This window comes from Natrix helvetica (genome assembly GCF_964273705.1).
Source record: "Natrix helvetica genome assembly, chromosome: 1".
Lineage (NCBI taxonomy): Eukaryota > Metazoa > Chordata > Lepidosauria > Squamata > Natricidae > Natrix > Natrix helvetica.
Window position 1 is genome coordinate 1289739 of NC_138548.1, and position 71436 is coordinate 1361174.

Consider the following 71436-nt stretch of genomic DNA (forward strand, 5'->3'; position numbering starts at 1 on the left):
GTACAAGGTTAAATGTATAAGCCATCATATTCTTGGCTAAAATGTGTAATACGTTACTGTGCTTTTGCTAACCACAAGATGCGTTCAGTAGACAGGACAAGATAACCTTTGTTATTCCAAGCCATTTACAGGCGTCTCACGTACAGGTTAGATAGGAAACCATCTGATCAGACAAAAAGGCACCGGGAAAAAACCGAATAAGAGATAGGGGCCTCTCAAGAAATTGTCAAGTTGACCCTTTAGAGGATGGAATGATGAAAGAAATGACTTACCTTATTTTTCGAAGTATAAGATGCACCTTTTTTCGTCAAAAAAAGAGGCTGAAAATCTGGGTGCGTCTTATACACTGAACTTTTTCTCTCCCAAAACCCTGCCCCCTTCACCAAAATGGCAGTGCATAGCCTGTAGGAGGCTTTCAGAGAGCTCCTGGGGGCTGGGAGGGCAGAAATGAGCGAAAAACAGGCCGATTTTTGATCAATTCCCCCCCCCACGCCCCCAGGAGCCCCTCTGTCAACGTCTAAAGCGTTTCCATGACTACTATCAACTTGAGAAGGGAGGAGAATTCCATGCATACTTTTGGCCAGAGTAAAGTCTCATATTCTTGTAACTGGGATGTGAATGCGCATGTCCAGAACCCTGCCGTAACATCTTGTTAGCGAATGTGATTTATGGCTTCAGGCAGAGGGGAGGGGACACAGGGGTAAAGTTCAGACGCCATTAAGTGGGATTCAGTTTAGGCTCCACAGAAGATCAAGCCAAGATGTTGATCCTAATGAATGAATGTTGTTTGTTTGAACTTTGTCTCGAGGCTCGTGAATTAATTAGGTCATCTCTTGGGAACTTCACAGAGAGCCTAAACTGACTTTTAAAAATCTATCAAGATTTCCGGGTTTCCTGAATCCTGGGCTCTCCGAGCACTCCCCCAATACTTGGGGTGCTTGGAGGGAAAATCAGGCAACCATGGCAGAAGGTGGATTATCGGGAGAAAGCCTAATTTCAACTGGAGGAAGTCAGCCAGCACTCCCCCCCCCCCATCAGAGCTCCACACTTCCACACTGTGATGTCTTCCCCAGCAGCAGAAGCAAGAAAGGATGAGCACTTTTGGAAATTAACCCCTAAGGCAGCTGGAGTAGAGCTCCCTTATCCCAAGGGAGTGCAAAAGAGCAACTGAGGGAGGATTTTTGACCGAGCCACCCTTCATGATGAGGGGCCATCATGCCGCCCAAAGGAGAGGGGAGGGGCATCTGAACCTGTTGAAGGGAGGAGATGCAGACTGGAGCGCAGCCCCCCTCCCCCTCCCGACGGAAGGAGAAGGAGCCCAAAACGGCAACCGGTGCCTCTCCCACGCAGCAGGCAGGCTGCCAAGAGCAGGCAGCCCCCTCCCTCTCTCCAAACTAGGGGTGAAGAAGATGACCAGGTGCAAGCATACAGAGGCCGACAGGAGGTTGGAGGAGCAGAGCTGAACGACCCACCCCAATTCAGGGGAAAGTTTGACGGAGACTCAGACCAGCTAGCCCTATTCCTTGATTCAGCTGATATCCACCTAGAAGGCTATGGGCACCTCTACCCATCCCCCAGAGCCATGGTGAATAACATCGCACAGGGTCTAATGGGAGAAGCAAGGGAACTTCACACCCTCTATAAGCCTCCTAAAGGCTATGCGTACAATTTTGTTGACGAAAAAAGGGCCGTTTTTTGCTTATTTGGGGGGGGGGCATCCCCCAGGAGCACTCTAGAAGCCTCCTAAAGGCTAGTCATGCCTCTTTTTTAAAAAAAAACGGACCCATTTTCACGAAAAACGGGCTGTTTTGGGGAGGTTTGCAGAGTACAGAAACTTTTTTTTTTTCATTTGCTTCTTCAAAACCTTGGTGCGTCTTATACTCTGGTGCAACTTATACTCTGAAAAATACAGTAAATGAATGAGCAGGAGGGGAGAGTTTCTTATGAGCAGAGTGTATAAAATGTATGATATGAATGCTATTCTTTGCTCTCCTTGTACTCGATCCACTTGGGAAGAGACTTGGAGGCCGTCTTTACAAACACTTTTTTATTTTTCTCTAAATAAACTTTTTTGAATTGTGAACCAGACTTGTCTCGGTGTTGTGAGGATTTAATAACTGGGTTTTCATCTTCCAAAAGCATTGTCCCACTCCAATTTTATCAATGTACACCCAAAAGTATAATCCCTGCTCTGCTGACATGGAGACCACGTCTGAACTTCGTGCTTGAAGTGGAAAAGAATGAAACTTTGATTTTGGGTTTGACCGATTAGATTGATAGATCTTTATAGAAGTGGGTTGTTCATATTATTATGAAAAAAAAAACCCCAAAAGTTATGATTTGATGTGAATGTTTTATTCTACTGCAACAGAGAGAGTCGGAAGTCAATGTTTCTTTTTTTCCGATCCTCCTTCACTTCTCTTCCTCCTCTTCCTACCCACCATTTTCCTATTTACTTTCCTATTTTGCATCTTATTTTATTTTATAACCCAGTAAAAACGTTAAGCTTGGAACCAGCTTCAGAGAAAGGAGAGAAGCACACAAAACCATTTCCTACTAGCCCAGCTGGTCCAAAGGTGGGTCATGGCTCATGGCGTCCTTCCCATGGCAGCTGACAATTGTGAAGACGTCCTTCACAACACAAACACAGCGAACAAACTTTTCTGGCTCCAGCTAGTTCTTAGTTTGAAGTTTAAAGCAGCCTAACATCTTGAGGGATCTGCCTGGCTATTTCTAAGGTCTCTGGGAGAAGTTAGCTTCTAATGTATCCCCTGCCATGAGGGCATAAATAAACCAGTTATTCAACCCAAGCATTGGGATGATGGCTCACACATACTAGAGCACAACTACGGTAACTGTCAGTGCCACCACACCCCACTGGCACTCACACTTTCTGAACTTGGCACAGGCCAAACTCTCATCTTGTGTGCAAGTGTTCAGTTTCATTGTGGGTCAAAGACACAAGTTCACTTGGACTCTCAAGTCCGTCTGCAAGAGCCACAGGCATGTTTTTCCCCAATTTGCTGTGCAAACAACCTCTATTGTTATGTGGGTAGAACGATTGCCTCTGTTTGCAATTATCAGAAGAACAGTAATTCAATCCTCTGTGGATTTCCACCCACATAAACCTTGCAAAATAAAACCCGATTTTAAAATATATGCTCAGAGGTCTCCTGTGGGGTGAGAGAGAGGACAATTCCTGGGTTTGGTGAGACTCAGCTGGCCTTAGTTTGGTCACAGCCCAAATACGTAAAAGAGGAAGCATGGTGGATATACATTTGCCCTGGGACCATCCATGTGGCACAGTCTTTCTCTGCTGTGCTGAAGCCCTTTTGAGAATTCAAAAGCTCCTTGCAATTCAGATTATCTACAAATCTTGGGGTTTTTTTTTTCTTCTTTATCTAGGGGTGAAGGTGACAAGAATGGCTGGCTACCTATCCTGATGTTGTGGCTCCTGCATCCAACTACTGCTAAGAGGATGCAAACTGAATGTGGGTTGAGAGGACATATAGAAACTGACACTCACTATTACAGGCCTGGGAAACTCGTGATTGCTGGGAATTTGCACCTGATAGCCAGTTCAATTCCCAACGTCCCAAGCTTTGCAAAACCTGCATTGCAGTCTCGTCTTAATAGTTGTATGCTTCATTTGTACGGCAATTAATTATTTGCTTTGCTATTACATACTGGTTCCAGTGATCTTTGCAATGTCCTAAAGTACTGGTAGTTAAGTGACTTATGGCCAAAGTTGGGCTCAAAATTTCTGTTGTTCAGTGAAATAATTGTTTTCCTCATTTTAGGATCTTTCTTGCCACCGTTATTAAGTGAGCCCCTGCAGTTATTAAGTTAGTAACGTGGTTGTTAAGTGAATCTGGCCTCCCCATTGACTCTGCTTGTCAGAAAGTCACAAAAGAGGATCACATCACCGCGGGACTCTGCAACCGCCATTAATATGTTGCCCAGCAGCTGTTATTGTGGGGCTGCTGCACGGGTCCTAAGTGTGAACAATGGTCGTAAGTCACTTTCCTCAGTGCTGTTGAAATTTTAAATGGTTGAAGACTGTCTGTTAGTTCAAATATTTGTGCTTTTCTTAATATAGAGCCAAGCTCCTAAAATAGGCCAGGATTCTCTGTTTTTCCCGAATTTTTCATTGGGAAAATGATAAAATACATAAAGAGTCATGACGGACAAGAAACTGGAATCTCTTCAGCCTAGAGTAGAAGCTGACTTGTATTATTCATTTTGACAGAAAGTCATAGTGGAAAACTCATAGAGAAACTCAATCCTTTCCCAGTGTGCATTATTATTTGTTTTAAAAAAAATACTTCTGTATTTGGGATCAGCAGTGGTTATGAATAATGGCCTTTAGGAAATCTGGAATGGCTGTCAGAGGTGAGGAAGCTGTTCCAAGAGAGACTCAAGTTGTTTAGGCTGGAAGAGAAGGAATTGGGGTAGTGTCAGGGTCCCAAATAGCACCCAAAATTAAATCAGAGTCCGAGGCAAAGGATTGCTCAAAGTCGCAATTGATGAAGAGAGCCATGTTGGCACATCTGGGAAAACCCGAATCTGAAGGCTTCCCAGTTTCCCCCACCCCCAGTTGAAAGTTCAAGATCCTGCCCCCACCCCCACAAGTCCACCCCATGGTCCCATCTCCCACTGCCATGCTGGCAGCTTCCACCCATCCAGTTCCGGTCAGGTGCAGAGGTGCAAAGTTGACCTTGGCTTTCCAGAAAGAATTTTGTTATGGCTACATAGCATCTAACTCCATACAATCCTCCCTCCCATTTTCCCACAATAGAAAATGCATAGCAGAAGAATAGAAAGTGTGGCAGGCCAAAGACTCAAAAGAAAAGATGGCTTTCTGGCCTGACCTGAGGAGGATTCCAGCCATTGGAGCAGAGGGAGGAATGGAGAGGGAGGACAGAGGGGTATTTAAATGGCCCATGATACGTACTGGTTGCATTTAAATCTTTTCTCATAAAGCCATCCTAATTCAATCAAGGGACATGCTTTAATTAAACCAAACCCAATGAAAATTGTGTGTGTGTGTGCTCCAAATTTACCAAAGGGGGGGGGGGTGCTTTGCATTTTAGGGACCACACTGGGGATGTCTCAGAATTCAGGCGCTTCTTACTGTCTTTAACCCCTCGGAAGCCTCGAGGGGATGTCTCTCTCTCCCATTTTGGTGGGAATGGGCCTTCGACTGCCAGATCTTCAAACAAGACAAGGACCATCCAGAGAGGAAAAGGAGATGTACGGGAAAGGAGAATTTACAGAATTTGCCATCTTACCTTTTTGAAATACCCGTGACAGGGGAAAGTTACAATATCTACAACGCCGTTTATTCCGTGGCACACGCTTCACATGCAATGTATAGATCCAGAATGAGACCAGCCGTGACGAGGAAGACCTCAAATGTCCAGTCGTGGCAGGTAGCCTCTGTCCCTTTTTAATCCAGTCCACGGATCTTTAGAGAGGACGTAATTCCCATACGTATTTCTTGAATTACTGAATTGCATGCTCTCACATCAAAGCATTTCAGAACGGAATAAAACTATTAAAATTTGTACGAATTGAGTGTAATGGGATTTTGAAAAGCCGTCGAAGGAACAAACAGGAAGTCAACCAAACTAGCTCTCCATACGATCCTTTACAGGAAAAAACTTCCCATAAATGTCCTGAAAGTTCACCAACTGTTGGTTGAGTGTCAGAGGGTAACCATTCCAAGGAGCAGGTGCCATCCCAGAGCAAGTTGACAAACGGGATATTGTGCAAGAAATTTCAATGGGCTACTTCAGGGGTGTCCAAACCTGGCAACTTTAAGACTTGTGGACTTCAACTCCCAGAATTCCCCAGCCAGCTGGCTGGGGAATTCTGGGAGTTGAAGTCCACAAGTCTTAAAGTTGCCAAGTTTGGACACCCCTGGGCTACTTGAATGCATAAGCACCTCAGTCTGCCTCAGTCTGTAATTTGAATCCAACCCCTAAAAAGACACTAGGTTCATTTTAACCTTCATTTATGTTTCTATAGCTTAGCTTCCTAGGAGACTTTGCCCCATTTCTTCAGTTTGTCGTTTGTTGTATTGCTCAGCTTATTGTGTGAAAGCAGCTTCTACCAAACAAAGCAGGAGGGAGACCAGGAGGATGTAGGTGAGACCTCGGTTGTTGGCCTCGACAAGGTATTTTTGCTGTCCCCCAGCCCCCAGCAGCAATCTGCTATGCCCATTTTCCAGACATTGTTTGCAAAAACAGAGGCATTTTTGCTTTCCCCCCCAGCTGAAGCCTGCAGAGTCCTCCTGGGGGCCGGGAAGGACAAAACCTTTTTTTTTCTTACTTACCTCTTTGAAATCTTGGTGCGTCTTTTACACCGGTGCATCTTATAGTTCGAAAAAGTACCTTACCATTTTCTTGCCTAATATCAGCTAGCCGGCTCCTTGCTGCCATGGAATAGGGGGAGGGGGTCAGTGGAATTTTTTTCCTTACAGTTTTGCAACTAAGCTCTGTGCTTTGCTTATTCTCTCCAAGGTCTCTCCTAGCTTTGGTTAAAAAATAAATGCTGGTAGACCACGGGGAACCATTTTTTAAACACATTCTGAAAATGAGTGTGGAAATAAATAAATCAGGGGTATCAAACTCACGCCCCATGGCCTGGATGGGTCATGTGCTGGCCATGCCCACCCCAGGTTTAATGAAGGGGATGAACAGAATGTTGTGATACATCACGATACATCACGAGGTTTGACACCCCTGGAATAAATGAAGCACATTCATTGCTTAGTCCATCTTCAGTACTTCTCTCTTCTCTTTCAGAAGGTGCCCTTTGCCAGGTGTGGCAGGAGGAGGTGCCAGGCAGGAGAGAGGAGGAGAGTTCCAGAGGGCGAGCAGGTCTGCTGCTACCAATGTGACCCTTGTCCAGAAGGGACCATTTCTAATCAGACAGGTAAATCACACTTCAAATGTAAATCTTCCACGCTCTAGGAAGTCATGCCATGGATCAAAATATTAATATTTGGTCGTTTTGGTAGGACTGACATAGATCTCACCAGAACCTTTAATTCATGGACATAAACTGCCCACCCATGGACCAATTTTCCTGCTACTCCGCTATTCAATGCAGGGTAGTTTCAGGGCACAATTGACAGGTTCCATTCTGGACTTTCCATTCCTACTGTCAGATCCCATTGAGAAATTCAACCACCAATCTTGTCCTGAAGGAGTGGGGTAGGTGGTCGAAGCTTTCATTTCTTTTTATTTTGGGCGTTTTTGCCCGTTCAGCAGTATCAATCTGCCAGGAAGTGGATACATCCTCCTCATGTGGCTCATATATAGATAACCAGCTGATAACCCAGCATTGCCCGGGTATTTATAGATGTCGAAGCATTTGTTTGACAGGGAACCATTGAGAGGGGTCTTTCTTCCCCCTACTCCCATGCCCATCATCCCTGCCCTCTCCTTTCCCCCTCCCATGCACTCCTCTTTCCCGCCATGTCTACCATCCTGGCACTTTGCCCCCAATCCATCCCACACTTCCCCATTGGTCCACTGGAGGACGAACGTCACGGCTGGCTTTCCAGAGGAAGCTACGAAGGAACTGGCATCACAAACAATTGCCGTTCCCCCTCCCATGACATCATAAACAATTGCCGCTCTAGGCCACCACACTCACTCTCCTTAATGGCCCAGGCATTCCAGAGTTATGCTGGAACACACACACACACACACACACACACACACACCAGGGATGTCATTCCTCCCCCCCCCCCCCAAGTATTTGTTTCCAGAGGGTAAGTCATATGTGTACCAAATTTGGTTGAAATTGCTCAAGGCACTCCAGAGTTATGCTGGAGCATACATATATACATACATACACACATGAATACATACAGCCTTTTTAGATAGATAGATGATAGATAGATAGATAGATAGATAGATAGATAGATAGATAGATAGACAGACAGACAGACAGACAGACAGACGATGTATGTACATATAAAATTGTAAGATTCCTGATTGACAGAACCAGCCGTTTTTGGTGGATTCCAGTATAAATTGAGAATGAAACAGTTGGCAATGGGTCTCACAGTAAAAGCCCCCAGAGTGGTCAGTGACTGGAGAGACTCCTTTTTCCTTGTAGGAAACTGACCAGCCTTGTGGGGGGATGAACAAATCCTTGTGTCAGCCTCTGCTTTGCTACTTGCTTTCAGCTGCCATTGAAACGGGGGAGGGGGGGGTGACGTGGTATTTGGGAGGGGAAGCTTTTAGTGCAGGAGTGAGTGGAAAAGGGAGTCATTTTCTCACCATCTACTGCGCATGCTGCCGATAGTGGATTTGCCACCAAGGCCAACTGTCCGGCATGCCAACCTGATGATGGGTTTTGAAGATGAAACCCACATGACACAAGTGGGGTGTGGAGATTGGACTGGGGGTTGGGATTACTAGGGGGAGGGAGTTGGGTCACATATTAATATCTATGATTGCGCACACTTTTGCCTCAGATCTTGCTTTGCTTAGCTGCTACCTACTCATAACCAGTAAAAGTACTCTTAATTTTTTAAAAATGGAATTGAGTGGTTTCTTTCTTGGTTACTGAGGGAGGCTGCCTTGACACCTTGTCTCTGCCTAACTTCTCTCTAGGATTATCCTGACTGAAGGATGGATTTTCCCATTTTGATGCACCATAAACATCACTACATTTCTGTCTGGCCACAGTAGGAAGGGGCCAATCTTCTCTCCCCTGAATGAGGATAATGATCATGTTAGATGCTCCTGAATTGCTTGATTCTTGATTTCAGATGCAGACCACTGTGGCCATTGTCCAGGAGACAAATATCCAAATATAGACAAGGACCACTGCATTGCCAAGAAGATCCACTTCCTTTCCTATGAAGATACCCTGGGATACACTTTGGCTTCTCTTACTCTTTCTCTCTCTTTTATCACATTGTCAGTCCTAGCAATTTTCCATAAGCATCGTGACACACCGATTGTCAAGGCCAACAACCGAGATCTCACCTACATCCTTTTGGCCTCCCTCCTGCTCTGCTTCCTCTGTGCCTTCCTCTTCATTGGTCGACCTGGGAAACTCACCTGTCTCTTCCGACAATCAGCCTTTGCCATTCTCTTTTCCCTTGCAGTCTCCTCTGTCTTGGCAAAAACTGTCATGGTGGTCCTGGCCTTCATGGCCAAAAAGCCAGGGAACACAAGGAAACTCTTAGGAAAACCACTGACCAACTCCATTGTCTTAGCCTGTCCCCTGGTCCAAGCAGTTCTTTGTGCCACCTGGCTAATATCTTCTCCCCCATTTCCCAACATGGACTTGATGGCTTTGAATCTGCCTCCCCCCAACTTACCTGCGGGCTGTGGAGGTCTTCTCCAGCACCTCCTTTCTGCTCCAGTCAGCATAGCGCCGGTCCAAGAAGACACAACAGAGAAACTTTACGTCTCTCGCTCTTTCCCAGGTGCAGCTGCAAGAATTTTCAAGCAGGTTCATCATGGAAAAACCCACCAATTAAACCATTCGAAATATGGTCCTCTTGATGTCCTGTAACCGTCAGTCGACAAGAAGTGTGATCATTATTCAGGATTTCCACCCTGGTTTTATCAGGCATCCCCAATGTTCGATCGATTGCAGGTTAAGACAAGCCGGTTGGTGCCTTGGCTGCGCAAGTGTTGGATTTGAAAAAGCTAAGTTTGTTCGTTTGTCTGATGTTTATTTGCCGAACAGAAATTACAAATTTAAACAAGCAAAATGAAATTAAAATGTGCCAGGGACGACAGGCAAGTTAGTGCATTTAATGGTGCCCCTTTAAGGACCTCTTAAATAGGGGGCGCGGCCCACAGGATTTGGATTTGAAATTATGAAAGTTAGTAGCTGAGACAATTGAATCGGGTAGAATATTCCAAAAACTTTGACAACTTTTATTACCAAAATAGAATTTCTTTTACAATCAGGGATGGTTTTTTTTTTACAGTCCAGGTCTGTCTCCAGCTAAGCAAGCAATACTTGACTTTAATCGAGGCCTGTTGAAGGAAGAACATGGCTTAGCAGGCACAGGAGTGGCTGCGTGTTTCTGCCAAGACACTGCCATTAAGCCAACATCTGGTTGGGAAACGGGTTACTGCTGCTTTACAAGGTAGCTTGCTCAAGCGTGCTCGGAGATCAGCCCAATTTGACCTTCCATTCCTCTACCTCCCCGTCTTTTTGGAAACTTCAAGAGAAACTTCAAAAGAAAAAAGTCATGGTGCTTTATTTATTCAACTTATATGCCACTCATCCCACCTGGAGGCAACTGGGGGGGGGGGGGGCTAGTCTTCCCCGAAAAATCAAGAGAATTGTGTGTAGTTGGAAGGAGTCCTAGGAGCCTCTGAGCTCAACCCTCTGCAACTCCACTCCCACCTCCAGTGTTGAATTGATCTGAAGCCAGTAGTTATTTTTCTTAAAATGTTTTCCCACATTTAAATTAGGGCCACAGTGGCACATTCAAGGTAGGTGCCTGTGTTATCACTGCGAGTGTGAATATGCCCATGCCCGCACAAGGAGAGGGGGGGGGGAAATCATACAAACATTTCACGAGCCATGAGAAACAACTACAAGCAGCTGGCAACCAAGGGGACTCTTATTTTTACACTTCGGTCAGCTGCCACCTTATGCTGTGCCTCGCTGCCCTGCGGCGACAAGACTGCTTGGGGAATGGAAAGTAGAGACTGTACCATCTCGAGAGGCTGCCTCAAGGTCATCCAGCTGGGAGGAATGGCCAGATGCTTACCAAGCAGCGCTTGGGCTGACCATCATGGAAACTCCAATTGCTTAGTCAGGTGGGAAGCGAGAGATAGTTAGGGGACAGAGTAGAACTGAAGGATTGGGGGCACAATTCTCTGTTTTGGCTGGCCACAATTTAAAGATGTAAACAGAAACCATCCTTGACTCCATTTGTTGAGAAAGGTATAGTTTTATTAAGAGATCCGTAGTATCGCATAGCCAGAACGGAGAATGTATTTCAATCAAGTTTTTATAGGAAACATTACTTTTATTACCTGTTGCTGTATTTAATTGCTGGCAGGACATGAAGCCCAATTTACGTTGAGAAAACCCCACTGTTCTGGAACCTACACTTCTTCCCCTGCTTCCTACGTGTGGGTGTCATGTATCTGGTTTCCCAGGATTAGAGCCCCCAAGCCCCATTGCTTTGAAAGAGAAGGAAACAAGTCTCACAAAACTGTTGACCTCCAAAAACCGTTCCTTATCATCACACCAATGTCCGGACTGGCGTGCAAGGATTAAACCAGGCTGAAGAGAGAAGACCTCATCCAAGCAGCGGCCAGTATCAGACCATTCCACCGTGGGAGAATCCAATATGGTGATTGATTGACAGCCCTTTGGACGGTTTAAGATTCACATTGAGAGGACTTATGTGGTGGGGATCGTCACTGGAGCTGGTTGTAGCACGAAGGGCTGTGTTCTACTACAACTTTGGGCCGTAGCAGTAGCCAGATTAATACTGCTCCTTTTTCCTTATTATAGGGGCTGTGGGGAAAGAATCAGATGAAGGGGGCTGCTCCATAGACCAAACTGTGATGTAACAGCGGGACAAGAAGCAGCAAAGAGAAACTTACGGAGGAGAGATACAACCGTAAACTATAAGGAGAAATTCCCTGACGGTTATTAACAATCCATGCAATGGCTTTGGCTCATGAAGTTGTGGGTGCCCCATCACTGGAGGGTTTTAAGGAGACTGGACGGCCATTTGTCTGAAATGGTTGTGGGCTTCCTGCTTGAGTAGGGGGTTGGACTAGAAGACCTCCAAGGTCCCTTCCAACTCTGCTATTTCAGGCAAGAAAAAGTTATCTGGAGATGCCAAAGGTGGAAATGGTCGTTCTCCGGTCCCTTTTCGGTCCTTAGAAGAAATCGATGAATCAAAGGGTTGGAAGGGACCCCAGAAGTCTCCTAGTCTATCCCCACTTTGGCACACGATATTCCAAATAGGGATTCTGAGACCGCCCAGTCCCAGGGCTCTTCCAAGACTCCCAGAAGCAGCCGCTCCTCTATACGGGGGCTCAATTTCCTCAAGCGTGGCGGTCACTCCGGGGCCAGTGGCTCTACTGATGGGCAGCTCTACCCTATGGAGCCCTTCGGAAGTGGGGGCAACAGCAATGGATGGAAACTAGCCAAGGAGAGAATTCCCCACCCCCATGACCACAACTAACCGGTGGGAAGGCTTGTCTCCAGGATTCCCATCTATGGAGGCTTTTAAGAAGAGACTGGACAGCCATCTGCCTTGAATGGGGTAGGATCTCCTGCTTGAGCAGGGGAGGGGGGTTGGACTGGAAGACCTCCGAGGTGCTTCCAAACCTCTTATTCTGTCCTTGTAGCTCGGAGTGATCTGTGGGTTGGTACATTCCCATAGCAATCCCTGAATCTCAAGATGCCAGTTTCTTTGAAGATAATTCTTCTCTGTGGTTAATTAGACAGGCAGGAAGTAACCCGAAATCTATTACATTATCCCTTATGAATAATATGTATGCAGGCGTACCTTTCCCTTCCTTTCTCAAACGCGGAAATATGAGTGGATCTCCCACTATGCTTTTGAAGGAGACCTCTCCGTTAGGTAGCTCAGCAGTTGAGACACTGGGTTTGTCATCTGGAAAGCCAGCAAGCCAGGTTCAAGACCCCAGGCGCCACGCAACAGGGCGAGTTCCCGTCCTCTCCTCAGCTCCTGCCCACCTAGCAGTTCGGAAGCATGCAACTGCGAGTAGATAAATAGGTACCACTTTGGTGGGAAAGTAACAGTGCTCAGTGATGTCATGCTGGCCATGTGACCGTGGAAATGTCTTCGGACAGGGCTCGCTCAATGGCCTAGAAACGGAGATGAGCGCTGCCCCTTAAGAGTCAGCAATGACTAGCAGAGTAATATCCACAAGGACTCCTTCCTCCATTACAAAGTGTCTAATAAATCACTGCAATAGGCAGGAGAAATAGAACGGGTAACCAGAAAGTAAAGAAACTCAAAGAGGAGTCTCCAGTACACAGGATTAGAGGGGGCTGATTCCAAAGAAAGCTTGCTACAAAAAGAAAGAGACGATGTTGTATTAAATGTTATATTCAAGATTAAACGACCCAACAGTTGCACTCAGTGTGACCTCCGTTGGCTACACAAGTCTAATTCTATTCTTGGGGGAGGAGGGGGGGAACCATGTTGCTCGCCATGTTGAAAACCCAGAGAATATCCCAGGATCCAGTTTGGCCGCCCAGTCACCTTGTTAAGGGAGATGGGCACAGCGCAAAAAATTAATAAAGGTAGGCCTCCACTTGCACTCATTCATTTAGTGACCGTTCAAAGATACAACCACACTGAAAAAAAGTGAGGGGAGAGCTTGCTTGTTTTCCTGCAGAGGTTTTGTTACCCTAACGAGGCAACATCCGCAGTCTAGGTCAGGGGTCTCCAACCTTGGCAACTTTTTAGACTTGTGGACCTCAACTCCCAGAGTTCCTTGCTGGCTGAGGAGGTCCACAAGTCTTAAAGTCGCCAAGGTTGGAGACCCCTCCTCTGGGTAGCATCCTTTTCAGCCTGGGCTACAAATATTCTCCTTCATCGGTACTGAAAAAGTAACTCTAGGACCATTTTTCACACGTTAAGACCCCGTTGCGGCATTCATGTGATCAAAATTCAGACGGCTCACACTAGTGACGGTCGCCGTGTCCGGGGGGCCGTGTGATCCCTTTTTTGTGACCTCCTGACAAGCGAAGGGAAGCCAGGTTCACACTTCACATGCTTTACAACTGCGATGATTCACTGAAGCCAGAAAGATCATAAAATGGGGCAAAGCTCACTTAATGACTGTTTTGCTTGGCAGCAGGAATTTGGGGCTCAAGTTGAGGAGTTTATCGGTTAATAAATCTGCCAAGACACACAAACTTAGCAAAAACGACATTTAAAAAAAGTGGGTGCGCCAGCTACGTTTGTTAAATTTTCCGCCAAGAACAGTTTATGTATTTATCGAATTGCTACACCATCCATCTGACCTGGGTGACTAGTTGATATATATACAGAACTGGAGGCCCAATAATGGACATTTTTGTAGATGATGGAAAAGGCCAGAGTTTGTTTTCTTTTAACGACACCCTTGCATCAGAGTGGAGTCAGGGGGTGATGAATGGAGCTGAGCATTTACCGGCCAGATACCCTTCCTGACGCCTACATGGAGTTCACAGCAGATATTTTCTCTTTGCGCCAAGCGAAATAAATATCTGCCGCTCCGCAGGATTGAACTCACAGCCTCTTCATTGTGAGGCGTGAGCTTTCACCACGAGGCCACCACGCCGCTCGATGGAAAAGGCTATCAGTCCTTTTCAAAATTCCATGTTACACTTTTGATTTTTTTAAAAAAACTTATTAGGCAAGAAGCATACAAATGTTCGGATACTTAATTTCTTCTGTTGCTACCTAACACTGCAATGGTCTTCTGAACAGATTTATTAAAAAGAACATTGGGGGGGGGGGGGAAGCAGCACAGCGTATCTTGAAATAAAACACCATAAATTCAGTTTAGGAAAAAGGGGATAGTTCCAAACAGCCAGAGACATTCGCAAGCATCTAAGGCTAGAGTCTTATCCTTTCCTGAGACTCAAAGAGTGCACCAGCCTGACTCAAAAAAAAAGGACAAAAAGTCTCAACAAACTGACTTGCTATTAAATGATGGTCACTGGCATGCTTGCCCCCCTGGGGGAGAGTGTAACGGCAGTCTATCAAGCAGCTCAGCTTTGTGGCTTTAAACAGGAGGCTGGAACAGTAGAAATTGAATCCCAAAGCAGCGGTCAAATAAAATGTCCATCCAGTAACACTGGCAGTGCTCCTCAAGAAAATATCCCGTTTCCACCAGAAATTTCTAGTGACGAAGAAGAGAACAGGAAGCCCCCAACCCCTCCCACACAGGTCCCCACCACATCGTTCAACAGCGCTCTCTCAAGAGAGATGCTGACGCCCATGGCTTCTAATGCGCTTCCCATGCGCTGCCCCTTCCGAGGCCCGATCCGGTCACTTTGAGCTGTTCTGAGTTTACCGTACGTGAACTGAGGCGTTTGCGGGTGGGACTGGACCTCTGAAAACAGCAGGCACTCAAAAGACACGAGGGGATTCAATGGCCGTGGACACATCAGGATAGCAGCGTCATACTTTATTTAAAGTAAACCCATGTTAAAAACAAAGTTAAAATGAAAAAAGTGGTACCTGAAAAATAAATTATTTTTGATATAAAACAAAATCAATAACTTAAAAACACGCTAAATATACAAAAAAAGTTGTCTTAAGCATATATACTGTACAGTACGGGGGAAACCGATAAAAGCCTTCCGTTGCACAGACGGGGGGCTTTACAAAAAGAAAAAAGTTAAACATCAGTTGAAAAAGAAAGCCAAGCAAGACTAAAGGGGGGAGAGGGCGGGGGGTGGGGGGTTTGTCATTTGTATCCTACTGAAGCTACGGCCAAACTCCCACTTGCTAAGACGGCACTGGTCCTGCCAAAGAGAAAGCGTGGAGCAAAGAAAATGTGCCTCAACGTTTCCCTTCAACTTCTTCTGAAACGGCCTCGTGAAAAGTGATTGAAATTGAACACAAAAACAAAAAATATCAAGAGAGCAAAACTCTGCGGAAGTGTTAACTTGTTTGGAGAACCCAATACACAATTAAGCAGAGAGAGGGGGGGGGTTATATTGTCATGCGGGTTTTGCTACCGCCTGACAAAAGTAAAGAGAATTTTCAGTTCATACGACATAAAAAATAATAACTTAAAAAATCCCATCTTGCCCTCCCAAGGAAAGCCCACCCACCTCCCATAAAAATGCCAGCAAATCTGCCTTGGGAAGAAGCAGGCTGTGGGGAGGGGAGGGGGCCGAGCAGATTCAACACAAGCTACTCACTGTGTGATGCTGGGTGTCCCCACTGAGCTGGGTTTCCTGTTTATTTTTAAACCATGCACTGGTGGAAATAACACAACTAACTTATTCTCAACCTGGATAACTCCGTTAGACAAGAATGCTACAAGTAAGCAGCCAAACAGTAGAACGTATCTGATTTTAGATTTTAAAAAATTGGACTTGAACTAAAATAGCCACCGATTGTTCTAACCTGTACATTACAACGAACACCCTCTTAAATATATGTGTATTTTTTTCAAATGAAAGAAAGGGAGAAGAAAGCTCCACACTTTTATTTTACCAAGTGTAATTTTTTTAAAAAGAATTGATTTTTGATGCCCTAAATTTGCCACAAGGGCATTATCTTGAAAAAAGTTTGTTCCTTCAAGGGGATTCTTAAGTTAAGTAGAGTTTGTTTGAGACAGCTGTCATCACAGAAACAAAGCCAAGAACTAAATGTTTGGTAGAAAATTTAATGGGAGGATGTAGCACTGTACTCTCTTGAAAACAAAAATAAGGTGCATTTGCTCATTAAAAAAACCATATGCAAAGGAGCTTCCTCTTTTGAGAATTGATGGGTTAGCTTATGAGAGAGAGGAGAGGGGGGGGAGGGGGCTATTTAAGAAAAGACACATCCTGAACTATAGCAAGCATGAAATTTGCTGCCAATCCCAGATTTAATGCATAATTCTCAGCAAATTTACTTCTAGCCCAAAGGGAGACATTTAGCCTCCCAAAGCAGTGGGATATGGTCAGTATGAGAACTGCAAAATTTACTCACTGTGAGTAAAACTTTGCAGACCAAAAAGCCATCATCCTTTTTCGCTCAGGAAGGGAAAACGTGAACTGCTTAGGAGAGCACACATTTTATAATCCATTAAACATTTGGGTGAAGGAACATCTGACAAATTGCAAAATTATTTCTGCAATGTGTAGGCAATCATTTCTCCCTCCCCACAAAAGTGTAATAAAAATCCAATCAGTTTTTTTTAAAAAAAAAAGATTCAAGCCTACTCCTATCCTATCAAGAAGATAATATACATTTATGGATAAAGCTTTAAAGAACGAAGGGGGGGGGAAGAGACTAATCCATATAAAAGGGTTTGCACCGCTAAATGGAAAAAAAAATGTCACGGAAATAGCCTTTTCCTGCCAACTTTGTCAGATTTTTTGGCACACAACCATAAAGAAGGTAGATATGGATGAAGCAGAGAGCTGCTCACTTCCCTAAGCAGGCTTTGGCAATTCTCTGGAATATGCTAAGTTTTCCATGGCTCCCCTTCGGCCTAGAATGAATTGTCCAATCCCACCAGCAAGGATTACTTCTTCCCTTACTGTCACCTCGAACTAACCAAAAAAATAATAATCCATTTTCATTTTGTACATCCTGTGTGCCCATTCCTGTTTCACCCCTTTCCCCCAGCTTGGCATAAGAGCCAAACTCCGTACTGAGAGTAGGCAGCGAGGCAATCTTATTAGAAACATCAAGAGAAAGAAAACTATCCAACCCATTTACCCAAAAGCCCCTTAAGAAACTGACTTAATTCCTTTCGAGTTTTTTTCTTTTCTCTTCTGGTCATGATCCACTAAAATTGGAATTTGAAAAGGAATGTAGCAAGAGAGAGTGGTCCCAGAGTGGTACAAGATCTCATTGCTTTCGCCACTTTCCGTGGTGAAAAGAGGGTCCTTTTAAGTCCCCCGTCAAAGTGTTTCAATGACTTCTTGTCCTACACCGTTATCTTAGCAGGAATCCACCTCCACCTCTCCTGGAGCTAAAGCGGAGCTCCGAAAAGCAGATTAGGGAGGATTTGGGGGCGATCAGAGAGGAAGACGGAGGGGAGATGCAAGACTGGTGAATGCAAGTAAGTAACAAAGAGCTGGAGAAATACTAAACACCTGCAGAACGGTTGTTATTGGCCTGAAGAAATCTTAATTTTGTTCTTATGAAAACTGGAGAAACCAATGTAACTGATTAGCTGAGCAGCTAACCCAGGAGCAGAGAAATCAGCCATGACAGCAAAAAGAAGTTCCAGTAGACAGGACAGATTATTCCCACAACCGGCATTCACAGAGGTAACAGATGTCTATGAACATCTGTAACGCACCGTCAATGAATTCCTCAAGTCGGGAACTACAATGGTGTTGCCACATCTGGAAGGTGTTTACAGGCCATGTGGTGGAAGCTGCCTTTAAAATGAGAATGAAGAACTATAAAAGGGAGTGAAGGGGCGCCGTAAAAGAAATGCTTTCTGTCCGAGGGTTAGAAATGCTTGATACTCTTCATCGACGTTTTTGTAATCAAGACTCCTTTGGACATTTAGAAAATAATAATCAAGGGAGCATTCTATACGACTGGGGAAAAAAATAACAGAAGAGATCTCGCGCTACGTCCAAGAATCACCCAATAGGAAAAGATCGCAAAGATGAATAGAAGCTGTAAAAAAGGGGGGAAATTTTATTTCAGGAGCCCGCAATCCCCGAGACAGTGGTTATTTCTCCTGAAATAAATAAATATGCACTGCAGCTCGAAGCAACTTGCCGAAATGGCAGCTGGCCTGTAACTCCCAATGACCGGGAAGAGATTTTAAAACACGGTCGTCCCAGGTTGGTTCCAATTGGAATGCCGAGGTTTTATACAATTCGACCGAAAGAGGGTTTAAAAGGAGGCCACTGAAAAGACCCCTTCTTGCTGAAGAAGCAAGGTGGGGATTTTGTGAATCCAACATTGCAAAAGACAAGTTAAGTAAACCTGACACGCTCTGGTGCAAACTTGATGGTTCCAAACTTTTTTAAAAAAGAAAAAACAACACCTCGGGGCTGTCCAGGAATTAAGATTTGAGAAGAAGCACAAAACAAAAAAGCAGCATCTCTAAAGAAGGTTTTCTGAACTTATTGCCACAAATCACTTGACAACACGAAACGTGAGGGCAGCTCAGGACAGCAGCGACCTCAAAAAAGAGAGACCATCTATTTAGTTTCATAAATATAAACAAACAAACAAACAAATAGGCCCGCGTGTAATCTTGGGACCAAATAACCCTGCTTGTGAAACGGATCCCTCCGCCTTCGACAGGTTAATTCTTAAAAAATAAAAAAAGGTGCAATTGAAAGCGGGAAAGCAAAGTGGATATTCCCGGGATGGCGTTTCTACGCCCAAGAGACTCGAGATCTGGGGTGGGAGTGGGGGGGGGCAGGGAGGGGCTGTTGTTTCAACACAGCCACAGTGTGCCTTTGCTTGGTGAGAAGTCTTCGGATGGGCCACATCTCCTCCAGTCACACAACACACACACACACACACACACACAAAAGAGGAACGGTTGTGTGTCCCTCAACACGCACGGCCGTGCTGTGTGAAGGCAAGCCACCCACCATCACCGTTTTCACCTGCAAGGACGGTGTGTCACGTGTTATTCCAGCCGCCGGGGAGATTTCAACACACTTAAGTCTTAGTAAGTGCCCCAAGTTCTAGATTTTGGGCACTGATGGAAAGGTAATGTGGCCAGAAGGGGACTTTTGCAAACATCGCAGATCCAGAACGGGATCGGCCCTGCCTCTCAGCCGACGTAAGCAGGAGAGATCCCCAAAGCTTCCAACAGTTTTAAAGCGGGCTTTTTAGAATCAGATAAAAGGTTTCTCTTTGCCCAAAGGTTTGGTTCACAACAACTCTGACAGATCTAGCCAGCTGTGTATGTGACGGAATATCCAGTTTAAGCTGTAAACTTGGGTCTGGGCCAGTTAACTCTCACCGTGTGGGTTGAAAACGATTGCAAATGTGTTAATTCCTGATCTCATACCAGTCAGTTGATTTTAAAATCCCCAAATGATTCTTACTCGGAAAAGTCATCGTTCAGGTTGGGGGGGGGGGGGTTCCTGTGAAACATAGTCAGGAGGGGGGTGAAAAATTAAAACAACAAACCAAAACAAAATTTCAGCAAAACCAAATCAAATTTAATTGGTCTTAAATGCAAAAGTAAAAACAAACAAAAACACAAAAAACAAAAGAAAATTAACAGAAAACAGAACTCAAAAGTTTCAAGGCAGCCTGAAGAAAACGTTGGGGATTAATTAAAACATTTAAGTCTACCCAAAAAAAAAATGTAATCTCAAACTTGCAAGTTTTAATGTACCTTTCTGCTGAGCGTTTTCAAATATATAAAGCTATTTGTCAAAACAAATTCAACTATTAAAATTTCCTAGTAATTATTAGAAGGGATGCAAAAATAAAATAAAATATGATACTCAAATGTTTGTAAGATCTTCACAAGAGAATTCTAAGAACTCGGTTATTCCAACTAAAAATATGTGAGAGGAGATTAATGTTAAATCTTGCCACATTTGTTTTACCAGAAAGCAAATGCACAAAAACATGTTTATTGGAACTAAGAATTTGGAGGAAGTGGCAATGTTGGGACTGGAGTTTCTTTTTTTTTTTCTTTTACTCTGAAATTACCCCAGAGTTTTCTCAAAACTCTTTGGTCCTTTTTATGGAAACTGGGCTTTTAAAGGGGGTGGAAAACACACTATTAAAAAGGTGGTTTTTTCAGTTTTGGTTTCGCCTACAGGGGTCGAAATTGTTACCCAGGGGTGATATTTCATATTCTCCAAACTTAAGTCATTTTTCACCAATAAGTTAATTTTTCACCAACAAATTTCTTGACAAAAGGAGAAGTTGCTATTAACTAAGAGAACTGGCCTTATCAGGATTTTTGGCTGATGCCCTGCCTTAGCAAACGCTATTCGGTGAAATTAACAGCAGTCTCTTAAGGGAGCAGATGTTTCACTGGCACCAGGTGCAAATGGGTTAGTCCAGTGAGACTTTGGGGGGGGGGTTCAAAGGGGAGTTTGCAAACAGGACTTACTTCGAAAGGAACTTTAAAAAAAAAAACAATAGAACCATTATGGGACTTTTAAAAACCCAAAACATTTGAACATGTCGGTGGCATCCCAGAGTATAACCCCCCCTTTTTTTTTCCTTTCCAACTTTTCGTTGAGACTAACGACAAACAACTTCGTGAAAATTGGCGCGCGCGCAAAAAAAAAAAAGGAAATCAGTGGTACACTAAACAAAAAACAAAAAAAAAGGCTCAAACTTTTTTCGTCACTCAATTATCTCTATTCCATAAAAAAAAAAAGAAAAAAAAAAGAAAAGGGAAGGGGGGAAAAAAAGCCACGAGAGCGAAGTTATTTGTGGGACTTGTTGGTTTTGAAGGAAACCTGTAAGATTTTGTCCCCCAGCCGGTAGCCGTTAAGACTCGCTATGGCCATGGCGGCGTCTTCATAGTTTGTCATTGTCACAAAGCCAAAGCCTTTACACTTGTTGGTGTTGAAGTCACGGATGACTTTCACATTAGTCACCGCGCCAAAGGGGCCAAACATCTGCCAGAGGATTCCCTCATCGGCATCTTGGCCGAGGTTGTAGATGAAGATACACCAGCCCGAAGAGGAGTTTCCTGGGACATTTACACCAGAAAGCCCACTCATGTGATCTACACCCATGGGAGAGAACCTAGCAAATAAAAAGCACACAATAGTTCATGTAAACAAAACAAAACAAAACAAAAAAAAGAAGTCAGTTCAATCAAGCAAAAAACTCAAAGATTCTTTTTTTTTTATAAAAAAAACACCGGGGGGGGCAGGGTGGAGGGGGGAACCCGGTGGTCATCTAAACGGGGGTCCATCCAAGGGCGTCTCTCTCGTCTCCCTGCTGTGAGAAGGACCGGTAAGTTAAAAGAGAAGCAAGCAGGGCACCATTTTGGAGGGGGGGGGGAGATGGATAAGGGGAACCAATGCTGGGTCAACCTTCCTAGGCTAGTTCCCACTCCGCCAGGTGCGTGAAGGAGCGCTGCCCCCATCTCCCATTTGCTGAAGAACACGAAAATGAGGGGGTGGGTGGGAAAGGGGGGCAGGGGAGGAAAGTAAAGAGGCAGGCTGTGGTCAGAAAGCTGAGTGAGAGAGAGAGAGAGAGAGAGAATCAGCAGCAGTTGTGGTTTGAGTCACAACTTACACCCCTAAGGAAGAGGGAGCTCTGCTGATTTTTTTTTCAAGGGGGGGGGGGGGGAGGCTTTCTAGCTAAGTTAGGCTGGTTTAATATAAGTAATATGAAAGGAAGCCACACACAAAAAATCCCACAGCTCTTTCCGGGGGTGGGTAACCAGAGATGCTGTGCGTGCCGAGAGAAAAGAAATATCTGCCTCTACCTAGGATCAAACTGTCAGCCTCCTGATTGTTGGGCGAGGGCTCCGTCTCTAGGCCACCGCATCACCTGTGGGTTCCTTTCATAATACAGGTATTAAATTTGCCTCCTGCCACTTCTTGCAACGAAAGACCACAGCCACAGAGATGGCTTCCCTCTGTTTCTAGACCAGGAGTGGAAATATTAGGTAAGATGCTGCACAATCCCAATTCCCATCGGGGTGGAAAACAAAATGAGCTACCCAAAAGAAAGAAAGAAAGAAAGAAAGAAAGAAAGAAAAAACCAATGGAAGTTGGGGTCCAACATCATCTAGGCGTCCCTCACTCCGCTAGGAGACCCGTCGGGGCACCAGCCCTTCCTAGCACCTGGCAAAGTGGGCTCTACTCCACGGAAGCTTGTGCCACGCTAAATAAGGCTAGGCTCTCTCTGGTGCCCTTTCTCTGCTACTTGCCCACCAGCAAGGTTTAAGGAGAGTCTGCGAAGGCGGAGATGAACTACCAGGAAGGTCCTCGTGTGAATAAAGGATAAAGGTGTCCCTTCCTCCAGGGCCATAGCTGGAGACCAGGCATCCTGCATTCAGATCCTCGGACGGGGCACACTGAAGAGTTGGCTTCCTTCGGGGGCCTTGGCTGGCAATGACAGGTCTGAGCCGGGCGGCATTTGGGCTCAAAGCGCTCGGTGGGAGATGAGAGGCAGGGAGGACTGGTAAGCAGAGAGAGATGCTGGAAGACCAGGCATGAGGGCCCCTCCTTCCTTCCCACCCCCCACCCCACAGAAATCCCACCCAATCCTGGAAAGCCCCCCCAAGGAGGAGTCGTTCCCAGGACGCTGTGTGGGCCATCAAGGATTCTGCCCGCTTCCCCCAAGCCCAGATTGTCATTTCCCCCTGCCCCCTGATCTAGGAGAACGAAGGTATCGCACTGCTTTCTCCCCTCGAGATGAGTGCGATGGGGCAGAATCAAACTCAGAGAGGCCCGGGAAAGTTTGTGGAGGGGAGGGGGGTATGGGGGGAAACCTTCTGTTGGGGGAGGAAGAGACTGCTTTTCTGACGGATAAAATAATGCCTGGGGGATGAGGCAGAGGGGCCAGTAGCCGAGTGGCTAGCCGCTACTGATCTGAGATGACGCTCCCTTTTTCCCTGGGGAATCTACGGGCCGCCTTCTCTCTCTGCTGGGGGGGGGGGGGGGGGAAGCTGGCATATTTAATTGTCCGACTGAATGGGGCAGCAGGCCTACACAAGGTGACCATCTATGAAGGTCCTCTTGGGAAGTCAGTCCGTTTCCCCCCCCCCCCCCCCAACCATGGGGTCTGGAAAATTGCAAAGAAAGCAGGCAGCGTGGTTCACTTCCCTTCTCCTCTCCCCGCTGGCCTCTCTTGCGTGTTCTATTCAGGGGCTCATCTTGACTTTTCGTGACACCGACAGCAGCCAATTGTTCTTAGTGGAACGAGGGGAAGAGAGATGGCCATGTCTCCCTAAGACTCGTGGTCCCAGGGGGCTAAGGATTCACACGTACATTCTTCCCAATTCAGCCAGGTCGGGGAGGCTTTCAAGCTACACCACCCCTCCCCCCCAAAAAAAGCTGACCCACACACACACTTTCTGCTTCTGTTTCTCTATCTTGGCAACTTTAAAATGGGTGGACTTCAACTCCCAGAATTCCCCAGCGACCATTGTGGAAGTTGGAAGTCCTTCATCTTAAGGTTCAGGATCCTTCAAACCGTATCACTTAACCTGGCCGAGGGAGGAGGGGGGGGGGGCAGGGGTTACTCTCACCTTACACGGAAGAAGCCAAGTACAGGCAGATAGAAGCACATTGTTTATTTAACAAGTGACAAGAATTCCAAGACAAGAATTCTAAAAGAAACCCATCTGATGCCACACAACTTTCCGGAGGCAGGCCACTTTTTAAAAAGACATGCAAGGGTTTTTCCCCCCACGGAAGGAACTCTCTAGAAGGAATTTTACAGTTAAGATTGATTTCATAGAGATGAGTGAGGAGACTTGAAAAGTGAGGAAAAACAAAACAGAAAAAAAGCACATTAAGAGTGGAATAGGATATCTGAAAGCAAAGAAGCAGTAAATTAAAAAGAGGGCTGTTTTCAGGATAGGGATGGAGTTTACAATTGTGTGTGTGTGTGTGTGCGTGCGTGCGTGCGCGCGCACACACACACACACAGCCTAGGGAATTAAAAAGGGTCAGCTATCCATATAAAATCATGAAAGGGGAATGGAAGAGGACATGAACAAGACTTTCAAGAAAGAGGGGCTATGTTAAACAAGACAAGCACCAGAGCTTTTGCTATGGAATTCGTAATGCCGTGTTTCAAACTGCAATTTCTCAATAACTACTGTTATTACGTCCTTAAGGGACAAACTAGCTACCAACTTCAATTTTCTTTTAAAACTACGAGCTGCTAATTAAATGGCGGTTTGGTGGCAACTCTCCTTTCTGTTCTAATACAAGTTTTCAGAGAGTGATCGATTAATTATTATTCTCAACAGGAGGAATCATTAGAGATGGCACTGCTACTGTATTTTTCGGATTATAAGAGGCACCGAAAAAGAAGACACACCAAGATTTTGAAGAGGTACATTTTTTAAAAAAAAGTTTTTGCACTCTGCAGGCCTCCCAAACCCTCTGCAGGCATCGTTTTTTGTGAAAAATGGGACATGCAGATGTTTGAGAGGCCTGCAAAGTGCTCCTAGGGCTGGGGGGGAAATGAGCAAAAACGGGCATGCATAGGTTTTGGGAGGCTTGTAGAGTGCTCCTGGGGCTGGGGGTGGGTGGGTAAAATAACGCATTTTTCACCCTCCTCAGCCCCCAGGAGCACTTTGCAGGCCCCCCAAACCCTCTGCATGTCCATTTTTGCGAAGGGGACAAGGTCTCGGGAGGCCAAAAATATTGTATTCAAGTCTATAAGACACACCCAGATTTTCATCCTCTTTTGGGGGGGGGGGGGGAGCATCTTATACGCCAAAAAATACGGTAATCCTCAGCTTATTATTCTCATCCCACTAAGGAATTTAGGGAAATATTGTAGTAGTGACTTTATGTTTTTACCGGTTGAGGATTAGCAATGAAAAAGTTGTTGGGGCTTTGCGTTTTTAGCAGAGGAAGCAGGGGTGCCAGTCCTGTTTGTGTTCTGCAGAAGATTTTCCGTGGACCAAGGGCAATGGCACCTAGAAATATACGGCCCTGATTTAGCTCAGTGACTGGCCAGCTTGTGCTTGAGGCTTTTCTCCCCTTCCAAGTCTCGCCAGCATGTGGCTTCTGCATGAGTGGAGTAGGGAAAAGATGCTAGAAATCCTTAAAAAGATATTTTAGAAAGAGGGAGGGGGGGAGCCAATAGCAGGCCAAGTAGGAGTTTGATGTGCTCATTCTCTTCCTGGGTTATCCAGGAAAGAGCTAGCCACTATCTGGCCTATGGGGGGGGGGGGGGGGAGGCAGCCAATGCAGGAGTTATTTACAAGACTGAAAACTATAATAAAACTTCTAAAACTAATCTGGAATTAATATGGGAAGCATGTAGGGGCAATAAATACTTTTAATACTTTTATGTGAATCGGACTTTACAATTGGAAAGAAAATCCTATGGGCGTTCTCGCTCTGATCTGCTATCGAACTAGAGAGTTGAGGGATCAAATCATTGGCATTTGCAGGGCAATTTTAAAAACACATCTGCAAAACTGCATGTTGGGCGGGTAGAATGAGGTCCTAATTATTATTTGGGGGGGGGGGTGCAGCTGTAAAAAAGGATGATTTGAGAATGTACATGCTTTGACAAACCGGCATGCATGCTTGCAAACCCTGTTTTTTTTTTAAATCCAGAACTGAATTCAGAAGGATGGATTATGCAGTGGGGGGGTCAAGCAAATAAGATGCACGCCATCGCTCCATTCTATTTTTAAAATCAAACTCATGAAAGACTGTAAGTCAGCCTGTTTTAAAGCCCCCCCCCCCTCCCTTTCTATACATTTCTCTGCCAGCTAGGAATCTTTCTCTCTCTGGTTAAAAAAAAATGAAGAAGGAGAAGGTGTGGGGTGGAAAATAGAAAGAGTGGGCTGTAAGCCAAATTTAAGGGAGGGAGGAAAAAAGAGGAAGGGACGAAGGAAAGAGATATGTTAGAAAGAAAGAAGGAAAGAAGGAAGGAGGAAGAGGGAGGAAGGAAGGAAGGAAGGAGGGAGGAAAGGAAAAAAGGAGGAAGGAAAGAAGGGAAGGAAGAAAAGGGGGAGGGAAGGAAGGAAAAGACGTGCAAAGGAGAGATAAGCTGGAAAGAAGGAGAAAGAGGGGAAGGGAGGGTGGGAATTGGAAAATATGTAAATAACTCTATGACCCGCTTGGTTTAAATCCGTCTGCTGATTTACAATTATTGTGCCTTGTCCAACAATGGCAACGGAGGGAGGGAGAACTGTATGCTTTTCAATAGCAACAGCTGAGCAGGTTGGTTCTTTCACTTTCTAATAAAGTCACACAGGTTGGGTTTCATACGCACACAAGCATTTGTTGCACACACCTTTCGGGGCTCTTATTCAGATACTTGTCCACAAAGGCAAAAATGTACAAATTTGAGAATCTTAAAAGACCTCGACAGATCTTATTCCCTTGCAAACGCCACTGTCAAGCACAGCTGTCAGAACCTGGGGGTTTATTCGTGGCTTTAACACAAATGACATTGGGTCTATTTAATGGTTTTCAGTTTTTGTGACTTGCTGAACTATGCCATGACTTTAACTAGTTTATAATTTGCTTTTTTCCCCCCCAGTTCTATAAACCACTTGAAGCAATTATTTTTTAAGTCAGAAAAGCAGTGTAAGGAAGAGTTTTTTAAAGAAGAAAAAAAAGGGGGGGGGAACCAATAACGGGAACCCCTTAATATAATGGCTCTGGCTATTTTAGGCTTGGAGGGGGAGAGAGAGTGGGTTTTTAAGTGCTGGACTCACGCAATTTGAAAAACCAATTTTTGCAATGAATACCATGTCACCATTTTTTTGTTGTTGTTCCAGAAAGTTTAAAATCTCGTATTTTTAAACACACTGTTATGAAGCATCAGATCAGACAGACAAATTTTCAATCTTTATTAATAGGGGAAAGAGGATCTGAAGGGCTTTTTAATTCTCTATTTAAAAGAAACTCTTATGAGGGAAAACAAAAGAGAAAGAAAGTGAGAAAAAATAATCTTGAGAGAACAGAAGATAAAAAGAAGGGAAAAATAATAAAATATGGACATCCACAATGATTACTGACATACTTGGGGGAGGGGAGGGGTACATATTCATTTGGGGGTGAAAAACACTCCACTGCCATTAAGTATGAAAGAAAACTGTTTCAGAGCTTTCTAAAATTATACAGAATGCGCTTAAAAATCTAGTGGAAGAAGTTGGAGGTGCAATTGGGACCGAGCTGATGAGTTCCACGTGAACTGTCAAGAAATATCGGGAGAGAGTTGGTTAAAGTTAAAAAAGCAGAAATCACTAAATACAAATGTTACATAAGACTGATATTGCCTTCCCTTCACAATGTTCTCTGGGTGGAACCTAAGGAGCTAGGGTGGGATTAATAACAGGATGATGCCCTGCTATTTAAATTAACCCATTCGGATGACCGGGCTGGGGCGAAGGGGGGAGGGAAAACCAGCAGCATCCCCTCCCTCAAAAACGGGCCTTTTTGCAAATCAAGTCATTGGAACACAAACTCATCACACAGAATTAGCCCTAACATTGTGGGGAGGGGGGAATATTTATTTAAGGCAGGTGTTGTTGTTTTTTCTCCCTCCTTCTGCTGACTTATCTATTGGAAGATTCTGTGTCTGAGAATGAACAGCAATGACTTCAAAAAACAGAAATAAAAAAAAACAAAGAGCAGAAGAAGCAGAGAGAGAGAGAGAGGGAGGGAGGGAGGAAGGGAGAGAGGGAAGAATAGTACAGACCTCTGGATTACTTCGCTCCTCCTAACCTACCTGAATCTCTGGGCCTGGTGATGGACAGGCCCCCCAAATCGTCTAGCCGGGGAGTGGTAGAGCTGTGACAGGAGGGCCACGTTTTTGTTCTGGTTTGGATTGGCTGCGAACTTCACCGTGATGGGTTCGGAGGAGCCCGGCGGCTTGTGGCCGTTGAAGTTTGAAATGGCTTCCTCGGCTTCCGATCTCTTGTCAAACCGAATGAAAGCAACGCCACGGGATAAGCCTGGAAGTCAAAGGGAGGGAAGGAATATATATATACATGAAGGATCCATTTCCTGCCTGCCTTCCGAGGTGGCTAAAATGAGGACCCCGATGGTTGGAGGGCCAATAGGATGGCTCTGTAAACCGCTTAAGAGACGGCTGTAAAAGCACTGTGAAGCGGTATATAAGTCTTAAGCGGGAGGGAGGGAAGGAAGGAAGGAAGGAAGGAAGGAAGGAAGGAAGGAAGGAAGGAGCAAGAGCTGACTGTAAACTGCTTAGAGAGGGCTGTACGAAGCGGTATATAAGCCTAAGAGCTAAGTGGGAAGGAAGGAAGGAAAGAAGGAAGGAAAGAAGGAAGGAAGGAGCAAGAGGCTGTAAACAGCTTAAGAGGGGGCTGTAAAAGCACTGTGAAGCGGTATATAAGTCTTAAGCGGGAAGGAAGGAAGGAAGGAAGGAAGGAAGGAAGGAAGGAAGGAAGGAAGGAAGGAGCAAGAGGCTGACTCTGTCATAAAAGCACTGTGAAGCAGTATATGTCTAAAGTGCTATTGCTATTTAAATTAGCGTTTCCCAACTTGGCCAATTTAAGAGGGGCAAATTTCAATCCCCCTAGCTGGGGAATTCTGGGAGCTGAAGCCCTCCCCTCTTAAAATGGCCAGGTTTGAGAAACGCTGCTGTGGGATGAGCTCCCCCCCCCCCCCCCCGGCCAATTTCTGAAGTAGACCTGCAGCCAGCCAAGTGGATGGGAGACGGCACGGCTTCTGGCTCACACACCTGTAGTCTGATCAACCAGGACGCGCGAGTTGATAATGCGTCCGAACCGTGAAAACATGTCTTCGACATCCTTCTGTGTCATTGTCCGTGGCAGCCCACTTATGTACAAGTTTGCATCTTTAATCACCTCAGAACTTGGCCGAGCGTACGACACCTTTGGGGGAAAGAAAAAAATGGAAAGCACACGGTGAATTCATACAGCTGAAACACCTGAAGACATTTCTGGGATTTGGTAAACATACCTGGTTCATGCCTGCAAAACATTGTTTCAAATCAATAAATGATCCACGTAGCTTATCTAAGAGACTGGACTTGTCTGGAATGGTATATGGTTTCCTGCCTAAGCAGGGGGTTGGACTAGAAGACCTCCAAGGTCCCTTCCAACTCTACTCTATTCTTCATTCCAATGTTTTCTTCTACTCTACTCTTCATTCCAATATTCTTCTACTGTACTCTACGCTTCATTCCAATATTTTCTATTCTATTCTTCATTCCAATGTTCTCTTCTCTTCTACTCTACTCTTCATTCCAATATTTTACTCTACTCTTCATTCCAATATTTTCTTCCCTTCTATTAGTCTCAAAGGTGCTTTTTCAAAAGGAGACTGGACTGGGTTTTTTTCCCTCAAAGAGGAAGAAGGGGGTTCGCTTCTCATCCAAGAAGCTTCCTCAGTTCTTCACTATTGTCAGAACTAACTCCTTCCATCCCTATCACCCAGTCAGAACAGATGAAGCTTCTTGGATGGGAAGTGAAATGTCTTCTTCTTCCTCTTAGGAAAAAAAAACCAGCATTTTGAAAAAAAGCACATTTCAGACAAGTGTGCCTTGCATGACTGAGAATCTCCATAGCTGCCACAAGCAATGCAGAGAGATTGTGCTGAGGTTTGTGCTTTTACTTGCTTCTGTTCCCAAAAGGGTTTGAATCCTCATTTTTCGCCACAAATAAAATTGTTTTCCCAACCCCAAGAGCAGATAAAACAGACACAAATGGGGAAAGCCGCTTTCTTTTTCATATGCGATATACCTGGTGGAGCAAAATGCTTTGGCTCTTCGCGACAGCAGGACCCGGTGAGAAGCTGGCACCTGCTGGAATCAGGTGCCAGCTTCTACTAGGCCAGCCTACTCCAGCCTGAGGCCTCCCACATAATGAGACGCTGAACAATTCGTAACATGTTTGGCTTGCAGGACGCTGCAGGAGAGGCGCTAAGCAGTGAAGCAAAAGACCAGCCCTCTGCAAGGACAGCTTCACTCACAAACCTGTAACTCCATGAAGTATCCAAATGTTACAGTCCCTAGTTGGGCTTTCTACAGCTGAAGAATGCCAGCTTTGAAGGGGACAAGGAGCTCATTCATAGGGGTGTGGCTGGCGGCCAGATGATGCCAGTGGCAAAGCCAGGGCAGCTGCATTGCTCAGACCGGAGGCCGCCTCCTTCCTGACTCTCCGGGGGAGGCTCTGCATCATCTCCTGGGAGCCACGAGGCAGAGAAGGAAGAAGGCCAAACCCAACCCGCAGACATACACTGACACCCAGGGGAGAGCCTTGGGTACGCTACTATGCTTAGGAATAAAATGTTCTATTATTTTAATTTTTACCAACCTTTGCCATGAAGGCTGTCAAGCTGCTCAGGGGCAGAGATGGAGGAAGGGGAAAAGGAACAGACGGATGAATGAAAAAAGGGAGGGCGAAAGGAGGGAGGAAAATGAAGAGAAGGAAAAAGATGCATGGATAATTGATACAAGAAAAAAGGAAAAAAGGAAAGGAAGGAAGGAAGGAGAATGGAGGGAGGAAAATGAAGAGAATGAAAAAGATGGATGGATGCAGAAAAAAAGGGAAGGAGGAAGGGAAGAAGGAAGGGAGGAAGGCTTAATATATCTGAAATGTATCAGCTATGGAAAGCTGGACAAAACCCATTACTAAGATGTCTTAACAACCAGCCCCTATTTTTTTAAAAAAATAAAAACCTATCAAATGCCAACTACTATCGAAGGAGAGAGATTTCTTCTTACAGGCATACAAATGCCTCCCATGGGGAAACTGGCCTCCCCAGGGCAGAATTCACTACATAGCAAGGACATGTCATCTCCATCTCCATCATCATCATTTATCTGGAGGATGAACCTCTGGCCTTAATATATTTCTTCGCACTAAAATCCCATCAACAGATTAGGCTTTCTCCCCGTGGAATTCTTTGGGCGTTGGGAGCCCAGCTAGGAGAGAGATCCGGCCACCTTCATGGGACAGGAGAAGCTTAGGGCTGCCCAGCGCTCAGAAGAAGGAAGGGCAGCCATGGCCCAGCCTAGGAGGAGTCTAGGGAGGAGGAGGAGGAGGAGGGAGGAGTGGAAGCCCAGCCATCATTACAGACATTTTTACCTTGATAGTTTTAGACTGGAGTCTCAGGCCGTTCAGCGTGTTTATTGCTCTTTCAGCGTCTTTCGCGGTCACGTAATTCACAAAACCATAACCCAAGCTGTGTCCTGTAGGGGAAAAGTCTCTTTTAATTCTTTTCAGAAGCAACACCGGGGGGGGGGGGGGGGGGGGACGACCCACCCTTCCATCATTCTCTGAAATGAAAATTCCACACTTTAAAAGAAAATGGGTTTTATGAAGGAAAATATAAATATGAAGCCTATGAAGGTGCCACTAAAGGAGAATATTTGTAGCTCAGGGTTGAGCAACCCTTGATGCCCTGTGAGCTTGGTGGTTTTCTCGCAGACATTTCGTGACCCGACTAGGTAACATCGTCAGTGCTAGTGTTAGTAGTATTGATGATGTTACCTAGTTTCATGAAACGTCTGGGAGAAAACGACCATGCTCAGAGGGCACCAAGGACCCCTTGTCAATGGCTACATGTTCACTCTGGAGACTGGGATGTACCCAAACATGCAGGTAAGCTTCTCCTTTGTATAGTTGTGGATCTGATATTTATTTATTTCAAAAGCTTCTGCTTCTCCAGTGATCCCTCTAATGGGATTGAATCCACCCGTGCCCTAGGGATGGCAAAGGTGGGAAAAGCACTTTCAAGGCCAATCAAAGCTTTAGTAGATCACAGCATCACTGCTTCAGGAAAGTCAAGCATGGGCTTCTTTTGAAAGTTATTTCAAAGTTTTAAAAGTGGGCTGCCATCCAGTAGCAGTCAGTGTGATTTAAGATACAAGGGGACTGGCACCACCATTCTCTGGATTTTTAAAAAAACCAACCACCTCAGAATGTTCAGATCCTGAGGAGGAGCCGAAGTCGCAAGGACACAATCTCAATGCTCTGACATCGCAGTCGACACTTTTGCCACTGGGTGCTCCAATCGGACCTAAACCGTCCCGCAGAGACGGTGAACAGGAAGCATAGGTCTTGCTGATCTCAGGGACATTGCAAAGTCCCTGATCGATCCAAGAGAATTTCTTCAAGCCGGTGACAAAAAATCCAGCCATTTGGCTGATGAAGTCGGGGCAGCTCCAAAACGGAAGGATATGGAAAGAGAAAGTGTTTCCAGCTGGTGAGGAATTTTTACTGTTTTAAAAGTTATTGCCTATAAAAAAAACCTTAAAATTAATTTAAATTGGAGATCAGAAGAAATAAGTGGCGGAATTAAATTGGAATGGTTTTGGACAGTGGGTTATCTTACTTTTTAAACGCTATCTTCACGGATGGAATTTATGCAAGCCTTTTAAAAGGAATGGATTAAGTTCCTTCTTCTATTTTTTTTCTTTTACTATTCTCTGTAATCTATGGACTAAAATTCTCCTCTTTCATTACTGTGGGTGTTTTTCTAACTCATTTAAGAATCGGACTTTTTTTTAAACTTGAAATACAAAAAAGATACAAAAAGAAATTATAACATTGTAGCACTGCTACTCAGAGGCTGGAGGTTTGTGTATTGGGAACTAAACACTTTTTTCACTGATTATCTTGGCTTGGCACCTCAAGGTCTCACAGCTTGTTTATAGAGAGTGATAAGAAGAAAAGCACACAGATGTTTCTTTGAAGTATATTTTTAACCAGAGAAAGGTGAAATGTTATTGTGATGCTTAATCCTGTTAAAACCTTCTAAGCTACAGCAGCAGTGTTTGTTAGCTGGAGATAATGGCACAATTTCAGCATCACAAAGAAGTTTTAAGTCTGCAAAAGATACTCTCAGAAATTATCAGATACACGTGAAAGGATAGAGAAGAAGTTGGAAGTTTTAGTTCAACTAACAGCAAAATATGAAGAAGTTGAAGATTCTAATCAAATGGAAAAAGTGGCGGTTAAAATCCTAAAAATCGAAGAGGAAAATGAATATAAAGAAATTAAAATTGCTGATATTTATGGTGATTGGTTTGTCTCTGAAAAGGGAAAGACTGGAATACTGAAAGAGGAATTAAATGGAGGGGAAATCTACCACAGATGGCAAGAGACAGAAGAAGATAAAAGAAAAGAATTTATGGATTTAAAGAGAGAAATTTTATTAGCAATATCATTGATAACACTACCGACAATCAAAGATAAACTGATTAAGGAAACAGAAGAAGGGCATCGAAATTACATGAGAGATTTTATAAGCAAAGAGTTGCTAAGAGGAGTCCGTACAAAGTTGATTAAGGAGATGATTAGAGGACCAACACCACAAATGGCAGAAGACATGATACTGTTTTGCTACTGGAAAGATACAGGTTGATAGATGGAAGAGTATAATTTAAAACTAGCTAAACTTAGTGAAATTTAGTGACAATAGATATAGTTAAATAAATAATTGATAATGATAATAATGTATACAATGTGTAGTGTTATGATAAGTAATAACTCGATATGAATATTGAATGGTACTCATGAAAGGAAGATTAGAAACCCTTTTGGATTAGATATAAAGGTTAATAAAAAAAGGATTAAGTTAGATTCAGTTAAGTCTTGATTATTAGGGGGGAAATGATATGCAGTCAAGAGGGATAATGATAATAACGTATGTATATATATATATATATATGTGTGTGTGTGTGTGTGTGTGTGTGTGTGTGTGTGTGTGTATGTATGTATGTATGTGTACAACATAAGGAAAGTGAATGTAAATTGTGAACAGGGATTTGGAAAGGAGGATTAGAAATTTTTGTTACTAAATATTATGGATGTTTAGCTAGAATAGGCCATAAGGATTCAGTGTTATTGGAGGATATTAGAAATAGCAAATGAAACGCCAGTATGTGGTTATGTATTAAACCTTGGTATATTTTATGATGAAGGACGTTTAAACAATTATAGTCAAATGAAAATGGAGGTATGATGATGGTAACATGTATAAATATCTGAGTTAAAATACTTGAGTTAATATGAATTATGCTTTATGACTGGAAAAGATGCACGAAAGTCTTTTGTAACCAACTGATACACTTTCTACAGTATGTAAAGAAGGAAGATTTTGTGTGCTGTGATTTGAAAATAAAAAAAACTTTTATAAAAAAAAAGAATGTTCAGATCCATTCTTCAACAATTGTGTCAGAAATCAGGAGGTGTGACAGGTCATCACTTTTAGCTACTCACACCCACATCAAGGCTGACACCAGTTTATAGGTAAAGGAGGCACGTAATTAACTGTTCAATCGCTATTTTGCACCGAAGGAACAAAAGTGTGGTTTTTTCCTTAGCAAAAATAAATAAATTATTCTCCTGTCTCATTGACAAGCAAGAGTTCAGTATACCACGAAAAGAGAGTCTTTGACTTACAACAGTTTATTCAGTGATCGTTCAAAGTTACAGTGGCACTGAAAAAGGTGACTTAGAGCCATTTTTCACACTTACGACCATTCAGCACGCCCATGGTCATGTGACCAAAATTCAAAGGCTTGGCAATTGACACGTATTTACGACGGTTGCAGTGCTCCGGGGTCAAGCGGCCCCTTCTGCAACTTTGTGACAAGCAAAGTCAATGAGGAAAGCAGAAATATGTCTGAATAACCATGTTACTAGTTTAACAATGGCAGCGATTCTCTTAACAACGGTGGCAAGTAAAGTTGTGAGATAGGGCAACGTTTACTTAGCCACTGTTTCGCTTAGCAACAGAAATGTTGGGCTCAATCGTCATCGTAAGTAGCTGTAAAAAAAAAAAGAGGACCATTTTACCTGCCACTTTGTCGCGGATAAGCTTGGCGGATTCAACCTCCCCTATGCTGCTAAACAGGCTCCGTAACTCGTCCTGGGTCATGTTCTGAGGAAGGTAGTTCACGATTAAGTTTGTCCTTCCGATATCGTCCCTGCAGTCATCAGCCATGTGATCCTCATAACCATTAGACATCTTCACGAGAGATGAAACCTGTCAAAAGGCAAGCGCAGGGCTCGATTATTCAGAGAGAAGGCAAAATGAAGTCGAAACAGCGCTCTCGAAAGCTGCCCATCCCACACGTGTATTTACAATCGCACTTAGCCTTAACCCTTAGACTTATAGACCGCTTCACTGCTTTTACAGTCCTCTCTAAGCGCCTTACAGAATCAGCAAATTGCCCCCAACAATCTGGGCCCTCCTTTTACTGACCTCGGGAGGAAGGACGGAAGGCTGAGTCAATCTGGAGCTGATCAGGATCAAACTGCTGGCAGTGAGCAGTGAGTTAGCCTGCAATGCTGCCTTCTGACCACTATGCAGCCAAGACCCTTCCTTCCTTCCCTCCGGAAGTTGAAGTCCACAGGTCTTATAGTTGCCAGCTGCAACTAGACATTCAACAACAGATGCCCAAACACAACTCCGTCCTCAGAACAATGCCCAGCCTACAACTAGCTGGATCTGTGTGTGCCAGCCGCACAAGTGCCTGCTCAAAAGCAGATTTTTCCTTCTTCCTCCAGATACACTTGAATGACATCACAATTTAACACAAATGTGTGTCTATGGAGGACATTTTCAGCAAAACTGCTAGCAAACACAATGATTTTGAACTAGACCATAGAATCTTCCTAGGGGACTAGTCACTAAACTGCTATTTTCTATTTTCAAACAGAGAGAGAGAGAAGGAAGGAGTAAGGCCGAAGGGTTTAAACAAGAACTTTCAGCAAGAATGTGTTCCAATTTATTCTGGAAATAATACCACGGTGGGAGTCATACCCTGCCCTTTCCATTCCGCACACGTACTCTAGGGAACCAATGCTAATTGACATAAATTTTCCCAGGGACAAAAGCTTGTTTCATGGCCCGTGGTGAGAAAAAAGGAAGTAAAATTCACTGGGGGTGACAGTGGACAAAATACATGCCTAAGTTAAACAGAAAAGGCCTTTCAGCAAGGGGAACTGTAGCCCTCTTCCGCAGTTGAAATTTTTTTTAAGTCTGGATTATTATTTCCACATAACAATTACACAGAAAGTTCATCTTTAATAACACTGCCTATTACAAGAGCCTGACCAGTAAAAGTAATAATGCGCAGTTTTATTAAGAATAATCCAATAAAAAAGGAAAAGCAATGTTTAAGAATGCTGTCTATCAGTAACAGAAACTCAGATTTTGAACAAATAAATTATTCCTGTTTACCCCTATTCTATTCAGCCACTACACCATATTTACTTTTTCAAAATGTATGTTTCAATTATGATTTTTTTAAATTGTCTTCAGAAGACTCAAGAATGGACCTATTGGCAAAACAAAAACTATTTTTTTAAAAATCACAACGCTAAACTGTCTAACCTTTGGTATCTTCTTTCAAAATGTCAATCTGAAATACAGTAAGAAAGGTCACATTTTTAGCTTAATCATTCATACATACGTACATACATACATAAAATAGCAACAGAAGGGATCCCAACATTCTGAAAATCCATTGGGTTGAAATACACCAGGCAATTTATGTATTTCTTCATGTTTTATACTCCCAAGAACATACGTGCTTGGTTTGTCAGCATATGCTACCAAGAGTAACTTGGAAAAGATAATCAGCAGAGATAAGAAATGATCAACTTATTCTTTTTTTTTTTTTATAAATGTTTATTTATTTTTCTTTAAAAAGACAAGACAACACATAAGGTACAAGAGCAGGGAAGTAAAAAAAAACACATGCAATGCTCAATGAAATATTTAACTATATTTAATGGATAATTAGTGAACGCATCCTTAATTGTAAAAACCATCGCACAAAAACTTGTAACCAAACGACATGCTTGATGAAACTTATTCTTATTCAGTATTCTTATTCAGTGTGCTCCCATCCCAAGCTAAATAATGTGTTCATCTGGGTCTCCAAAGCACCTGAGGGTAGGGGCAAGAGCAACGGATGCAAGCTAGTCAAGGAGAGAAGCAAAGAACTAAGGAGAAATTTCCTGAGAGTTACCACAATTAATCAGTGGAAGAACTTGCCTCCAGAAGTTGTGGGTACTCCAACACTGGAAGTTTTTAAGAAGAGGTTAGATAACCATTTGTCTGTAATGGTCTAGTCTCCTGCTTGAGCAGGGGGTTGGACTAGAAGACCTCCAAGGTCCCTTCCAACTCCATTATTCTGTTCCGTTCTAGCTTATTCTCCAAAGCACCAGGCAGAATAAGATGTAACAGGCAGAAAGTATTTCACAAACACGCTGGCTGGGGAATTCTGAAAGTTGAAGTCCCCATTTTATCTTGCTAAAATACCGATCGCAGTTGCCAGCTAAATGCTTCCCAAAGATGGCCCTTTGTAGCTTTTAGGAACACTTACGTCAACTACTGCCAACCTATGTGCTTCCTTCCCAAATGTTCTTCCTCACAAATGACTTGCTTAGAATTATCCTGAAGGTTGTTTTTAGATTATTTCTTTTACAATTGATTTGCAGAAATTACACAGGGCAGCGATTTCTGATGTATCCAGAACATGGGTGCAAGAAAGATAACCAACCATCTTTTGGTCTCCAAAGTCAATGGTGTTTAAGGGAACAGTGCGGCACCTCTCATGCACTCCACATACTCCTCCAGTCCTGCACCCCCTTGCTGCTACCCTACCTAACAGGAGCCACTTACCTTCCTGCTGAACTTGTAACTTCCTACCAGCTTCCCCACTAACTTTCTCACTGCAAGTTTCCCACAAGCAAAGGGAATAGGGAAGCCAGCAGGAATTTGAGGAAGGTGTGGAAGAAAATATGGCAGGGTGACAGCAAGGAAGGGCAGGAGGAAGAATTTCCAATGTTCCCTGGCAGATTCCTACAAGGAAACTCACTGGGGAAGCCAGCAGGAAGTCAAAGTTGCCCCTGCTTCCTATGCATATTTAAGGCTATACCTCTGAAATGGGGACTCAACATGGCACAGGTTGTTTAGTATCTATTCCAAAGTCTTCATTGATGCTCTACCAATTGCTAATCTGCAGCACATTTCTTGACAGTACCTTTAAAATACCATTGATAGTTGACTATATGGCAGATACGCATCATCCATTCATGGTTACTATGCCTGTTGTCTGCATATAATTTAAGGTCTATACAAAGCTAAATTTTGTTTTAATGAGCCATTTGTGAGCCAATCCGCATCCATTAACTTCTAATGTACATCATTCGCCTAAATTTGCCATGCAAATTGTCCAGTCAGAAGTTAAATTGAGCACACCTAACAGAAACGAAGCCAAGCTCAATCTCTACTTCTTTCTTCTTCCTAGCGTATTCCCGCAAGTGCAGGGTCCACTTTTCAGATCACTGAGTGCCACTTTGCATGGTCAGCTGCATCTCCACAGTGCAGGCTCGAGTCTTGCATATCTTTGTTGATGGTATCTTGCAATCTCTGTTTTGGGCGCCTGCGAGGATCCCATCCCTCAAGACATGGCCATACCAGCGGAGCCGGCCTTCTCTCATCTTCTCTATAATTGGTGCCACACCAAAATGTTGTAGAGTGGTGTCATTTGTGATGTGGTCAAGAAGGGAGATGCCCAACACCCAACGGCATTCGCATTTCCATGGCATGGAGGGAGCTTTTGGTCCCGGCTGTTGCTGCCCTGTGTTCAGTGCCATACAGGGCAGGTGGTTGTCTTGTAAATCTTAGCACCAGTTGGCATTTTGTCTGCCACATAACACATCAATGAATTTTTGCCAATTTTAGGTTTTCTCCATTGATTTGAAGCCTTCCAGAGGTGGTGACAGTCTCTAAGTACTCGGTATCCTGGATGTTGAGCCGGAGTCTGAAATGTTTGAACTTGCTGCTTCAATATACACATACACACACACACACACACACACACACACACACGTGTCTGTTGTATTTGTGCTGATAAATAAATAAAGGGAGACTAGTATAGATCTATTTCAAGCTATTTAGCTCTCATCAGCTAGCCATACCCTTACTGGGATTTGAACCTGGGCTTGAACCCTTATTGGAATTTGAACCAAATCCCAGTAAGGGTATGGCTAGCTGATGAGAGCTAAATAACTTGAAATAGATCTATACTAGTCTCCCTTTATTTATTTATCAGCACAAATACAACAAAAATATAAAAAGGCAACATTAAAAATAAAAATATGGTTTTCTGCCTGGATGGTCCTCTGTAATGAGCCTAAGGACAGAAAGGGGGAGTAGTGAGCTCCCTCCCATATTTGGCATGGGAGGGAGCTCACTACTCCCCCTTTCTGTCCTTCGGCTCATTACAGAAGACCATCCAGGCATGTGTGTGTTTTCGTAGATTTTCACGGGTGTAGGTATGCTGGTTTTGTTGTATTCGGGTCTTTTCCCGTGTAGGATTGAGATTGTCTTTGCAACGTTTCGGCAAGATCTCACTTGCCATCTTCAGGCTGCTGTCGGCTAGGCTTAAAATGCGATCGGAGCTGCCGTCTTTCTGTAAATCTTGGTGGGAGGGGATGGGGTGCTGGCTTTGTTTCAGTAAGTGGAATGATTGGTTGTGTGGTTGTATCATGATTGGTAGATTGGTGCTGATTGGTGCTGGCTGTGTGTGCATTGTTGTTTTGTATTGTAACGGCCTGGGTGGTGTTCGTTTGTTGATTAGGGCTGGTTTCCAGATGTTTGGTAGGCGGGAGGTATCATCACGTTTATTCATGTTGTGGGGGTGTTTCTCTATTTCGATGGCTTCCATAATTATTCTCTTGTTGAAGTGTTCTGTTTTGGAGATTAACCTGGCTCCTTCAAACCCCAAGGCTCTGTTTTAGGCCCAGTACTCTTCAACATCTTCATCAATGATTTGGATGAGGGAATAAATGGGGAACTCATCAAATTTGCAGATGATACCAAGCTGGCAGGAATAGCCAACACTCCAGAAGATAGGCTTAAGATACAGAAGGATCTGGACAAACTTGAACATTGGGCACTATCTAATAAAATGAAATTCAATGGTGAAAAGAGTAAGGTTCTACATTTAGGCAACAAAAACGGAATGCACAGGTACAGTATAGGTGATACCATACTCAGTAGTAGTAACTGTGAAAGGGATCTTGGAGTCCTAGTGGACAACCATTTAAATATGAGCCAGCAGTGTGCAGCAGCTGCCAAAAAAGCCAACACAGTTCTAGGCTGCATCAACAGAGGGATAGAATCAAGATCACGTGAAGTGTTAATACCACTTTATAATGCCTTGGTAAGGCCACACTTGGAATCCTGCATTCAGTTCTGGTCACCACGATGTAGAAAAGATGTGGAGACTCTAGAAAGAGTGCAGAGAAAAGCAATGAAGAGGATTAGGGGACTGGAGACTAAAACATATGAAGAACGGTTGCAGGAACTGGGTATGTTTAGCTTAAGAGAAAGAAGGACTAGGGGAGACATGATAGCATTATTCCAATATCTCAGAGGTTGCCACAAAGAAGAGGGAGTCAAACTATTCTCCAAAGCACCTGAGGGTAGAACAAGAAGCAATGGGTGGAAACTAATCAAGGAGAGAAGCAACTTAGAACTGAGGAGAAATTTCCTGACAGTGAGAACAATCAATCAGTGGAACAGAAATTGCCTCCAGAAGTTGTGAATGCCCCAACACTGGAAGTCTTTAAGAAGATGTTGGATAGCTATTTGTCTGAAACGGTATAGGGTTTCCTGCCTAGGCAGGGGGTTGGACTAGAAGACCTCCAAGGTCCCTTCCAACTCTACTATTGTATTATTGTAAAGTTGATTTCATGTCCTGTAGCTTTAAGGTGCTGGAAAAGGGAGGAAGTTTTTTTCTTTTTTCTTACTGCGTTCTTGTGTTCGGTGATGCGTGCATTTATTCTCCTGTTTGTTTCCCCTATATATGTGGCCAGGCATATTTTGCATGGTATTTCATAGACTCCTTGGTTTTCTAGCTGGATTTTGCCTTTGGGGTTTCTGACCAAAAAATAGCCAACATCTTAAGAAATATATAACAAATTTTCCCACATTTATTCCAAATCACTATTTCTATATATAAATGTTAGCAATATATATATATATATATATATATATATATATATATATATATATATATATATAAATGAGCCCAAAAATAGACTTTTGCTGTCCATAAGGACTTTGGCTAATCAAAGCTTTTACACTTTTTATTACATGCTGTATAGAAATGATGTGGAATATTTTACCCACATACTACTATGCAGGGAGCACTAGTCGGTGCTACTAAGGGCAGTGCAAGTCCCTTAGTCAGCATTAGCACATTCTAGTCAATATGCCATAACTGAAGTGCCTTAATCCTACTCTGTGCAACCTCAGATCTGTATCCTAGAGGCTATTGTGAAAGCTAATATACCCTCACTTCCTTCCCTCCCATCAACCAAAGAGTTATATGCAGTATACTGACATACATTCATGATGCTTCGATGACATTCCCTCCTTCTAATTAAAGTAGAACTATAGAGCTGGAAGGGGACCTCAGAGGACTTCTAATCCAGCCCCTTGCCCAAGGCAGGAGTCTTTATTCCATCTTGGACAAAGGATTGTCCCCCAAAATTACACATCATGGCATACTTATTAAACCTCTTATTTGATGCAACTGTTTATTTCTTTTTAAATACCTTCTAATTCCAATTTTACATGTATCAAAAATAGGTTTTGTTGCACTCAAGACAGACATATAAAGTGCTTACCACATCATTTTTGTTACCTTCCCTTTTTAGGGGAAAAAGTCTGGTCTAATATTGATCTGTCAAGAAAAGATTCTAACAATTTCTTACTAGATGTGACCAGTATAAGTTGGATCTTCTGCTATCTTTGTATTTTTATTGTGAAGTACCAGGTCTTTAATTCAAACTGCAGTGATTCTAAGCAAAGCATGGAAACAATAGCACTATAATAGTAGCTCACACAGAAAGTTCCCTCACCAAACTTTGGTCTTTTTTTAATGGAGAAAAGCACCAAAGTGTGTCTTTCTAACTTTTCTCTATAACAGGGAAATAGTAAGTGCCAGTCTTCCAACTATCAAGCCAAAAATGCTTAGAGCAGTGATGGCGAACCTATGGCACGCGTGCCACAGGTGGCATGCAGAGCCATTTCTCAGGGCACACGAGGTGCTGCCCTGTCAGCTGGCCAGCCGAGTTCAGCCTTTTTTAAAGCCATTTCCCCCCTCCCCAGGCTCCAGAGGCTTTATAGGAGCCTGGGGAGGGCGAAAAGAGCCTACCTGCCCCCACCCCCCACCCCGGGAGGCCCTGCGGAGGCTTCATGAGCTTCCCTGAAAAACAGGCCCTACGGGCAAACCAGAAGTTTGGGAATGGACTTCCTCTTTGCTCAGAGGGTCGTTTTGACTGCTTCGGAAGCTTCAGGGAAGCCTCCTGGAGGTCCCTGAAGCCTCCGGAGGGCTTCCGGTGGGGGGAGGCTGTTTTCGCCCTCCTCATGCTCTTATAAAGCCTCTGGGGCCTGGGGAGGGCGAAAAAAGCATGAAAAATGGGGGCGGTCGCGGCTGTAGTGCGCGCATGCACACTGGGGGGGGGGGTCACACATTGCACTATGGGACGGCACGCCTGCACACGACCCTCCTGCGCTCCCCCCACCTATGGCACGCAAGCCCAAAAAGGTTCCCCATCGCTGGCTTAGAGGCCACTGCAATGATTAGCGATCCAGGTTCAAAGCTCTATACCTGGGATGGCAAACAGGTGACACATTTGTCATGACCAGCTGTCTGCAAGGAGTATAAATCCTTCTATTCCCCACTATCCTGTCAGAGTTGAAGAAGCTGCTTGGAGGAGAAGCGAAATGCCTTCAAAAGGAAAAACCAAAAAGTCCAGTGGCCTCATGAAAAAGCACCTTTGGGACAACCATGATCTGGATGGCTGAGAATCTCTACAGACTTCTGAATGAGAACCATAAATAATTATAGCGTATCAACATTTTAGATCACTGTATATGCCAATTAGGCCAGTGTTCACTCTTAATTATCACGAACACTGGCTCTCCAGGATAAAGTATTTAGCTTTACCCTCCTGACAGAAATGTTATGTACAGGTAGTCCTCGACTTACGACCACAATTGAGCCCAAATTTTCTATTGTTGTGAGACATTTGTTAAGTGAGCTTTGCCCCATTTTATACCTTTCTTGCCACAATTGTTAAGTGAATCACTGCAGATAGTAATTTGGTTGCTAAATGAATCTGGCTTCTCCATTTACTTTGCTCGTCAGAATGTGGCAAAAGGGTATCCAACATGAGCCCAAAACACGGCAATGGTCATAACTATGAACCAGTTGCCAAGCATCTGAATTTTGACCACATGATCATGGAGATACTACATCGGTCGTTAAGTGTGAAAAATGGTCATAATTCACTTTTTTCAGCACCGTTGTAACTTTGAACGTCACTAAATAAACTGTTGTAAGTCGAAGAGTACCTGCATTAATAGCAATAATAAAATGTTAAAAATCATACAGTGGCAGAAAGTTTGCCAGATTCGTTAATTCATAAGGTTTTCATTTAGCCCCTTTTCTTTAAAAAAAACCTAGTAAATGACTAGCATCCACTATATTCACTATGAGATTTAACATTTTCCTTAACCTATGCACTGCAAACTATGTATGTCCTTACTCTTCTCATATAATCTTATAAAATAATATTAGAGAATATTTCTAGCTAGGGTTAAAATGTGGGGTCTTTGGTGCTCACTGAGCTGGGTCGTTGGCGGCAGATGTTTCTTCCAGATACTGATGTTGTTACCTAGCTGGGTAATGAAACGTCTGCAAGAAAACAGAATAGAATAACAGAATCACAGAGTTGGAAGGGACTTTGGAGGTCTTCTAGTCCAATCCCCTGCTCAGGCAGGAAAAACTATAGCATTTAAGACAAACCGTTGTCCAATCTCCTCTTAAAAACTTCCAGTGTTGGAGCATTCACAACTTCTGGTGGCAAGTTGTTCCACTGATTAGTCTATCAGGAAGTTTCTCCTTAGTTCCAGGTTGCTTCTCTCCTTGGCTAGTTTCCATCCATTGCTTCTTATCCTGTCCACAGGTGCTTTGGAGAATAGTTTGATCCCCCTCCTCTTTGTAATAACCCCTTAGCTATCGGACAGCTGCTAACATGTCACCTCCTAGTCCTTCTTTTCCTTAAACTAGAAATACCCAATTTCTGAAACCATTCCAGTCCCCTCAATCATCTTTGTTGCTCTTCTCTGCACTCTTTCCAGAGTCTCCACATCTTTTTATAGTGTGATGACCAGAACTGGCTGCAATATTCCAGATGTGAATAAAACAGAGTTAGAAAGGACCTTGGAGGTCCTCTAGTCCAGCCCTATACCATTCCAGACAAAACGGTTTGTCCAGTCAGAAGAAGAAAGCTTCCAGTGATGGAGCACCCACAACTTCTGGTGGCAAGCTGTTCCACTGATTAACTGTCCTCACTATTAGGAAGTTTCTCCTTAATTCCAGGTTGCTTCTCTCCTTGGTTAGTCCTGCTTTCTGGAGCTTTGGAGAATAATTTGTCTCCCTCTTATTTGGGGCAGCCCTTCAAATATTGGAAGGGCTGCTACCATGTTCCTTCCCCCCTTGGTCTTTTTTTTTCATTAAGCAAAACCACAGCGTTGGAAAAGGGATCTTGGAGGTCCTCTAGTCCAACCCCCTGCTTAAATACCGCATTCAGAGAAAACGATTTGCACCCCTTCTCTTTAAAACGACCCAGCTCAGAGAGCCCCGAGCCTCATCAACTACTACCTCCAGGTAGGCCATTTTGCCTGGAAATCTGGCGTTTCCATCCTCAACCGAAGGGAGAGGTCGCTAAAGCCTTTCGACGTGGGGGTATTTTTAAAAACGGGGGGGGGGGGAGTGGGTGACCGGAGAAAGATGCGAGGAAAGGCCTCCCTGCAGGGCCTTTCCTGGCAAAAGAGGCCTGTCCACTCGCCCCTCCTTCCTCCCTTCCCTCCGCAACAATGGCGCCGCGGCCTCCATGCCCGGCGTGAGGAAAATGGCCGGCCCAGCCTACCTTCTTTCCAAAACTGAGGCCTCGTCGAGGAAAACGCGTCCCTGGAATCCGCCCGGGGGAGAAAAAAAAAGGAGGAGGAGGAGCCAAGAGCAGGTCGCGCGCGCCGGGCAATTCTAAGGCCGGTCCGGGGATTATGACGCGATTCCCGCGCCCCGTTACGTCACGGCATGCCCCGCCCACGTAAGGCCCGTGCGCCGCGCGGCCTATCCTTCTCTCGCGCGCCCGCGCAGGCGCAGCACCAAGGCCACGCCCCCTTCGCGTCACAGGCCGCAAAGCTTCCCCGTTGCCTCCTCCTCCCCCCTCCCCCAACCGCCTCGGCCGCGCTCACCTGACGACGGCTGCAGCGAGGCGCCGAAGAAAGGAAGATGGCGGCGGCGGGGAAGAGGGGAGGGGAGGAACGAAGAGGACGAAGAAACGGCGGCAGCGAAGCGACGGAGAAGGAAGAAGGAGGGGGAAAAAAAAGCTGGCGGGGGTCCCTCCGGCCGCTCGACGAGTCGCTCCCTCAATCAGCGGCAGCAGCAGGAGGAGGCGGGCGGCATTCCTGGCCACGCCCCTTTCCCCGCGCCCCGCCCGCCGCCGCTCATTGGCCACGGAACGGATGACGGCCGCCGTCCATTGGGCCGAAGCTGCGCCGTTCAAAAGCCGCTCGCGCGCGCGGCAAGCAAAAAGAGGGGGGACATGAGGAGGGCGCTTGCGGGCGGGGGAGGAGGAAGCGGGGGGGGGGGGGAAACTGGAGGTCGGCGCCTGCGCAGTTGCGCCCGCTTGGCCTCCGGTTTCCCACGTTATATTCTGGCCCGGCACGAGTCTCTTTTGCTTTCGACCCGCGGTTCTTTTTCCAAGCTGCTCGGCCGGGACCGTTGGAAGTGGGTGGGTGGGCTAGTAAGTTACGCGAGGGCTGGGTCCCCATATTGCAAAGGCGTAGCTTTTCTAGCTTGGAAGAATGGAGACTAGAGCAGGAAAGGGACCTTAGAGGTCTTCTAGTCCAGCCCCCTGCTCAAGCAGGAGAACCTATATCATTTCAGACCAGTGACTGTTCCAGTCTCTTCTTAAAACCTCCAGGGATGGAGCGTCCATGATTTCTAGTGGCAAGCGGTTCCACTGGTTAATTTTCCTCGTTGGGAAGTTTCTCCTTCATTCCAGGTTGCTTCTCTCCTTGATCAAAGTCTATGGAGATTCTCAGCCATCCAGGTCCTGGTTGTCCCAAAGGTGCTTTTTTTTTTCAGGAGGCAACTGGACTTCCTTGTTGTTTTTTCTTTTGAAGACATTTCACTTCCCATCCCAGAAGCTTCTTCAGCTCTGACTGGGTGGTGGGGAATGGAAGGATTTATATCCCCTGCAGAAAGCTGGTCATTGTACAGTTGCAAGAAAAAGTATGTGAACCCCTTGGGATTACGTGGAGTTTTGCATGAATTGGTCATAAAATGTGCTCTGAACTTCATCTAAGTCACAACAATAGAAAAACTCAGTCTGCTGAAAATAATACTACACAAACATTAGATGTTGCCATTGTTTAATTGAACATAACATGGAAACATTCACAGTGCAGGGAGGAAAAAGTATGTGAGCCCCTAGCCTAATGACTTCTCCAAGAGCTCATTGGAGCCAGGAGTGAGCCAACCTTGACTCCAATCAGGGTGATGACATTGGATGTGTTGCTGACAGCTGTCCTGCCCTTTAAAAACACACACCTTTTGGGTTTACTGGCTTCAAGAAGCACTGTCTGATGTGAACCATGCCTCGCAGAAAAGAGCTCTCAGAAGACCTACGATCAAGAATTGTTGACTTGCATGAAGCTGGAAAGGGTTACAAAAGTATCTCCAAAAGCCTTGATGTTCATGTGTCCACGGTAAGACAGGCTGTCTACAAATGGAGAAAGTTTAGCACTGTTGCTACTCTCCCTAGGCGTTGTCGTCCTGTAAAAATGACTGCAAGACCACAGCGCAGAATGCTTCATGAGGTAAAGAAGAATCCTAGAGTGTCAGCTAAAGGCCTACAGAAATCTCTGGCACATGCTAACATTTTTGTTGACACATCTACAATAAGGAAAACATTACACAAGAATGGAATACAAAGAGAGGACACCACGGAGGAAGCCATTGCTGTCCAAAAAAAATATTGCAGCACGTTTGAAGTTTGCAAAAGAGCACCTGGATGTTCCACAGCACTACTGGCAAAATATACTGTGGACAGATGAAACCAAAATTGAGTTGTTTGGGAAGAACACACAACACTGTGTGGAGAAAAAAAGGCACAGCACACCAACATCAAAACCTCATCCCCACTGTAAAACATGGCGGAGGGAGCATCATGGTTTGGGGCTGCTTTGCTGCCTCAGGGCCTGGACGGATTGTTGTCATTGATGGGAAAATGAATTCCAGAGTTAAAAGACATTTTGCAGGAAAACGTATGACCATCTGTCCGCCAACTGAAGCTCCGCAGAGGATGGGTGATGCAACAGGACAAGGACCCAAAGCATACAAGTAATTCAACAACAAAATGGCTTCCAACAGCACAGAATACGCCTTCTGGAGTTCACGTACTTTTTCCTCCCTGCACTGTGAATGTTTACATGTTATGTTCAATTAAGCCATGGCAACATCTAATGTTTGTGTAGTATTATTTTCAGCAGACTGTGTTTTTCTATTGTTGTGACTTAGATGAAGTTCAGAGCACATTTTATGCCCCAATTCATGCAAAACTCCACATAATCCCAAGGGGTTCACATACTTTTTCTTGCAACTGTACATCTCGTTGTACGCTTGTACTCTGACAATAAAGGATTAAATTGACTTGCATTTGCATCCTTTTAGAGTTTCCATCTGTTTTTTTCTTGTCCTGCCTTCTGGTGCTTTGGAGAAGAGGTTGACTCTTTCCTTGGGGCAGCCCCTCAAATACAGGAATCCTGCTACCATGTCCCCACCCTAGTCCTTTTCTCTAAAATAGGCCGTACCCAATTCCTGCAACCATTCTTCACATGTTTCTGTCCCCAGGCTCTTAATCATCTTAGTTTCTCTTCTTTGCATTTTTTCCAAAATCTTGAATCTCTTTTTTGTTTGCTTGGCTGGCTGGGGAATTCTGGGAGTTGAAGTCCCCGTGCCTTAAAAGTTGCTGTTCCTTCACCTCCCTCCCTTCCCCAGTATTGCCATCAATAATTCCCTCCCTCCCTCCCTCCCTCCCTCTCTCTCTCTCTCTCTCTCTCTTTCTTTCATGCTCCTTCATTCCCCCCATCCTCTTCTTCAATCTTTCTTCTCCTCTGGAGGATTCTCCCATCCTAGCCATACATACCTCTTGCAATTAAAATCCTCCATTGCCTCTCACACACACACAACCCACAGCCAGTTCGCTTCCTTGGACAAAGGCCTATTCTTTGCAGCACACCTGATAACTTCCATCTCCATTGCTGCCACTATTTTTATATAGCTGATCTCTATAGCTGCACAACTCAAATCAAGCAATTAAGCGGCTTACAATTCTAACATTACAGAATAGTGAAAATGGTAAATAAAAACTTTCAGAAAAGAATTGGTGCATCTTCACATTTCTCCATTTCTTTTTCCAGTTTTTTAGGAAGGATTTTATTTATTTATTTATTTATTTATTAGCGCTTATAGACCGCCCCCTCTCCCAAAAGGGACTCGGGGCGGTGTACAGTCCGTAGCAAAAATACAACAAGTTAAAAATTATTAAATAAATAGATATGTGAGGAGGATAAAAGGTATGCCAAACTGTACAGCTGAATAAATAAATCAGGATATACAAAATTTAAAATCCCAATATCCTGTAAAATTAAATTTAAAAGAGGCAATCCCTCTAAAAACCAATAAAAGTGTATATGCCAGGAGAAAAACGTTATAATTATGCCAGACCAGCCAGTCGGAACAGGTGAGTCTTCAATTTCTGTCGGAAGGAGCGGAGGTCAGTAGTGGTTCTAATGTCGGGGGGGAGGTCATTCCAGAGGGTTGGGCCCATCACAGAGAAGGCCCTACTCCTCGGTGTCGCCCGTTGGCATTGCCTAGTGGACGGCACCAGGAGAAGGCCCTCCCTGTGAGAGCGAATTGGCCGCAGGGATGTGTGTGGGAGGATGCGATCCCGCAAGTACCTAGGCCCTGTGCCATGGAGCGCTTTAAAGATGGTAACCAGAACCTTGAAACGCACCCGAAAGACCACAGGCAGCCAGTGCAGCTCGCGCAGGAGAGGTGTTACATGGGAGTACCTGGTACTCCCCATGACTACCCGCGCGGCTGCGTTCTGAACTAGCTGCAGTCTTCGGGCGCGTCCCAAGGGGAGCCCCATGTAGAGAGCGTTACAGTAGTCCAAGCGAGACGTCACCAGTGCATGAGTGACCGTGCGTAGGGCATCCCGGTCCAGAAGGGGGCGCAATTGGCACACCAGGCGAACCTGGTGGAACGCCCCCCTTGCCACGGCTGCCACATGGTCATCCATTGACAGCCGGGCATCTAGGAGGACGCCCAAATTGCGCGCCCGTTCCACAGGGGGCAATTGCTCGCCCCCTATGGTCAGCGATGGAATCAACTGACTGAACCAGGGGGCCGGTAGCCACAGCCACTCAGTCTTGGAGGGGTTGAGTTTGAGTCTGTTGTCCCCCATCCAGACCCCGACGGCTTCCAAACACCGGGACATCACATCGACAGCCTCGTTGGGGTGGCCTGGGGTTGAGATGTACAACTGAGTATCATCAGCGTACAGACGATACTCCACCCCAAAACCACAGATGATCTCACCCAGCGGCTTCACATATGCGTTGAACAAGAGGGGCGAGAGGACCGACCCTTGCGGCACCCCACAAGAGAGTGGCCTCAGGGTCGACCTCTGCCCCCCAGTCAACACACATTGCATCCGGCCGGAGAGGTAGGAGCCGAACCACCGCAGAACGGTGCCTCCGACTCCCATCCCCTTTACCATTGTGAAAAACCACACACACAAAATCACATGCAACACAGGTTGTCCTCCTACTTACAAAGGTTAACTGAATTCAAAGTTACAACAGCACTGAAAAAAGTGACTGATGACCATTTTTCACACTGACCATTGCAGCATCCCCGGGTTCCATGATTTATATTGGGATGCTTGACAACGTGTTGGAAGAAAACGTCCTTCTGCGTTCAGCTCCAAGTGGGGAAAAGACACTGGAAACACGGAGGCTGCTTGGAAAGAGGGTTTAATGGTGGACAGGATCACGTGGCTTGAGCTCCTGAACAGAAAAGGCGGTCAGAATCGGGTGGGTTTCAACCAATACGGCCGTACCGGATGGGCCCCATACCGGAACACTCCCTCCCCTCGTTCGCCCTTTCACTCGCCCTCCCCATTTGCTGAAAAGTTCTCAGAAAAAGAAAGAACTGGTGAGTGGCGGGGGGGGGGATGTTAGGGAAGAGTGAGGGGCCGGAAGTGTGTGTGTAAGGTGGTCAGTAATGTTGAAGACTGGCAAAGACAGCTATATTTCTTCTGCAAGTAGCTGTTTTATTGTTTTATGTACTTATTTTATTCTTATTTAAGTAGTAAGTGCACAAAATAATAAATTTCCTTTTTTATATCTTCTTTCTGTAGGTCATCTGGGGCAAAGAATTTAGTGACATCGACTTGGCCACTCCCACTCAGTCACATGACTCTGCCCAGCTACTCCCACCCGGTCACATAACTGCCAAGCCACTCCCACTCAGTCAAATGACTGCCAAGTTACTCCCACCCAGTCACATGATCACCAAGCCACTCCCACCCAGTCACATGACCACCAAGCCACTCCCACAAAACAGGCCACACCTACAGAATAGGTTCTAAAAAAATTTGAAATCCACCACTGGATCAGATGCTTCCAGATGTTGGGTGGAGAAGAAAAGAGGCAGAGATGCTGAAAGTCCCTGGTTTTATGGCCTTTCCAGCCTTTGATCTTGATCTTGTATTCTAATTGGTTGTCAGACTCCCGGGGGGCCATGCGGGGGCAACCCTGTAGGCTATGATTTGAGTCCATGTTTGGTTGAGCCTTGCTTCTTCCCAGGTGCCCTGGGGTGAGATGGGTCAAGGGCTAATCCTATCACACCTTAACCCCATCACCCTGGAGTTGAAGGGGGAGATCTTTGTTATGTAGAATAGACTGGCCCAGGCCTTTTAATCTCCCATTGGCAAAGGTGGGGGCTATGAAGAGCGAGTCTTCTTCCTGCCTAAAAACATGTTTCTCCGTTTCCGATCCAGGGAAATATAATATTCTGCCTCTTTCAATATTTCCCAGGATATTTCATTTTTCTAGGAGAGGGGGTGTGTGCTAACTTCCTACAACTGACTCACATTTATGACAGTTGCAGTGTCCCTGGAGTTATGTGTTCCCCTTTTGCAACCTTCTGAAAAGCAATGGGGGAACCAGACTCACTTAACAACCATGCTACTAAATTTAACAACTGCAGTGATTCACTTAACATATGTGGCGAGAAAAGTCATAATATGGGGCAAAACTGACTTAAACAATTTCTTGCTTAGCAACATCAATTTGGGGCTCAATTGTGGCCGTACGTTGAGGATTACCTGTTCTTGCTTTTCATCATGTATGCATTGCTTCCTCTATTTCCCTGGTCAAGCACAAATTAACCTTGGTTGTTGACAAGCACAGGATCCAAAAAGATCTTAACAGATAACAGATTAACAGAGTTGGAAGGGACCTTATAAGTCATCTAGTCCAACCCCCTCCCCCTCAAGCAGGAGGCAGTCCAGTCTCTTCTTGAAAGCCTCCAGGGATGAAGCTCCCACAACTTCCGAAGGCAACTTTTCTTCCATGGGTTGATGGTTCTCCCTGTCAGGAAATTCCTCCTTATTTCCAGGTTGAATCTCTCCTTGGTCAGTTTCCATCCATTGTTCCTTGTCTGGCCATCGGGTCCTTTGGAAAATAGCTTGACTCCTTCCTCTCTGGGGCAGCCCCTCAAATTTTGGAACATTTCTGTCATGTCTCCCCTGGTCCTTCTCTTCCCTAGACTAGCTATGCCCACTTCACTTATGGGCATCATCCAACAACATGGAATTTAATGAGAAAAGCAAGGTTTTACATCTTGGCAGGAAAAAGCTAAAGGGACAAGTACAGACGCCATGTGGCTCATAAACAGAAACTGAGACCTGGACTTTGGAGTCCTAGTGGACAGTCCATTCAACATGAGCCAGCCGTTTGCAGCCGCCGCCAAAAAAGCTAACATAATTCTTGGTTGCATAAACAGAGGTATAGAATCAAGATCACATGAAGTCTTAGTACCATTTTATGAAGCCTTAATAAGGCCACACCTGGAATACTGCGTCCAGTTTTGGTCACCCCATTACAAAAAAGATGTTGAGACTTCAGAAAAAAATGCAGAGAAGAGCAACTAAGAGGATCAAAGGCCTGGAGGCTAAAACTTAGGAAGAACAGTTGCAGGATTTGGGTTTGGCTAGTCTAAAGAAAAGGAGGACTAGAGGAGACATGATAGCAGTATTTCAGTATTTGAGGGGCTGTGACAAAGAAGAGGGGGGGGTCAGCTTATTTTCCAAAGTACCAGAAAGCAGGATAAGAAACAACAGATGGAAATTAATCAAGGAGAGAAGCAACCTAGAATTAAGGAGAAGCTTCTTAACAGAACAATTTACCAGTGGAACAGAAGTTGCCTTCAGATATTGTGGGTGCTTCATCACTGGAGGTTTTTAAGAAGAGACTGGACAGCCAAATGGTCCCCTGCCTGAACAGGGGGTTGGACTAGAAGACCTCCAAGGTCCCTTCCAGCTCTAGATTGATTGATTGATTGATTTGTTAGTTTTCAGAACCATCCTGGTAGCATCCATTCTGGCTAATAATCTCTGCAAATCTCATCAGATCCTCAGTTTTATAGTAGAGCAGGGGTGTCCAAACTTGGGAACTTTAAGACTTGTGGACTTCAACTCCCAGAATTCCCCAGCCAGCCATGCTGGCTGGGGAATTCTGGGAGTTGAAGTCCACAAGTCTTAAAGTTCCCAAGTTTGGACACCCCTGTAGTAGAGGAACCCTTGCATACAAAAATCCATGTTCCTTCCCGGACAAACACTGGTTCACACAGAGTGGCTAGTTGCCATCTGGGAATTTATGGTAAAATAGGACGCAGAGTGAGATTTGGACATTAGAGTGAGATGAGTCGGGGTCAGGTTAGATGATCTTTAGTCATTTTTATCTTTGCGCTTTGTAAGAAGGTACAAAAAGCATCTCTGAGACAGGAAGCTTGAACTCAGGAAACTTGAATGTCAAACACCTGCTGTAAGTAGGGTCAAGTCAGTTGGAGGCCTCGCTTGCCAGTCAGACATAAGGGCTTAACCACGTATGTCAGAATGAAACTAGTGTTTCCTGCATGCTTCTCTGCCTAGCAATAAGGAGCCTAGCCAATAGAGATGATTTAGCACATTCCCGTGTTAGCTGTTTTGAGGAAGTTATAAGAACACGCTTCTCCCTAAGACCCTCGCTCAGACGTCAGATGTGGGTTTACACCGTCTCAGCCTTTTGGCCACAATAAATCTTTTCTTGATCTCAGGCTCTGGGTCCTTTGATTTTCTGCAACAATATAGTAGGAGAAGCAGACTCTCTCCAATTAACAAAGGCAGGATGCATGGGGGGGGAGTGTGTGTGTGTGTGTGGTGCCTCCCCCCCCCCCGCACCCCGTTTTGTGTCCCAGGAGGCTTCAGGGAGGCCATTGGGTGTGTGTGACACATGCATGCGTGCGTGGGAAGAATGGGGGTCGTGGGTACATGAACAGGGGGCAGGGCAGACCGGGGGGGGGGGGTCGCGCATGCACTGCATTATGGGTGCTTTCGGCACGTGGTGACAAAAAGGCTAACCATCACTGGCTTAGATAGATACTAATATATCAAATGCTTATTTTATTTCTATGAACCCAACATACCTTAAAATGAAATTTGTTACTTCATATGTCACTCCTTGAATTTCTTAAACCTTACAAAATACCTACTATAATACATAAGTGGTTGTCCACTAGGACTCCAAGAGTTACTGCTATTGAGCCAGGTACCACCTATATTACACCTCTGCATTTGGGGGGTGTTGTTTAAATGTAGAAGTTTGCTTTTCTCACTATTGAATTTCATTTTGTTAGATAGGGCCCAACGCTCACACCTGTCAAGATCCTTCTGTATCTTAAATCCTGCCTGAGCAGGGAATTGGACTAGAAGACCTCCAAGGTCCCTTCCAATTCTACTATTATTCTATTTCTGTTCTAGCTATTTTCTGAAGTGTTGGCTATTCCTGCCAGTTTGATGTCATCTGTAAATTTATTGAGTGTTGAGCTCTGGTTAACTTGGCTGACTTCCCAAAGCGAAAGTGTGATGCTCAGAGTTTGGGATGGGAGACCACCAGGAAATTTCAAGCGGGGAAACAAAGATCCCGGAAGAAAGAAAGGGAGAGCCCTCGCACACACTTCCACCCTGCTAGCAAGAAAACTCCATGGTGGCCCAAGCCAAAGCTACCAGGAATCAAGGTATCTTTCTTTCTTTCTTTTTTGCAGTATGTTAAGGCTGGCTGGGGGATTCTGGGAGTTGAAGTCCAGGCATCTTAAAATGGCTGCCTTTAAAAAGGAGGGGGGGGAGAAATAACCAACGGCGGACCCGGAAGTGCTCTCCCTCCTTGCACCTCTATCCTTTGCGAGTCTATGGAGAGGAGCGGCGAGGCGGGCCTAGGCGGCGCCTGTTGCTGGGGGAAGAGCGTGAGTCTGCCGGCAGGCCGGCCGGTGCATTAAGTCATCCCGGCAGGCTCCGCGCGCCTCCGATTCTCCTCCCCCTTCGCCTCGTGTTCTCTCTCTTTTCTCTCTCTGAGGTAAATCCAAGATGGCGGCTAGCAACTCCCACGGGTTGGAGGCCGAGGCCGTCGTTGGGCCCCAGCGCGGGTTTTTCGAAGAGGGGAAAGGCCGCTGCGGAGGGAGCGCGTGCGAGGCGGCCCTCCCGGGCGCCTTGTACAACAGCCTTGCCAGGTAGGCCGCTTCTTTTTTTGTAATGGCGGTTATATGCCGCAGTGGTTATGCCCCTGCTTTTTTTCCCTCTGCCCCGGTAGGGAGGCTTCTGTGCTCTGTGTGTGTGTGTATGCACATACATACACATATGTGTGTGTATATGTGTGTATATATATATATATATATATATATATATATATATGTGTGTGTGTGTGTGTGTGTGTGTGTGTGTGTGTGTGTGTGTGTGTGTGTGTGTGTGTGTGTGTGTGTATTTATGTATGCATATGTCTGTGGTTATGTGTGTGTGTGTGTGTATAAAACGTGTGTATGTATATATGCGTGTGTGTGTGTATATATATATATATATAGTGTGTGTGTATATATATATTATATGCGTGTATATGCATATATATGTGTGTGTATTATATGTGTGTGTGTGTATATAATATATGTGTGTATATGCATATATACATGTATGTGTGTGTATCTATTGCGTGTGTATAAAAACGGACCATGGCTCCCGTCATGCTCCAGCTGGGGATAATTGGGCTTGGAGTCCCTGTCCCGTCCCGTCCCCCTCCCCGATGTCTGACTCTGGAGGAGGAAGGAGTCCTGAGGGGGGGGGGGATCCTTGTAGGTTGTCAGAGGCTTTTGGGGGGGGGGGGAGCTCATTCGAGAGGTTTTTGTTTTCTACAACAGCCCGACCAGGATGACCAGGGCTGGAAGGAGCCACCTTCTGGTGCTGCCCTGCAAGCTTTTCATGCCTGCTCTGGGCCTCCCTCACCACAGTCCTGCGAGGCTGCCCAGGCACAGGGAGAGGGTGCTAAGGGGTCCTCTTGGACCCCCCTTGGCTCCCCCCAGTAGGAGAGACTGGAAGGATGAAGGAGCTGGCAATGGAGAATGATGTGCCTATTTTCCAGTGGGACAAATCTAGATGAGATCATTTTATTACAATTTATCAGAATTTTCAGGCCAAAGGGATTCCTCTCATTCAAAGAGGGAACCCCGATCTCTCTCGCTTACATCCCCTTTTATAGTCAGCATAACAAGCCTGAAAGAGGGAAATTAATTGGACAGGGTAACAGCATACATGTTTATTAAAATGAGGTCTGAAGGGGAATAGATTGTAAGGTGAAAGATTGCTTAGGTTTCACAAAAGAAGATAAGCCAGGCCCCAATTTGTACTAACAAACTTTTATTATCAGGACCTAGTCTCCAGCTTGTTTATGAATGTTAAAAGCTAATAAATCTTGAACATCACCTTGAAAGAAAGAATATAAATCAGATTAAAATACAAAGTAACTATGTTAGTTAACAAATAACAAAACCCATGTTTTGTTATTTGCCCCTCAATAGCCAGGAAGTGAGCACCCACCCCGTTTCAGATTTTAAAAACGTGTGTGGCTTTTCCTGTTCAGGATCCAGCAAAGTTCAGGCAAGGAGCAGCCTAAAATCATCGGAAGAGGTCAAAGAGGTGCCAGCAATGGGGACGTCTGAGGACGAAGAGCTTCCGCTTGGCAGTTCTAGAGAGTCTTGGAGACCTGCGTGATGTGCAGCCAATGGGCCACGATTGCGTGGAAGAGGTAAGTCTGGGAATTGAAGAGTTTTTGCCATGAGGGTGATTTTTAATTGATGTGTTGATTAAATTTATATACCTGCTGTGTCACAATCCAAAGCCACTCTGGGCCCCCTGATTCCTGGGGCTGGGCCAGTTCCATTGGGGCAAGATAGCTCCTATCAAATCAGTCCCCTTCTTTCTGTGACAGCTCCTCAAACACAAGACAATATAATACAATAGCAGAGTTGGAAGGGACCTTGGAGGTCTTCTAGTCCAACCCCCTGCCTAGGCAGGAAACCCTATACCGTTCCAGGCAAATGGCTATCCAACATCTTCTTAAAGGCTTCCAGTGTTTGGGCAACCACAACCTCTGGTGGCAAGCAGTTCCACTGGTTAATTGTTCTGACTGTCAGGAAGTTTCTCCTCAGTTCTAAGTTGCTTCTCTCCTTGACTAATTTCCATCTGTGGCTTCTCGTCCTGCCTTCTGGTGCTTTGGAGAATAGGTTGACCCCCTTGTCTTTGGGGCAGCCCCGCAAATATTGCTATCGTATCCCCCCCAGTCCTTCTTTTCTCTAGACCTACCCAGTTCCTGCAACCGTTCTTCATATGTTTTAGTCTCCAGTCCCCTAGTCCTCTTTGTTGCTCTTCTCTGCACTCTTTCTAGAGTCTCCACATCTTTTCTATATCGTGGTGACCAAAACTGGATGCCGTATATTCCAAGGGTGGCCTTACCAATATTGGGTTTCTCTCACCCCTCCCCCATCCAATCCTTCTCTTCAATAGACTAGACCAGGGGTCCTCAAACTACAGTCCCCAGGCCAGATAAGGCCTGCTGAAGCAATTTATCTGGCCTGCACATCATTCAAAGCGGGGACACACACTGAGCTGTGTGCTGGCTGGCTGTCAGATGTGCGACATGCGCAGTGTATGCACTGGTCTCCTGCGGGCCTGCGGCTACCTGATATCCACCTGCACGTATAATGAGTCCAGCGAGGTCTCCTGGACAGCGCATGCGTTGGCTGGGTCCTTTATAGTACTCTAGCTGTCTTAGCCTTTGCCAGAGGAGAGACAGAGACGGTTTTCCCGGTCAGTTGGAGGGGAAGAAAAACCAGGCAGCAGGCTGAAGATCCATCTAAAGGTCTGCATAACAAATATTAATTAGGACATGATTCTCTTAGTTATGCTGGCTTGTTCATTTAGCACTGTATTTAGGTTGCTACTGGAGATACATGTATAAGGACACAGAGGATGGCTAAGGTGAACCTGTTGCTAAGGCGTACTTTTATTTTTATTACTAATCAGGATGCCTTTATTGTGTGCAAATTATCAATAAATATAATTAATACAATAGTACACTACATATGATCGCCTTAGCAATCTTCACATGTCCCCATACACATTATATACACACTTTGTCTCCATTAGCAACCTAGCGGCAGTAATGATACATCTGATCTGGAATCTGGCGAGAATTCGCTGATTCTTGTGGCTGCAATGACAAGTGCAAGCGATCAGAAGCAGCCACTCGTGTTCAGAGTATTGACAGGCTGAGAGAAGCTGGCGCTGAATGCACAGGTTTGTACACCCAAGGATTACCACTAGCTGTATTCAAGGGGCGATCCTCCAATCCCAACCAAAGACAACCCCTGGGTGTGCAGCAGTGGTGGGTTACGGCTGGTACGCCCCAGTAAAGGCGTACCGGATCCTTCTGGGAGCACCAGGTACCGTTCCAGTACGGTGCTCCAGAGGGCCCCCCCCACCTACTCTCCTTACTTGTATTTGTCCCAACCGGGCCATTTGCACACGTGCACGAAGCGTACGGTGCCTGCGCAATGCTTCCCTGAGCAGATGAAGCGTCACGGGCGATGGGTGCACGTGGTGGACACCCGGCCCCATTGCAGCGTACTGGTTGCAATGGGATCCAGAACCCACCACTGATGCCTAGATCTGTGCGCTCACTAACAGCTGCTCTCCGCCTGTCATTATTTCTGTGTTATAGTGAACCCTATTTTTTGTAACGCTGCATTTCTTGGTATCTTACTAATAGCAATTTTGAAATCCTAGGAAAAGAAAAATGGACCCCTGAGTGCAGGATCTTCAAAGAACAGTGGACGTAGGCTTACTTTTTCATGCAGTACAAGGAAAGCGCTATTTGTTGGATCAGTCAGGATTTAGTGCCTGTGCTCAGGAAATACAATTTGCGTCGACACTACGAAACTCGACATAAAGACAAATATGATTGTTTGGTTGGACAAGCCAGAAAAGACAAAATATTAAAAGTGAAAAATGGATTGACAACTCAGCAAAATGCTTTTGTCAAGTGGAAGCAGATAAATATTTCATCATTGCCAAGATAACAGTGGGCACTGGCAGACCATTTGAGGAGGGAGAATCAGCGCCTTCTTTCTGGTGCCAAAGAGATGTGTCCAGAGAAGGCTGATTTATTTAGTACAGTGAGTCTTTCAGGACCTACAATTACACGAAGGATTGAAGAAACGGGGGGACAATTTGCATCAGCACTTGCAAAACTCCTCAAAAAAAACTTTGCTCTTTTTCATTGGCCCTCGACGAAAGCACTGATGTACGTGATTCTGCACAACTTCTAATTTTCATTCGTGGGACAAATGATTGTTTTGAAGTCACAGAGGAGCTTGCTGCCCTGAAAAGCATCACAGGAACAACAACAGGATGAGATATCTTTGAAAAGGTTCGCCAGACTGAATGATTTGGAACTGGACCGGGCTAAACTAGCCAGTGTGACAACTGATGCTGGTCCTAGCATGGTGGGGTGTCCGAAGGGAGTAGTGGCACACATTAGCAAAGAGAGGGACAAACACAACCACTCACTTCCAATAGCCATACACTGCCTCATCCATCAAGAAGCACTGTGTTGTAAACCACTGAAGGGGGACTCTGTCATGAAAGTTGTGGTGTCTTGTGTTAACTTCACTAGGGCACATGCACTAAACCAGTCAGTTTCTGGAACTTCTATCCGAGCTAAACGTTGCCCATGCAGGTATTTTGTACCACACCGAAGTCGGTTGGCTGAGTCGAGGGAGAGTTTTGAAACGTTGCCATGACTGACTTCCACAGTTTTCTGCTTTCCTGCTTCCAAAAACCAGAGACGTACCAGAACTCAAAGATGAAGAATGGAAAAGGCACCTTGTCTTTCTGACAGATGTAACAGAGCTACTCAACACTTTCATTGTGCAACTTCAAGGAAGGGGGAAGCTCATCTGTGATTATGCATTCATGTGTGAAGGCATTTGAGGTAAAATAGGACCTCCTCAAACAAATGAAGGAGGAAAACCTCTGTCATCTCCCTACTACTCAAAAGCTCTTGGCCGAAAACCCAACAGGTGCATTCCCAAACAAAAACTTGTGTGGATTCACTGGAAATGTTGCAAAGGGAGTTTCAGAGGTGCTTCGTGCACATGACCAGGACATACACAGCTTTTCTGGAACCCATTTTCTCTCAACATCGACATTGTTGATCTGATTTGCCAGATGGAACCGGCTGACCTACAGAATTGGGACACTCTGAAAGACGCATTCAAGTCAAGCAGCCTTAACTGATTTCTATGTATCTCTCCCCCCCCCCCCCCACCCCCAAGACATATCTCAGGAACCATGAACTCAAAATGGTAACCATCTTTGGCAGCACCAGTATTTTTCCCCCAAATGAAACATCTGAAATCCCCAACCAGATCCAGACTAACTGATGAACGCTTGCATCGCTTGCTACGCCTGGCAGTGACAAAGGTGGAAGTGGACATTGACCACCTCATCAGCCAAAAGCAGGCCCATCCTTCCCATTGAAATACCAGTAAGTTTATGTTCATTAAAATTGCTCTTCATTTTAGATATTGTATTATTATTTCATGGGGTTTTTTTTGGCACTACGAATAAGATCCGTGCAGTGTGCATAGGAATTGGTTCATGGTTGTTGTTTTTTCCAAACTATGGTCGGCCACCCCACCTCCAACAGTCTGAGGGACCCTGAATTAGCTCCCGGTTTGAGAAGTTTGAGAGCTAGACATACCTACTTTTATTTACTTGGAAAATTTGTATTGCTTCCTACTTGCTCAAGGCGGCTTGCAGGAAATAAAACAATATAAAAGAAATAATAATACAAATAATAACACACACACACCCCCAACCCCACTCATTCCAGCAACAACACACATTCATACTAACAATTTAATAGGCTCTGTCCCGATTTGGGTTCCTCATCCCAGCTGGCAACTCATGTCTTCAGGGCCTTCCAAAAGAGGGTCAGAGTGGGGGGCAGTTTGTTTTCCGAGGGGAGGATGTTCCAGAGGGAGGGAGCCACCACAGAGAAGGTAGTTCCCTCAACTCTTCATCATACAATTTAACCTCTAGACCCACTGATCATCTTTGTTACTCTACAACAAAGCTCTAGATTTCCATTCCATCTTAGGATGCTCAGTATGGTGCAGTCATTTCTCTGTACAATACAATACAACCAATAAAATATGTAAAATTAACATTAAAAATTAAATTAATGTTACAAAAGCAATTAAAATCATACAACCATGACAAGCATCAAAGGATGAGGAAGGGAATCCTAAAATGGCCACTTAACATTGGATTAGCAGTTTATAAACAAACTGATAGGCTTGCCCAGATTTTGACAGGTTGGGATTGCAAGTCAAGGCTGGGGTGCAGTAGGAGGGGGCAGTTTGCTTTCCTTCATTCTCTTCCCCAGCTGTGTAAGATGAAAACCCCCCATCATCCCCCACAAGCACAGTATAGTAACTGTGAGAGGGATCTTGGAGTCCTAGTGGACAACCATTGAAATAGGAGCCAGCCGTGTGCAGCAGCTGCCAAAAAAGCCAACACAGTCCTAGGCTGCATCAACAGGGAGAGAATCAATATCAACTGAAGGGTTAATACCACTTTATAATGCCTTGGTAAGGCCACACTTGGAATAATTGCATCCAGTTTTGGTCGCCACGATGTGGAAAAGATGTGGAGACTCTAGAAAGAGTGCAGAGAAGAGCAACAAAGAGGATTAGGGGACTGGAGGCTAAAACACATGAAGAACGGTTGCAGGAACTGGGTATGTTTAGCTTAAGAGAAAGAAGGACTAGGGGAGACATGATAGCATTGTTCCAATATCTCAGGGGTTGCCACAAAGAAGAGGGAGTCAAGCTATTCTCCAAGGCACCTGAGGGTAGAACAAGAAGCAATGGGTGGAAACTAATCAAGGAGAGAAGCAACTTAGAACTGAGGAGAAATTTCCTGACAGTGAGAACAATTAATCAGTGGAACAGAAGTTGCCTCCAGAAGTTGTGAATGCCCCAACACTGGAAGTCTTTAAGAAGATGTTGGATAGCCATTTGTCTGAAGTGGTGTTGGTTTCCTGCCTAGGCAGGGGGTTGGACTAGAAGACCTCCAAGGTCCCTTCCAGCTCTGTTATTCTGTATATGCTGTCGTTCAAGAGCCTCAGGTTAGGGAGGCTGTTCAAGGAGATGGCAAGCGACCGTCAAGGCAACATCAGTGTTCCTTTCTGGGGTTAGGCAGGGGCTGATCCAAGGTGAGTTTGGACTAGCGCCCTAGCCTAAATCCACCGGTTCCCATTTTGACTTAAGAAAATAGAAGCAAAGGTATTGAGCCTGTTTTCCCCAAGATAATCCTCTTCAGCTGCTTCAGCCTTTGGCCCCAGCAGATGTGGGTGAGCTAAAATCAACAAGGCTATGCATAGCATGAGGACCCAGATTGTTGGGGGGGAAAGGCTGACTCTGTAAACTGCTTAGAGCTGTAAAGCACTGTGAAGCGGTATATAAGTCTAAGTGCTATTGCTGTCTTTCTACCTACCTGTCTACCTACCTGCCTTGTCTGTCTTATTATCTATCTTAATCTCCCTCTCTTTATTTTATGTATCTTCTGTCTATCGACAATCTCTTCTCAAGAGCTCTGCTGATGCAGTGGTTAGAATGCAGGCTAACTCTGCCGACTGCCAGCAGTTCGATCCTGACCAGCTCCTGGTCTTCCATCCTTCAGAGGTTGGTGAAAGGAGCACCCAGATTGTTGTTGCATCTCCAATGCAACTATGATGGGAAGACCTTCCAGATCTTTTAAGGGAGGTCGCATCATTCACCTCACTATGCACACTTTTCATTTTGGAGCTTCTGTGGCTGAAGGTTATGCTCTAAACCAGGGATCCCCAACCCCCAAACTGGGCAAAGCCCCATCCGTGGGGTGCAGGCAGCGTGTGAAACCGCGACCCTTCCAGTCGGCAGGAAAATCTTTCTCCATGGAACCAGTCTCTGGTGCCCGAAAGATTATTGGGGGCAACTGGTCCAAACTCTGTGCAGACAAAAAAAAAACCCAAAAGAAGACAGCAGCCCTTGATGGCAATGGATGAATCTATTCTAGCCATTTCTACTTTCCTCCTATTTTTCCACTCTTGAGTTTGGTCACCGGATTAAAAAAAAAAATTAACGCAGACCATCTTGATGCATTTTCATGCGGATTTTTCCCAAACATTTGTGCACTTTTTTGAGAATTAACTACAAATACGAATTTACTAGTCCTAGAGGCCAGCATGAAGTGAGGTACCTATCAAGTTCTCTCCATCGGCAAATATCTATTTGTTCGTTTATAGTTGGTTTATCCTCCTCTAGTGAAGCCTCAGGGCAGCCGACAGAATTATAAAATAAAAGCAGTGCAAACTTTTTAGAATGCAGATTCAAGTTAATGTACTGGACTGTAACATTTGCTGGTATTAACATGTTTAGGTTTGTATGTTTGTGCACGTCCAAATACCTACCTCCCCTCCCTTTCCCAGAGTTATCCTTCGATAAGATACGTGGCCAATACATTTTATAAATAAATAAGCTAAATGAATAAATGATTAAACGATTTCAACCCTCCTTTCTTCTCTCCTGCAGTTCTCGGCACTTGGGCTAGATTCACAGTTGAAATGCCCCCGTTCAGTAATTGGATTTGTGCAGGCCGGGCTCTTCATGGATTCCCTGACCAAAGTTGGGTTTTGAAGAAGCAGGCAAGGCCGAACATTGGCACTTTTGAACTTTGGTGTTGGAGAAGACCTTGAAAACAGCCAAGGACAGCCAAGGAAACAATGGGACAAATCAAGCCAGAATTCTTACTCAAGTCCGGAGTTACTTCAGTTACTTTGCCAATGTTTTTTTTAACAGTTTGTTTATATATTTTCACATTACATACATAAGTGCTTAGTAAACAGAGTATTGTCTGGATCAATTTACTTTTATACAATGATAATCTTCCCGCTCCTAATTTCTACTCTACTGTTCAACCATTTATAAAACAAGTCCCGTGTTCGAAAATACTCTGTGTCTTCTTTTTCTTTTCTTTTTAACGTCAATCTATCCATCTCTGCACAATCTAAGAAAAAAATTAATTGCATTATCTGTGGGCGGTTTCCTCACTTTTCCAGTACTGTGCATAAACAATTATTGCTGCTGTCAAGCTATGAAATGCTAAATATAGATTCCCTTTATCATACTTTCTCAGATATTCTGCCTAGCAAGAACATTTCTGGTTTATAATCTATTTCTTTCCCAAATCTTTTGCCATTTGTCTAAATCTATAGTATCTCCAAAGCTTTTGCCCACACTACCCATGTTTCCCTGAAAATAAGCCCGTCTTATATTTTTTTGTTACCAATTTTTTTTGATACCAGGTCTTATTTTGCGGGGAGGGGGGGTTGTCTGTTGACTCATCTCACTTGTGCATGTCACCCCAGGTGATAACAGAGCTCCAGGTCGATCCTTGCTGGCTGTAGCAAAAGAAATGGGCCGAGTTGTGTGAGGCCTGGCTACAACTGTCCGAAAGTAAGTAGTAGACCAGCTACACACACATACACACCATCCCCACCCTATCTTAATTTATACCCGTGCACAGTGGGGTGGGGTCTTAATTGGGGCTTATTGTGGGGGGTAGGACTTAAATTGGGTGCACGTGTAAAAAGCTAGGACTTACTTTTTGAGTAGGTCATATTTTCGGGTAAACGCCATATCATTGTTTCCTTTACCTGTTCATCTTCCGTTTGTAAGCTTAACAATTGGCCAATGTGGAGGAACACTGGCCTTGGTGGGGCTCCCCTAGCACCAGCCACATTCTGGGCCTGGTCTGACAGGGAGGACCAGGGGCGTCTCCAAGGCTCAGTCGTCCCCAAGACAACGGCAGAAGCGGAGACAACTAGCTAATGTAATCAACAAATGTGAATTTGGGCAAAATCAGGGAGGTGGTGAAGGATACGGGGGGGGGGGGGCTGGCATGCTGTGTTCGGTGGGGTCTTGAACAGTCAGGCACGACTTGGCCACTGGACAGCCTTTTCAATAGAAGGACAGAATTGGGAGGGACCTTCGAGGTCTTGTAGAAGGCCCTAAACCAGGGGTGTCAAACTCAATTTCATTGAGGGCTGCGGTCGACTGGGTGGGTGTGGCCAGCTTGATGCCACTCCCCAAACTGCTGCCATGTTTCCTCTTCCCATTGAATAGACCGGCCCAAAGCCACACAGGACGGCCCCTTACATTTTCCAGGGCAGCCCTATCGGCCGGATCTGGCCTGCGGACCTTGTGTTTGACACCCGTACCCTATACCATTTCAGACAAGCGTCTATCCACTCCTCTTAGAAACCTCCAGTGATGGAGAACCCAGAACTTCTGGTGGCAAGCAGTTCCACTGATTAATTGTCCTCACTGTTAGGAAGTTTCTCCTCAATTCCAGGTTGCTTCTCTCCTTGATGAGTTTCCATCCATTACTTTTTTTCCTGCCTTCTGGTGCTTTGGAGAATAAGTTGACAGCCCCCATCTGGGGAAGCCCTTCAAGTATAGGAATCCTCCTCCCCTATCACCCGCTAGTCCTCCTTTTCATTAAAATAGATTCATCAAATCTGCTAGGTTCATACGTGGTCCTGATGCAGAGCACCATGGTTCCTGACGTAATCTGAGTTGAGTTGCCTTCAATTTAGCTAAACCACGGCCACATTTGGGCTCAGGGCCACGTGTGACACGCAGATGCCGAACATGTGCAGAACAAGCGCAGAGGAACACCTGCTCTTTTCAAATATACACCTTTGCAAATTCTCCCCTGCCCACTTCTGTCCGCTACACGGCTAGGAAGAGGAGAAGTCAGAAAGTGGCTCAGATACTATCCCGCGCATGTGGTTCAAAACGAAAGCGTAGAGAGGAGAGCGAGGACCTCCCATGCCCCAACTCAGGCCTGGGCCTTTTTTTAGAAGAACCGGAGACCTCTCCTTGACACGCTTGTGGCCACCCTTCCAGGGTGGTGGACGTCAGCTCAGATACTTAATGCCTCCCTATTTTTGCCCCAGCTAATCTCTCTGGATCTTCTGTTTCCAGCAGGCTAAGCTGGTCGAACACATTTAAAGCACGCTGTAGGATTTGAGAAGGAAGGCCGGCGGAGTGGGACCGGAACAAGGGAGGAGCCCAACGGTGTTTTGACCTCTCCACCAACGGGCTGCGTTGCATCTCCCATCCAAAAGAGCAGCTAATAACCAGAAACAAGAGCTGTGTCTCTGTGCATAAAATAACTGGCTTTCGAATAAACGCAGAGTTGCCCAAGTTGCTGTCCCTTTGCAAAGATTTGCTCGTCCGGAAGAGAAAGAGGGAGGATTTCCCCCAAATGCAGGTATCGGTGTGCCCAGCAGGGGGCAAATGACTACAAGCAGCCAGATGTGGGTAGAGACAGACTGGATGTTAAGGCATCAGAGGTAGTCTCCAAAGTCAAAATTGCACCACTGCCTCTAGCGCTGGAGTTGCCTCCTAGTTTGTTGTTCGTTGGTCATTTAGATTTCTGAGGCCAGCCACGATTCTGGGTGACTCACGACCACAGTATGTTAAGCGTCAGGGACTTACCACCATAAACTGAGCCCACATCATTCAATCCAGTGTAGGAAGTTACAACCCACCCCACTCCTAGAAAAATGAAACTATTTTTAAAAGGTAAAGGTTCCCCTCACACATCTGTGCTAGGGGCCGGTGCTCATCTCTGTTTCAAAGCCAGCGCTGTCCAAAGACGTCTTCGTGGTCATGTGGCCGGCGTGACTCAATGCTTAAGGTGCACGGAACGCTGTTCCCTTCCCACCAAAGGTGGTTCCTATTTTTTCTACTTGCATTTTTGCATGCTTTCCAACTGCTAGGTTGGCAGAAGCTGGGACAAGTCACGGGAGCTCACTCGGTTATGTGGCGCTAGGAATTTGAACTGCCGACCTTTCTGATCGACAAGCTCAGCCACTGAGCCACTGCATCCCTTTTGAAATATTAAAATATTTGAAATATTTTAGGAAATATTAAAAGGGCAGAATATTTCCCCTAAAAGGGAAGCAGAAACCACCTTTGTCAATGGGCCTTTAAGGCCTGAGCCAGTCTACATAACAAAGATCTACCTCCTTCAGGCAGAGCCATGGTAGGAATCCCAAAGCCCTTCCATTACATCATCATCACCCAGCAAGAGTCAACCACGCTTGGGACTCAGGACAGCTTACAGGGTTGCCCCTGCATGGCCCCAAGGGAGTCTGACACCCAATCAGAACTCAAGCTCAAATTCAAAAGTCCAGAGAGGGCATAAAACCCAGCATTACTCTCAGCATCTCTTCCCTTTGCTTTCTTCGCCCAACATCTTCCAGGCATGTGATGATCCTGTCCACCACTAACCATCTTTCCAAGCAGCCTCCGTGTTTCCAGAGTCTCTTCCCCCCACGTGGAACTGAATCCAGAAGGACATTTTCTTCCAACACCCATTAGACTCGCAAGGCCTCGGGCCCTTGGTGGGAAGATCAGTTCAAGGCACATTTCAAAGACCAGGGTGAAGGATCCCGTCGCTCTCTGAGCGTGATGGTTTTCTTGCCAATGTTTCATGACCCAACTAGAGAGCATCGTCCGTGCTAGAAGGGAGGAGGAATTGTGGGGCAGAGAGAGGAGGAGGAAGAGGGGGAGGAGGACGGTGGGGCAGTCAGTGTCAGGTTATAAGTCACTTTTCCATTGGCATTGTAACCCTGAACAGTTGGCAAATAGTTGTAAGCTGAGGATCATTCTGTTGGAAGAAAACGTCCTTCTGGGTTCGGCTCCAAGTGGGGAAAAAGACACTGGAAACATGGAGGCTGCTTGGAAAGATGGTTTAATGGTGGACAGGACCACATGCTTTAAGGTCCTGGGCAAAAAAAGCACATGGGAGAGAGAGATTTATACCCTCTGTTGGGCTTTGAATTTGAGCTTGTATTCTGATTGGGTGTCAGACTCCCATGGGGCCATGCAGGGGCAACTCTGTAGGCTGTCCTGAGTCCCAAGCTTGGTTGACTCTTGCTGGGTGATGGTCATGTAATGAAAGGGCTTTGGTATTCCCATTATGGCTCTGCCTGTAGATCTTTGTTATGTAGAATAGACTGTCTCAGGCCTTAATGGCCCATTGACAAAGATTATTAAGAGTGAGTCTGTTTCCTGCCTAAAAAAATGTTTCTCTGGCCCAGGCCTTAATGGCCCGTTGACATAGGTGGGAGGGCTGACTTTCTGCCCCTCTTTTAAGGGAAATATTCTGCCCTTTTAATGTTTCCTAAAATACCTCATTTTCCTAGGAGAGGGGTGGGTCCTAACCTCCTACAGTTCACGACCTCCCTTGAGGGGGTGCCACAAGAGGGAACACATCCCGCCCATCTTCTGCACACTTGGACCCACACTTGGAGGGTTGCATCCGGTTCTGGTGACCACGATACAAAAACAGATGTGAAGTCTCTGGGAAGAGTGGCAGAGAAGAGCCACAAAGAGGATGAGGGGCCTGGAAGCTAAAACACACGAAGAGCAGTTTCAGGAAACGGGCACGTCGACCCTCCTAAGTAAGAGAAGGAGCAGCGGGGATAGGATGGGAGTCTTCCATTACTTGAGGGGCTCCTACAAGGTATTCTCCAAAGCAATTCCAGAAGGCAGAGCAAGAAGCAACGGACGGATTTATTTTATTTATTTATTTCTTTGCACTTCTAGACCGCCCCCTCTCCCAAAAGGGACTCGGGGCGGTGTACAGTCCACACAGCAAATACATCATCCACAGTAAAATTCATTAAATAGATAAACAGATGAATAAATAAATAAATATGGAGGAGGTGAAAGAATTAAAAGAACTGTACAGCAAGAATATAAATATGGCTTTAAAACCCCTAAAATCAATTAAATTTAAAACAATACCCTTAAAATACCAGTTAAAAATATATTTCCAGGAGGTAACAGTTATAACAGTTATATTTATGCCAGGCCAGCTAATCGGAACAGGTGAGTCTTCAATTTTTGTCGGAAGGAGCGGAGGTCCGTGGTGGTTCTAATATCAGGGGGGAGGTCATTCCAGAGGGTTGGGCCCATCATAGAGAAGGCTCTACTCCTTGGCGCCGCCCGCTGGCATTGCCTAGTGGACGGCACCTGGAGGAGCCCCTCCCTGTGAGAGCGAATTGGCCGCAGGGATGTATGTGGGAGGATGCGATCCCGCAAGTAACTAGGTCCTGTGCCATGGAGCGCTTTAAAGATGGTGATCAGAACCTTGAAACGCACCCGAAAAACCACAGGCAGCCAGTGCAGCTCGCGCAGGAGTGGTGTTACGTGGGAGTATCTGGTACTCCCCATGACAACCCGCGCGGCCGCATTCTGGACTAGCTGCAGTCTCCGGGCGCGTCCCAAGGGAAGCCCCATGTAGAGAGCATTACAGTAGTCTAGGCGAGACGTCACCAGCGCATGAGTGACCGTGCGTAGGGCATCCCGGTCCAGTAGGGGGCGCAATTGGCGCACCAGGCAAACCTGGTGGAACGCCCCCCTTGCCACGGCTGCCACATGGTCATCCATTGACAGCCGGGCATCTAGGAGGACCCCCAAATTGCGCGCCCGTTCCACAGGGGGCAATTGCTCGTCCCCTATGGCCAGCGATGGAGTCAGCTGGCTGAACCGAGGTGCCGGTAGCCACAGCCACTCAGTCTTGGAAGGGTTGAGCTTGAGTCTGTTGTCCCCCATCCAGACCCCGACGGCTTCCAAACACCGGGACATCACTTCGACAGCCTCGTTGGGGTGGCTTGGGGTTGAGATGTACAGCTGGGTATCATCGGCGTACAGATGATATTCAACCCCAAAACCACGGATGATCTCACCCAGCGGCTTCACATATGCGTTGAACAGAAGGGGCGAGAGGACCGACCCCTGCGGCACCCCACAAGAGAGTGGCCTCGGGGTCGATCTCTGCCCCCCCGTCAACACATATTGCATCCGGCCGGAGAGGTAAGAGCCGAACCACCGTAAAACGGTGCCTCCGACTCCCATCCCCTCCAGCCGGCGCAATAGGATACCATGGTCGATGGTATCAAAAGCCGCTGAGAGATCTAATAGGACCAGGATAGAGGAACAACCTCTATCTCTGGCCCTCCAGAGATCATCAACCAAAGCGACCAAGGCTGTCTCGGTGCTGTGCCTGGGTCGGAAGCCGGACTGGCGTGGGTCTAGATAGTCGGATTCATCAAGGTGACGTGGAAATTGCTGTGCCACCACATTCTCAACAACCTTCTCCAGGAAGGGAAGGTTGGAGACTGGACGATAATTAGCTAGCTCCATTGGGTCAAGTGAAGGCCTCTTGAGTAAGGGCCTCACCACCGCCTCTTTCAAGGCAGTTGGTAAGGATCCCTCACCCAATGAGGCGTTCACCAGGCCCAGAAGCCAGCCTCGTGTCACCTCCCAGGATGCCAGTACCAGCCAGGAGGGACACAGGTCCATTGAACATGTGGTGGGTCGCAGCCGTCCACGCAACCTGTCTAAGTCCTCGGGGGCAACAGAGTCAAACCCCTCCCAGAGTGGTCTCACAAGACTCGCTGTTGACGGCCCGTCCAGTCCACTGGAGGGGGCCCATCCGCTTCGGATCTGAGCGACTTTGTTCTGCAGATATTCCCCAAACTCCTCTGCTCTTCCCTGTAAGGGTGCCCCCCGCGTCTCTTGCAACAAGAGGGAGCGGGTCACCCTAAACAGGGCGGCAGGGCGGTTATCCGCAGACGCAATGAGAGTGGCACAATGTCTACGTTTGGCCGCTCTCAATGCCACAAGGTAGGTCCGTAAATAGGCTCTTACCTGTGCTCGGTCAGACTCGGAGCGTGAGGACCTCCACCTGCTCTCTAGACGTCTCCTATGGCGCTTCATCACCCTCAACTCCTCGGTATACCAAGGAGCCCGGGTGGGTTGCTCCCGTAGGAGAGGTCGCAAAGGCGCAACCCGGTCCAAGGCCCCAGCCGCCGCCCTATTCCAGGCGGCCGCTAGGTCCTCCGACCGAGCGCGGGTCAGGGCTACAGGTAATGGCCCAAGCTCCGTCTGGAACCTATCCGGTTCCATCAGGTGCTTGGGGCGGTACCAGCTTGAACAAACTGGCTCCGCCTCCTCGCGGTGGAGGGTAGCGCCAGGGAAGTCTAGCCGGAGACATGAGTGATCTGACCATGACAGGGGAATAATATCTAAATCCCCTATTCCCAGATCACTCGTCCACTGCTCAGATACAAAAACAAGGTCCAGTGTGTAGCCACCTTCGTGTGTGGGGCCCTGAATTAGTTGGGTCAGGCCCATGGCTGTCATGGAAGCCATGAACTCCCGAG

General features: G+C 45.5%; 1 protein-coding gene and 1 long non-coding RNA gene across 4 annotated transcripts; one reads left to right on the forward strand and one right to left on the reverse strand.

Moving 5' to 3' along the window:
- Window positions 1-15155: 15155 nt before the first annotated feature.
- Window positions 15156-45826, reverse strand: ELAVL1 (ELAV like RNA binding protein 1). Of its 3 annotated transcripts, none has more exons than XM_081935584.1 (6): window positions 45622-45826; window positions 35124-35313; window positions 31407-31510; window positions 29036-29189; window positions 28061-28286; window positions 15156-21415 (listed from the first exon to the last, which is right to left on the reverse strand). In XM_081935584.1, the coding sequence occupies exons 2-6, from the start codon at window positions 35293-35295 to the stop codon at window positions 21091-21093; spliced, it is 981 nt and encodes a 326-aa protein (XP_081791710.1). In that variant the 5' UTR covers window positions 35296-35313; window positions 45622-45826; the 3' UTR covers window positions 15156-21090. The 3 variants fall into 3 exon arrangements, with proteins under 3 accessions (XP_081791710.1, XP_081791711.1, XP_081791712.1); XM_081935585.1 differs by lacking the exon at window positions 45622-45826 and adding an exon at window positions 45294-45557; XM_081935586.1 differs by lacking the exon at window positions 45622-45826 and adding an exon at window positions 36667-36688.
- A 9284-nt stretch (window positions 45827-55110) lies between these two features.
- On the forward strand, window positions 55111-64138 carry LOC309383262. Its single transcript, XR_014173806.1, has 4 exons — window positions 55111-55267; window positions 56665-56829; window positions 58852-60630; window positions 63722-64138. It is a non-coding gene; the product is annotated as an uncharacterized lncRNA (long non-coding RNA).
- Window positions 64139-71436: the final 7298 nt, after the last annotated feature.

What these genes read in the sequence shown, in the direction of transcription:
- ELAVL1 (XM_081935584.1), bottom strand. Translation starts at nt 35,295, where the DNA reads ATGTCTAATGGTTATGAGGATCACATGGCTGATGACTGCAGGGACGAT. An exon ending in TCCAGTCTAAAACTATCAAG is followed by an intron (nt 29,190 to 31,406) that starts GTAAAAATGTCT and finishes TTTCCCCCAAAG; the next exon opens with GTGTCGTACGCTCGGCCAAG. An exon ending in CCTGGTTGATCAGACTACAG is followed by an intron (nt 28,287 to 29,035) that starts GTGTGTGAGCCA and finishes TTTGACTTCCAG; the next exon opens with GCTTATCCCGTGGCGTTGCT.